Source organism: Chelonia mydas, chromosome 3 (genome assembly GCF_015237465.2).
Source record: "Chelonia mydas isolate rCheMyd1 chromosome 3, rCheMyd1.pri.v2, whole genome shotgun sequence".
Lineage (NCBI taxonomy): Eukaryota > Metazoa > Chordata > Testudines > Cheloniidae > Chelonia > Chelonia mydas.
In genome coordinates, this window is record NC_057851.1 from 9380989 (window position 1) to 9441959 (window position 60971).

The window sequence follows — 60971 nt, forward strand, 5'->3', positions numbered from 1 at the left end:
CTGTGTCGCACTCCATGGGTTCATTTGCATCTGAGATTGGTATATTCAGATCTGTGCAGTAAGAGAGCTCTGCAGGGGGACTGGCATACAATAAGAAGGAGCAAGCTCTTCTGTGGCTGTTGGGTAATGTTAATGCATTTGTAATAATAATGACAGTGATGCATGAGTTTACATTGAACAAGCGCGTAAACCCAAACCAGGAGAATTGGAACAGTGACTTTCCAGATCTTAGATGGAGGTTTGTGTCTTTATTTGCAGACCTACTGGAATCTTCTTAGCATATTCTGAATTCCTGATGAGATGAGCTCATCCCTGCACTCCCAGCAGTCGTGCTTGGGGCTGCTTTATTTATTTATTTGCAGGGCCTTTCTGTTTGCAAAGTTACCTTGCCATGTGGAATCATCTGCCTAATTGTGAATCCAGGGTGAAAACGTTCACGCCAAGCCTAGGTGGTCATACTAGGGGATCTGGTGATCCTTTCTGGCCTTGAAGTCTATGATCTGGAAATCATCAAGCAGATACTATGCAAAGCAGACAGAGCCCAAAGGATCACAGAGGGTCAGCCCACTCTTGAAGAGAAAGAATAAAATGTTAATTAGTAGCTTCATTATTCCTTTCTCAGTATTGTTCAGGGCCCTACCTATGAATTTATATGACCCTCATCCCCGTGGAATGGGCAACAGGGGATGGATCACTTGAGGATGACCTGTTCTGTTCATTCCCTCTGGGGCACCTGGCATTGGCCACTGTTGGAAGAGAGGATACTGGGCTAGATGGGCCTTTGGTTTGACCCAGTCTGGCCATTTTTAAGTTCATATTACCTCAGTACATCACACTCATGAATTAGTATCATCCCCATTTTGTAGATGGAGAACTGAGGCACAGTGTAGCTAAAGTGACTTGCCCAGGGTCACACAGGAAGCTTGTGTCTGAGCCGGGAACTGACCGCATGTCTGCTGAGTCCCAGCCTAATGCCTTATGCACTAAACCCTCCTTCCTACCCATGTCATGGCTTCCCTGGGACTGCCTTTGAGATTGTAAGCTCTCCAGGGCAGGGGGTCAGATTTGCCCCTAGGCAGAGGGCCAATACAAGCACCATGCACCTGTATGACCCACTTAAGAGTGAAAATGGGCCCTTTCCTTTCAAAAATGGCAGATGGATTTTCCACTGAATGCATCCGATGAAGTGAGCTGTAGCTCACGAAAGCTTATGCTCAAATAAATTTGTTCGTCTCTATGTTGCCACAAGTCCTCCTGTTCTTTTTGCGGATACAGACTAACACGGCTGCTACTCTGACACCCAAGTCACTTGATTCATTCTAGTAATCCCATTAAAATCAATGGCTCTGCTTATGTGAGTAAAGTCACTCCCCTGCATTTAGTGTTTGCGGGATCAGCCCCATGGACTGAATAAACCTGACACGTCCCCAGCGGTTCTGATAAGATGGACTAATTTCACAACATATGAACACTGGCACCATCCCTGCTGGGTGGATGTTGCTGAAAATGCTTTGTCTGGCTCCTGGTTCTTGCTCATTCTTGATGGGCCCAGCCACAAAGTATGGATCTGGAACCAAATATTCCTCAAAGTCGCAGTGGCCGGGAGATTTGGTTCTGGGTTTCTAAACTGAGCCCAACTCTTAATCCATGGATTATTTTATTAATTACTATTATTTATTGTATTTGTATTTGCTTCATCAAAGGGGGAACGCCCCAGCTGATGTAAATGATGATCAGAGCTCCTTGGAGATAGGACAAGTTGAGGATCAGGCCTAATCTAGAAAGCAAGGACTGGGCATTGTGCAGAGAGGGAGCTCTCCTGAGTTGTTGTCTCAAGGCAGGGGGAACTGGATGAAATCCTAGGGTCTGGGAGACACAGCAGTTCAGATGATAGGACCTTCCATCCTAGGCATCTATCAATCTTAAAAAGCTATGAATCCTCAGGGCAAAACCCTGCCCTCTCTCTTAGGGTTTAGCGCCCATCCCCACAGTACCTATGTCCCAGGAGGAGCCCAGGGCAGCAGAAGTGACTCTGGGGGAAGCCTAGTGGGTGCACCCTACCCAGCTCCTCCGAACAGCGCCTGGCCCCGCAGCACCAAGCCCTCAGACTGTGGCTAGCAGGAGGGTCCCTCTCCCCCGCAGGCGTGCAGGCCCAGGCTGGCGGGGCAGAGGGCAGGTCCCCCCTTCCCGGCAGGGGGCGGAGGAGCCAGGGGGAGTTGTGCCTGAGCTGGGGGGCGCCGGGCACTGAGCCAGGAGCCAGGCGGAGGCTGCGTCCTGCGGTGCGCAGAGCCGGGCCGGAGCTCCAGCGCCAGCCCCGGCTCCTGGCGAGCGCGGGGGTATAGGAAGGGAGCGGGTCTGCCGAGGCTCTGACCCCAGCGCCTGGGAGTCTGAGCCCGGGCAGCGAGCGGAGACGAGCCGGCGGCCCCTGCGCCTGCAGCCCTGGCCCCTCGGCCTCTGTTGACTCGCGGCTGTCAGCGCACACCTCATTAATATGGGGCTGGCAGGCATCGGGGCCCGGAGCCATCCATCAGCCGGCGGGGGGGCCTCGGGACCGGGACCGGGCCGCGCCCCCCGCGTCCCGCCGGCCGGGGCTCGGAGCAGGGGCTTTGGAAAGCGGGGGCCCCGCTGCCTCGGTCCCTGGGCCCGGGTGTCCCACGCTGGGCGCGGGGGGGTGGGGGGTGGGGTAACAGCTGCCCGTGTTGGGGTGTAGCCACGCGGCAGTTGTGGCCAGGGGGGCAGGCAGCACAAGGGGGCGTTGTGACCTCGGGCCCTGGGTAGCGATGGCAGCTCACACAGGGGCTGCCTCGCTTTCCTCTCCCAGCCCCAGGGAAATGTCGGGGTGAATGTGCACGACCGCTTCCACCCCACACACGCAGATGTGAGCGAGCGCACGTGTGTTCCCCAGCTCGGTCCTGGCACCCCGGGGGTTAGAAACAGCGCTGGTGTGCGAATAACAGTACTTGCGAGCATCCAGGGATCTCTTAGCGTCAAACGCTAGTTGCAGGGATGCCATTATGTAAGCCCGGAACATGTGTGTGTGTGTGAGAGAGAGAGAGATCGCTCATATACTCTGTGTGTGTGTTTGTGTGTGTGTGTGTGAGTCACAGAGAGAGAGAGATCGCTCATATACTCTGTGTGTGTGTGTTTGTGTGTGTGTGTGTGAGTCACAGAGAGACAGAGAGAGAGAGATCGCTCATACAGTGTGTGTGTGTGTAATATGTGCCCAAATCCACAGCTTTAAAAATATCTCACATACACACTGTATGAATATAGTGTGTGTGTGTGTGTGCGTGAAATACGTGACTAAATCCACATCTTTAAAAATCTCTCACATACACAGACACATATATACACACGAATGTGTTCTCTCTCCCTCTTTCTATATATACACATACACGAATGTGTTCCATACGCGCACACACGTATATTACACATACAGTGTGTGTGTGAAATATTTTTAAAGCTGTGGATTTAGTCACGTATTTCACGCACACACACACACACACACAGTGTATGAGCGATCTCTCTCTCTCACACACACACACAGTATATGAGCGATCTCGCTCACACACACGTTATATATATACATAAGCGATCACATATATATATGAACGATCACACACACGTTTTCCGGACTCAACGAATGGCATCCCTAGAATTACAAATAGCATTTTTATGCTAATAGATCGTTGAATTTGCATAAATGCTATTATTAGAATAAAGGTGCTATTTATTCTTCCAGGGATACCATGATGGAGGTGTGTTCCACACGTGTAATCGCTCACATATACGTGTGTGGTGTGCGTGGTCGGTGTGTGCTTCCTGATATTTCACTGGGGCTGTCAGAGGAAGGCTAAGTAGAGTCTGTGTGAATTATTTAAATTTATGAACGTCTTTCCTCCCACACCCACACATTGTGTGAATGTGTTCCAGTTGTAATTAATGGCTTTCCTAGAAATACCACCAGCACTTCCTTTGCTAGTATAATTAAGTATCAAACAATATTTGCAGTTATTACAAAATCTACGGAACCTTTGGAAAATCTCCTTGGGTTATTCAATGCCTTCCCGGTTGCAAAATCGTTGGAGTCATTACAAAATCGAGTTTTTCGATTTCCATTTGTTAAACAAACACACACAAAAATATTTGTTAAACCACCTGGTAGTTTACGTGTGATAAATTGCCTTCTAAGCTTGTGTGCGTGTGAGAGAGACAAAGCCAAAGCCAGGGAGAGTACACAGCCACATAACCCCAGGCAAACCCATGGCAGCTCTGTGGAGCTATTATCCAAACACGCTCCATCTTTCAAGGCTAAAATGTGAGGCACGCAAAACTGCACATTCAGAAACACTCACACGCAAATAAATCGCAAAAGAAGCTCTGGCAGCGGGGAAGGGAATTCCTTAGCAGCCGTAACCCAGTCTGGGCTCCGCGCATCCGTATTTCCTGAGCGTGTGTGAAACAAGGGACCTCTCTCCTCCATGAGGGACAGTGGGAAAGGATCCAACCCCCCTTTTGGCGGTTCGTTTATTCACGCCTCTGGTTTAATAGCCACAGTGAAGCCTCATGAAGCTGGAAGCCTCTTCTTTTCCCTCCATCGTGTGAAGTGCACGTTTTGCTTTATACGGAAAACCATCGCGGAGTCAAATACCAAGGTCACCGCTGACTTGCTTAAATATTTCTGGGGCGATGTTCGGTGGCGTCTGGTTTAATGATCTCTGCATAAAATCGTATCAGACCACCCAATATAATTAATCGTGGGAAATACTCCACAGATGCGAGGCAGGCTGTTGCGTGTAGCAGCTGGGCAAATATGAAACGGCAGTTAGTGTAATCCTGCTTTAGAACACGAAGCCCAAAGATCGGAGTGAAAAAGCCCAGTTACACAATTCCAGGTACTTTTCTTCTCCACTCAGCAATTACTAATTTTCCCCTTAGAAGATCATTAAATATAGGCACGTACAGAATGTGGAAGTCGTTGAAACAGCTACATCGATATATACATTATATAGCTATATCTAGGCATCAGTCTATAAAGATTTTCTTTAGGGCAAAATCAAATATATTTGTGTATGTATCTCTATCTACACATATATATGCATGTACATAGACATAGCTATACAGACTTTCATACTGACGTCTGTGTATCTGTCTTTATTTATATAAATATATTTATATAAATATAGACAGATACACAGATCTCCACATAAACATATACATAGATACACACATCTATCTATCTATCTATCTATCTATCTATCTATCTATCTATCTATCTATCTATCTATCTATCAGGGTTTTTTGTTATATAAAAATGTACCACATAAGAAAAACTTTATACCATGCTGGTGGACCAGTAGCAAAATCAAATATATTTGAGTATGTATCTCTATCTATCTACAAATATATATGCATGTACACAGACATAGCTATACAGACTTCCATATGGACGTCTGTGTATCTGTCTATATTTACACAAATATAGACAGATATACAGATCTCCACATAAACATATACATAGATACACACATCTATCTATCTATCTATCTATCTATCCATCCATCTATCAAGGTTTTTTTGTTATATAAAAATGTACCACATAAGAAAAACTTTATACCATGCTGGTGGACCAGTAGCAAAATCAAATATATTTGAGTATGTATCTCTATCTACAAATATATATGCATATACATATACATAGATATACAGACTTCCATATGGACATCTGTGTATCTGTCTATACAAATATAGACAGATATACAGATCTCCACATAAACATATACATAGATGCGCACATCTATCTATCTATCTATCTATCTATCTATCTATCTATCTATCAAGGTTTTTTGTTATATAAAAATGTACCACATAAGAAAAACTTTATACCATGCTGGTGGGCCGGTGGCATTAGTGTTTGCTAAGACAGTCCACACTGCCCAGGGTTGCTATGCTTCTGTTCCCTGCCGTCCAGTGCTTGTTTGCAGGACAGGACCAAGATATGGGGGCTTGAGGGGGCTGCTGGGCAGTGATAAATGAAGCTAAAAGGTATCTTGTGACCCACCTACCCTATGTCAGCAATGAGCAATGACTTCAAAATTAGGTGTCTAGGACACTGAGCTACACTGGATTCTTGGTGCCTGATGGAATCCATGGATTGGCCCGGACACGGATTAAGATATGAGTTTGGATTGGGTGAGAGTAGTGAGACCATCCAAGACTTTGCTTTGGGGTTTCCAGCCCCAACCCTTAGGGAAGGGCCCAGCGAAAGAAATCTGAGCCTAGCCCGGCGAGTTAGTGTTTGTAGTTGGAGGGGGGAAGTTATGTTCAGACCGTTGTCCACATGTAAACAGCGGTGACATTTGTTTAGGAACGCGTCTGCGGGGCTGTGACATCACCCTGCGATAAGCGAGGCAGGGGTGGGCCTGTAACAGTTCCCATCAAAGGCAGCCCCGGGTGAAGACAACCTCCCAGAGCCCCTTTCGCTCCGTGCCCTCTCCCTGCGTCTGAGCGCAGCCCGGTCACCTTCCCCCCGGCCTGGACCGCGGCTGTTCCCGTGGGGGTCCCCCCCTCGGAGCCTAGAGCCCCGCGGGCCCGCTAGTGCTGAGCCGGTCCTTTGTCTAGCCCTTGAGACAAGGAGCGTCCCGCTGGTTTCCTCTGTGATCAAAGGACAAGGGACTCTGCCCTGTGCGTGTGCGTTGCGGACAGACCTGGTCTTTCCCGTGTACTATGTTCACAGGCCAGAAGGGACCATCTAGGCTGGCCTCCTACACGCACATCTGGTCTAGTGTCTCTATTTTGTCTGATTCCCCCCCCCCCTTTATTTTTGTTATTTGCACAGAGCTTTTGCGGCGGATCTCTGAGCTTGTACCAGGAATTCCCCCAGCGGGGCCATATTGGGCTTGCTGGCAGCACCGTTTGGTTTGGGGGGAAAGGGGGGAGAACGGGAGCTTCCCAGCCGGCTCCGCCGGTGAATGCCTTTCCGTGGGTTCTTTCTTCCCCCTCTTTCTCGGACCGCACACGCCTGCCGGGAAGCAGACCCGTAGAGCCACATGTTAGAAACAAACCGCACCAGGGTTGGCCGCGATCCCTCAAACGTTACGGATGCGGGGCCCGAATCTGAAACCACGTGGAGTTCAGGGACTCCGAGATTTAACTTTCCATTTCCCCTACCTATGGGCGTGTTTGGGGGATCGGGGTGGGGAGAGGCCCAAACTGCCATTGACCTCTCGGGGAGTGTAGCTCACTCAAGCTTATGCTCAAATAAATTGGTTAGTCTCTAAGGTGCCACAAGTCCTCCTTTTCTTATTGACCTCTCGGGGACCAGGATCGGGCCGCTACTTTGTCTCTCCCGTCTCCTTTTCATAACCCGCCAGCCCTGGTGGCGTGCGAGGTGTGTCCATCAACCGCACTTTCACGAAGGTGGAGTCTGTTATTTAATGTCTCTGTTGATTTCCTGCTTCTTTTTTTTTTTTCACTAGCTCGCCCTGCCCGATTAGTGTGATTAATTAGGGAATTCGGGCTAATATGGGGAGTTAGGGAAGAGTCCCCTTTTGATTTGTCACACAGTACCATAATAATCCGGTGTAAAGTGCAGCCCTGCATTTATTTGTGTTATAGCTGGTTTGGCAAAGATTCTGCTTTCTTTTTCTTCACCCCTCCTCCCCACACAAAGATTTTAATTCAATAAAACCCCCTTCCCACAAGATTCAGATTTCAGAGTCAGGATTTAGCCTCCGCAGAGGGCCCGATTCCGCAGCGGTTCCGCAGACATTTCCACTCGGGACATTAGCTTGGATCAAGTGTCTGCGATCGGACCCCCTATTTTATTACACCCCCGCCGGCCAGCGAGACGAGTATAATTAAACATGCCGGTGCAACCTCGATTTTTCAGCAGTGCTGCGAAAATTGATCATGAGTCACAGGAGCAAAATCACCTTGAGCTTGGTGTTTCTTCGGAGAGGTTTAATGTTTTCCTCCCTTTGGGGGCGTGCAGCGTTTCCTATTTGTTTCGTGTGAAATGCTACGATTTAATACAGAACTTAGCATCGAGTCTATAATCTGTAATAGGCATGTATATGATGCATACATTGTGCATGCATCATAACATTATATTACATACATCTATATTAGAGATGGATGCATCCATTATATATAATATGAATGCACGTAATGGACGTGTATACAATATGTGCTGGTGCACACACACACACACACACACAGGTATGTAAGGATATAATATGCATGCGTGTAATAATGTATATATGCAGCCACACACATCTGGACAGTGCTTTTGTTGCTAGTCTGTACTGAAATAGCACCTGATTGCTGGCCTGGTTTTGCAACCTCTTCGTAGTGAAAGACTTTATATCGAGGTCGACTGCATGGTCCAGTCAATGTACCGCGTAACCCGAACAGTTCACAACGTTTAAATATGTTTAAACCTTCTTTTTTTCCATTCAGCCGGATCTTAAAAGTTGTCTTCATTGTTCACCAGCACTCAGGAAACCTGGTTTCTTAAGCTTTCTCTCCAAGAAGCTTTGCTGTCCTAATTTCTTCTTTTGGTCCCCTTCCAAAAAGGAATGCAAAGGCCGTGACTCCCGCCCCCCCCCCCCCCAAAAAAAAAAAAAAAAAACCAAACTGAACGGGAGTGGCAGACTCATTTGTCGAGTTCGGTTGCAGGAGGTCTCGGCCCCCAGTTTCATTGTGAATGAAAATGTACTTTATCATGGCTAGGGCGTAGCCAAGAGATTCCATCCAGGGAGAAAAGTCATTTCTGTGTTAATCTCCCTTGTAGAGATACAATTGCTAATGAATCATATTTGTCAGCACTTTACAAAAACCTGAAAGGCAACGCTATATTTTATTCATTAATAGGCCGATTGCCCCCTCCCCGAGATTATCCAGAGAAAACTGCCCACCCTATCGCTGCATTGGATTTCTCTCTCTCGTCAGTATCAGTCGTTCCTGGGATGTAAAGTGCGAGATATTTTATAGGGAATTCTATTTCCCTTGACAGAGAGTTCGAGTCCAGCCCCACACAACGCCTGTAACATTTATTTTTGTTATTATTCCTGAAATACTCCCGAGCACGCATCTGACAGATTGTGAAAGTCCTGGAACAAGTCGGGAGATAAAGTGAATGCAGACAGGTCCTTGAAATTTCCCCCGCTCCTGGCAACCACGGCAAACTCGTTTGTTTAAAAAAGAAAGGATTGGTATTAAACAGAATCTCAATCAGCCTTAATAGGCTCAGGTCCCAGTCAGGCTGCGGAGAAAGAAAATACTCGCTTGGGTTTCTGAGAGCAGGGGGGAAATACACTGAAAAGGCAACTATGTCTTCGTTAGAAATATATTACATATGGATACACAACTGCTTAAAGAAATACGCACAGATCTATTTGACACACATGTACACATTATCTGTGTGTGTATGTGTGAATATATATATAATATTCTATATGCATAACATATAGTATAAATATTGTATATATTTGTGTATGTTTATTTATAATTTATATATATACGCACATATATATTGTATGTATATATACATCCACAGAGTCAGGCGCATACATATATTTATATATAATGTGTGTCCGTGTGCATAATATTATTCTATGCATGTTTGAATAGCTATAATATATTTAATAAATATATAATAAGTATAGCTACTTATTATGTGGATTATAAATAATTTCTTCAGATTGTACCTGTAAATAGGAGGAAGGTTGTGTATGCGAGTGGATAATATACACACGTCCATGTACAATTTTAAGACATTATTTCTAACCCACGAAATAAGACTAATTCTGAAAATAGCAAATCGAATCAGCGTCTCCCACAGCAGCTCGCGGCGCAGTTCGAAATGGATCTGAATTTCACCAAAACGCTCTTTATTTTTCCACTAAACTAAGCAAACAAAATCACCCATCATCCCAACGAGCGAAGGATCTCCGACTACGGAGTTTTCTCCTGTTCTGCTGCTTGAGACTGGTTTTAAGTTTTAATGGAAAAGGTTGCAGAGTGGCTTCAGAGTGAGATTTCTAGTTTGAATCCGAAATGCGTTAAGATCAGTTTAAAAAAAAAATCAGAATTTCTTTGGAATTTAATCCGTTTCACTGTTTTGTGTTTCTTGGATTTTTAAAAAGTTTCATCCTTTTACAGCTGCCCGACCCGTTTACTTTCTTTAGGGTTCAAACGAAGATGTGTACATCCATTCGCTCCTACATTAATGTCCCAAAAACTTTTAAAACGTGTGTGTGTCTTTTGCTTTGTTTTGCAATTTAGGAACTATTTCCCGGGTTCTTCGGAGAGGAAGAGCGCAGATCTACCCAGGCTGTGTTCTCCGTGCTTCATACACAAGATTGGATTTCTAAAAAGCAGCCAGCGTTGTAAATTAGGTTAGGCTTGCGCAGTTCTTGACATTGAAAGGAAGAAATTTGTACTTTGTCAAAACTACAAGGCTAAACAAAAGCATAAGCCCGAGAGAGAGAGAGAGGAGGGGGAAAAAAAACAACACCGGGTTGCGTTGTAAAGAAAGGAACAAAGAAAGAAGCAGCCGCGGAAAAAAAAAGTCGAAACCCGTCGCGCTTTGTTTTCCGTTGCGCAGCGCCTGGAAGCCGAGCAGAAGCCAGTGGTCAAGCTGGTCGCTCAAATCTAGTCAATTTGCTACTCCGCCAGGTAGCGAGAACACCAGCGACTTCCACCGTTTACTAACGTCTCCCGAAGTCACTTTTTCTTTTCTTGCGCTGAGTCCATCTAGCCGCCGGACCGGACCGAATGTCCCGTTTGGCGGCGCGGACCCTTTCGCAGTGGGATCGCGGTTTATCTTCAAGAGATGGACCTCATGTGAAACAAAACCCCCCACCCCAAAGCCTTCTCCCCCACCTGAATGGGATTTTCTGGGCGGTGTGTTGATTATAACCTGCCTGGGGGGGGATCAGATCCCTGGCTGGGAGTCTGGTGGTTTGGTTTTAACAGAACCGATGTCACTGAGCTCTCAAGAGGCTGCAGCGGCAGAGGACCCAGAAATATGTGTGTGCCTGAGGAATTCGCTTACTCACTAATACAGGCTTGGTTTGATATAGCCCCTATCTTCCCTTTCGAATAGCAACGCGTCCAGATATTGGAAATCAGTCATTTGGCATGATAAAATGCTCACCGCGTGGAGGCCCGCTTGAGCCAGGATCTATGGCTGCGGCTGTTATCTGAACCCGAAGGCTAGGTGGGAAGAGATGGCTATTTTTATGCAACAATATTGTTCTATGATTGCCCTATTAACCTTTAGACCTGCCGGGGAGGCTGACATGTAGCCGTACCTCCATTGCATATGTGCATAGGCAGACATGCGGGGCTTGTCCCAGGGAGGCCTGGGGAATCAGGGGAAAGGTTTTATTTGCAGAGCAGTTATTAGAAGAGAGGGTGGACCCAGCTCGGACGCTGACAACCCACTCCTCATGGCTCCCAGACCATCTTTAGAGTTGGAAACATCCCTGCAGAAATGTCACCCTTGGGCCATACCTCCCTTGGGCGTCACTGATTTATGTGCTGACCCTAAACTGAAAGCATCCCTTCCCTAGGGGCCTGATGAGAAGACCACCGAGGCCAAGGGGAGTCCAGTTTCGTGGCCTTTGGATCCGGGCCCTAGGACTGTGAACGCCATGGGAAAGTGGAATAAATCCTAGACTACAGAAGCAAGGGAAGCAACATGTTTTTGTGCGGCAAAGGGGACATTTATGGCTAGCGGGGAAGGTGTTTTCCTGCCCTCTTCTCCCCATTTCCCAGAACCCCGGCCCCCCAACCTGTGTCTGGATCCTTCATCCCATCTACAGGGGCCTGCACAATGGCCCCCCATGTTCCACAGCGCCCAGGCATAAACTGGGTCCCCGGGGAGGGCAACTGACCCAGAAAGCTTCATGCCGGGTCAGATCTTTAAAGCCCGTGCCTCCCTTTGGGAGGGATGCGGGGGGTCATAAACTGGCTCCAGCTGAAAGCCCCTTCCTCTGCTGAGTGGAGCTGCCAGGGAAGAGACTGCTGGACTTTGGCTGCTGTGGGTTTTTTTTTTTTAAACAGGAATGAAGCCTGGCGCCGGCTGATGGTGCAACAGAGATTGCCTCCCCCGCCACGTGATGTGGGGAAACCAGTCACCAAGTGGGAGAGGAGAAGGCCAGTGGAGAAAGGGGGAAAGAGAGCGAGCGAGCGAGCAGGGAAAGGCTGGCAGGGCAGCACTTGGCCTCTGAGCCAGGAGGGGGAGGGGGAAAGCCCCGCTTCCCAGTGGATCTCAAGGAGCTAGAGGTGAAAAGCCAAGCCAGGGGGTGCCCTAGCCCTCCGACATCCCCAAAGGTGGGTAGTTCTTTTCTTGTTACCTTTCCAGGATGTCTCAGCGTCAGATCTGCTCGTTTCTCGCAGCTACAGGGACCCAGATGCGGCGTGATCGCCTCTCACGACCCTAGCAATCCGGAGCCAGCCTTGATTCTGTTTTTCAGGCTGTTACAAACGTTGTGATGAAAATCGCTCGCCCTCTTAGGGGCCTTTTCCCTGCTGTGGACTCGTTTCGGCTCCTGCCTCTTTGGCCATGACATGGAAACTGTCAAAGCCCCGGCACATATGGACCCCCCCCCCCCCCAGGTTTCATTTGTTTCTGACACTGGGGAGGGGGCAACCATCAGTAGATTTGGAGGATCGGGATAAAGGCCGATTGGGGTTGGACATTTTGACAAGCTCCCATTCTCCAGATTTATTCCCCCCTCCTCACGATTTCCAAAATTTCCTTCGTGTTAAGCTTGGGCCACCCTCGTTCATCTCCCTTGTCTCTCTCTGTCTTGCTGCTTATCTGCTCTTATCTAGGACTTATCTCTTTTGATTCTAAATTCACTCCTTGTGAGGTACGGAGAGTTGTTTTGGGGGGGGACAGTGACCTGGTTTGGCAAACTGAAATAATATCAGAGAACTGGTCCCCTTTCACTAAATCCATTTTTTTTCCAGTGTGTGGTATATTCGCCAGAATCCTAGCGGAAGGAAGAAGGCAAGGAGACATCAGACACAGACATACCATTTGATTATTCTTTTGGATACACTTTGTAATCTCTTTAGGAATATTTCACTTTCTACTAAAGATTAGCAAACTCCCAGGCTCTTCTGCTATTATTTGTGCTTGTCTCCTACCGCTTTAATCACACACAGAAATAAATGACACCACCAGAGAGGAAAGGAAATTAAAAAAAAAAAAAAAAAAGCGACCCACAGGACAGCTCTGAAGATTCATTTTTTATCTATTTAGATCCAAAACTAGATCACAAAAAGAAGAAACCGCACTGCTTAATTTTACCGCCAGACTTTATGTCTCCAAAACGAATTCTTGATCTTCTTTTCAGCTAATTAATAACACGTGAAAAACAATATCAAATTCGGGCTCTTTTTACTGCCTGTAATAAAAATATGGGGGAGAGAATTAATTAATTGCCATTCGGCTTCGAGTGTATTCATTCTTCAATATGCCTTAAACGTATTGGTCGTCTCTCCCCCCTCCCCCCCCCCCACAAAAAACCCCCCAATAACTAATTTCGATTGTATATTTGTTTGTAAAGGCCGGACAGTCTCGTTCCCCAGTTTTCCAAGTTCTCCTTTGTTCGGGAGCATAAAGAATATTAGGAACTTCACGAAAGAAGTCGCGGCAGGTTCTGTTCTTCGGAATTCATTTTCAGAAATATCCACCCATCGGATCTGATTTTCTCCATTTTATTCCCCCCCCCCCGCTCAAAATACGGTGTCACTTAAACACCCCAACAACCCTGTATCATTTCCCCAGACACTTGTAAAGAGGAGAAGGCAGCGATCCAGGATCCGTACACCATTTCAAGCAACCCAACTCCCAGCAAACCTGCCCTTAGCATCCGAATCATTATTGTGCTGAATAAAAGTGACTTTCCTTGCTGGAAATGAGGCTGGTGTAAAAGGGCCAGTCCTGTGACTTTTTGGAGGCGCAGAAACTTATGTTTTAAACTAGTTTTACGGTAAAGTAGAAAGCACAATCTCTGTGTTTCAGACCCCTCTCGAAACCAAGGCAATGCTGCTATTCTTCCGCTTTCATATTGATTTTTTGTTTTGTTTTTGCGGCAAAATCCAAAGGGGTGCGTTGGGGGAAAACAGCGTTCATTTGCTCGAGGGCGGGCAGGTCTCTGGCAGCATTGAAATTACTCGAGCTCTCCAGCGACAAAGCGATTAAATATATTTCTTTCCGGGCCGTCAGAACTCCTAGCCGATTTGCGTTTTAAAATCCCAGGGCCTGAGCCAAAGCCTAGAGAAGGCTATTGAAAATCTTTGCATTCTTTTTTCGCTAGAGGTTTTTTGTTTCCTTTTACAGCCGATGAGTTCTTAAGCAAAAATCTCCCCAAGGAGCTGACCGGCAGTTTTGCCTGAGGATCGGGCCCTTTACTAGTAGATGCCTTTAAAAAGTCGTTTTCTTTTAATCTCGATTATTTATTGCCAAGTTATTCCGCAGCGCTTCCTATTAGCAGAGCGGTTGCTACGTCAATACGGAGAACGGTTTCTTTTGTTTAACACGGATTCTCCTGGAAACCAAACCGGATCATTTGCACTTAGATATAACCACTTATTTCATATTTCGTACCGTCTCTCCCGCCCGCTCATGTCTGCAAATTCTTGGACGTATGCGCTCGTTTGCACTGCTTATGTGTATGGGTCCCTGTAGGTGTCTATGTATGTATGCGTGTGTGTGTTTGTATTGCTCTTGCGTGTGTGTCTGCATACATGCATGTGAATATATGTGTCTATATATGTAAGTGTGTGCACGTGTGGTGTACGTATGCCTGGCATGTGTCTATTTCAGTGTCTGCATGTGTCTTTGTATGTTTGTATCTGTGTATGTGTCTGCGTCTCTATCCTCTGTGTGTGAGCGCATGTGTGTCTCTCTGTGTGTGTGTCTGTCTCTGTGTATGTGTGCACGTGTCTCTATCTCTGGGTGTGTGTGTGTCTATCTCTGTGTATGTGTACATGTGTCTCTATCTCTGTGTATTCGTGTCTCTGTGTGTGTGTCTCTCTCTGTGTGTGTACATGTGTCTCTATCTGTGTGTGTTTGTGTGTCTATCTCTGTGTGTGTGTGCACGTGTGTCTCTGTGTATTCGTGTCTCTGTGTGTGAATGTGTCTCTCTCTGTGTGTGTGTGTCTGTGTGTGCATGTGTCTCTATCTCTGTGTGTGTGTCTATCTCTCTGTGTGTGTGCACGTGTGTCTCTGTGTATTCATGTGTCTGTGTGTGAATGTGTCTATCTCTGTGTGTGTGTGTCTCTGTGTATGTGTGCATGTGTCTCTATCTAGCTCTGTGTCTGTGTCTCAATGTGTGTGTCCATGTCTCTATCTCTGTGTATGTGTATGCGTGTGTCTCTCTGTGTGTGAATGTGTCTATCTCTGTGTGTGTGTGTGTCTCTGTGTATGTGTCTCTATCTATCTCTGTGCCTCAATGTGTGTGTCCATGTCTCTATCTCTGTGTATGTGTGTGCGTCTCTGTGTGTCCATGTCTCTCTATCCTCTGGGGTCACGAGCGACCCCCCTCAAGTGTACGCTTCATTTAATTTCTCCCTTGACAGCTTCAGACTCCTGGTCGCCTGCAATCAGCCCCGATGTGATTTCAGATCAAACACCGGGCTCGGTCACATTAACAACACAATAGGCCCAGTCGTACCTGAGGACAAAGGTTTTTTGCTCCAGGGGCTCCTGGAGGAGCCTTGGGGAATGCTCCGTCTCTCACCTTCCCTCCGTGACCCTCCTCCCCAGCTCTCTCTAACCTCCTTATCTCCGCAGGCTCTAGGCTGGGTTTGTGTCCCCCACCCCCCCTTCCTAACCAGCTTCTCCCCGCTGTGCTTTCTCCCTGCTAGGTGTGGGTGTGAGCCGGCCCGCAGGAGAGGGGAGGAGACTCCCAATGTTTAAACTCCCCAGCCCCGGTGGCTTTGGCTTGATGGATGGAGCCAAGGGGGAGCAGCTAAGGCGCTAGACCCGGCTCCTGCAGAGGACAGACAGCTCCGCCTGCGTGGAGAAGCCCGGCGTGGGAAGCCGGACCCCAGGGAGGACTGGGGCTTCCTGGACCGGACTGAGCACTGCATGGTCCCTGGACAGGAGTGGGCAATAACCCCCCCCTCCCCCCCAGCAGTGGAGCGCTGCACTTAAACTGGAGCTAACGTGGTAACCTGCCGCCCACTCTGGATTGGGTCGGGGCCCGGCCTTGCTTCGCGCCGCGATGTATCAGAGCCTGGCCATGGCCGCGAACCACGGCCCCCCAGCCTACGAGGGGGCCGGCGGCTTCATGCACGGCGGGGCGGCCGCCTCCCCGGTCTACGTGCCCACCACCCGGGTCACCTCCATGCTCCCCAGCCTGCCCTACCTCCAGAGCGGCGGCTCCTCCCAGCAGGCCAGCCCGGCCTCCAGCCACTCCATCTGGACGCAGCCCGGCGCCGAGCCCGCCGCCTACAACCCCGGAGCCTCCCACCCGCCCGTCTCGCCCCGCTTCTCCTTCTCGCCCGGCGCCTCCCGGGAGGCCGCCCCGTACAGCGGCCCGCTGAGCCGGGAGCAGTACGGCCGGGGCTTCGGCGGCTCCTACTCCGGCCCCTACCCCGCCTACGTGAGCCCGGAGATGGGCACCACGTGGAGCGCCTCGCCCTTCGACAGCCCCATGCTGCACAACCTGCCCAACCGGGGCGCCGCGGGGGCCGCCCGGCACGCCAACCTCGGTAAGTGCCGCGCCGCGCCCAGCTGCCCCCCGAGAGCCAGGCTGCTAGCGGGGGGAGAGGACTCGGACCTGCGCTGCGATCCAGGGGGGGGGCTGGCCGGGCCACACCTCCCCCTCTGGCTGGCCTGCACCTCTCTGGAGAGACAGGGGTCCTGGGCGGATGGGGGTCGCGGGCCTGCTGGGGGAGGTAGAGAAATGAGGTCCGAATTAGGAGCTGGCTGCTTAAGAAAACAAGGAGCGGCCCAAGGCCAACGCTTTCCGGCTCGGGTGCCCCAAGTTGTTGTTGTTACCTATTATTAAGTCCTGGTTATTCTCGCAGGGCCTGGAGACTAATCAAGAACAAGGCTCCAGTGTGCTAGGGGCTGTACATACACAGTGTCTGCCCTGGAAAGTGTCTAAATAGACCGGACAGACACGGGAGAGAGAATGGGTATAACACCCCAGCAGAGTGAACCATGTCCAGTGGCCCATGGCATGGTAGTGCCGCATTTTTGGGGTGTGTGTGGGTGAGTTAGGAGGGGATAAGCTGAAGGAAAGGGAAAGGGGAGGGCCCCTTGAAGGAAGCGGGGTGAGGAAGATGCGGCAGGGGAGAAGAGGAAGGGAAAAGAGTTGTTATATTCATATTTACTCTTCTACATAAGTGGAAGGTGATGAGCACCCAGCTAGCTTCCATTGGCTTCTATGCGAGCTGCTGGGTCCTGAGTGCTTTTGAAAACGAAACCACCGATTTAGGTGCCTAATGTAGATTTAGGAGACTAACTTTAGGCCCCCGGTTTTGAAAATCTTGGTGACGCCTGCTCACTTTTATTTAGGAGCCTAAATGCTGATTTAACATAAAGTGCACAGGTCTTAAAAAATCCACCTAAGAGGCAAACATTGTTGCCTCTATTTTATTTTGGAGAGAGAGAGGGGAGGGGAAAAAAGTGAATCTTCTGTGTAATCACAAGCGTATCATCTCTAAATCCAGTTTCCTCTCCATGTTCTCTCTACCGCCCTATTTGGTTTAGCCTCAGCTGAGGGTGGTGTAGTTTAAAAATAAAACACAGTACTAGGAAAACGATTTGAATTCATGCACAATGTGCCTGTAGGTAATAGTGTTTAGCACGAATTTTCCTCCTAGTCTAGTGTGAATTTGTACAATGCTCTATTAAGATTTTTAAAAACTTTTCACAAATAAAGGGAGTTATTGTTTGGGGACTGGGCATCTCAAGCTCTTGGAGCTTTTTGTTGCCGATACAAAGGCGTTTAAAAAGTGCCACCTGGTATTTTAAAGACAAAGCTTGCGCCAGCCTTGTGGTGTTATCAGACAGTATTGTTAAGATGTGCAATACACAATGTCTGACATATTTCGATAATCTTTTAGACTGCTCCTAAAAAAATCCCATATCTTCCCCGTTGCCCACAAGTAGCGAGTTAATAATAATTTTAAATACCACAACAAAACCAAATCCAGGAATACCTGAAGGCTCTCTAAATTATTCCCCTCTCTGCATTTTTCAGCCCATCTTTCTTCTATGCATCTAACTTTCTGGGCCCAATCCTTACTACTTAGTAGTAAGCACCGAGCCTGCTATCATAGTAGTTCCATTGACTTCAAAGCAGCTGTCCCTAGCAGGAAACACCAAACTTGTTCGGGTATGTAGGTTACAAGCTTTGATTCTAAGCTCTTAGAGCGTGGGGTTGAATTGGGTCTGGGCCTTTGTACAGTACCGATTATATTGTCCAGCCCACCAACCGAACATTAATGATCTTTTACATTCAGTGCTACAGGAAAGAATTTTAAGTTCAAGACCAAGGCCCCAATTCAGCAAATGGATCTGTGCCAGTAGACCGCCTTGCCTATGTAGTGCTGTAATTTACACGGGGGTCTTCCTGGGTGGATCCGATTGCAGGATCAGGGCCTAAGCGAGTAAAAGATATTTGGGTTTTAAAATAAAAAGTACTAAGTACAAGTGACTTTTTATGTTAAAAAAAAAAAACCCACTTTAAAATATGCATGCGAGCTGGGTATGAAAAATTTAAATTATGTTTTATAACCGCCTGAAGTTCAACAATGATTGCTTTAAATGTAACCCCCAATCCAGTCATTTAGGGCAGCGGTTCTCAATCTTTCCAGACTACTGTACCCTTTTCAGGAGTCTGATTTGTCTTGCGTACACCCAAATTTCACCTCACTTAAAAACTACTTGCTTACAAAATCAGACATAAAATTGCAAAAGTGTCACAGCCCACTGTTACTGACAAATGGCCTTTCTCATTTTTACCATATAATTATAAAATAAATCAACGGGAATATAAATATTGTACTTACATTTCAGTGTATAGTATATAGAGCAGTATAAACAAGCCATTGTCTGTAGGAAATTTTAGTTTGCACTGACTTCGCTAGTGCTTTTCATGCAGCTTGTTGTAAAACTAGGCAGATATCTAGATGAAGACCTCTGCATACCCAAGGGGTATACATACCCCTGGTTGAGAACCACTGATTTAGGGCTCAAACCTCCATCTTTGCTCAAGTTGAATTCCCACTGGATTCCATGGGAGTTTTGCCTGCAGGACTTAGCCCTTAGTATTTAAATGGAACAAGGATCATTTCCAGCTGGGTGGCTTTTCTAACCTAAGGGGATACTTTGCGGAGACTGTACTTTTCTAGGTGTTGGTATGAAATGTGGAAAAGTTGTAGGAAGGCAGTTAACAAGCAAAGGGAGAGATTCATTACAAGAGGGGAACAGCTGGTTAGAAAGTCCAGGTGAAAGACATGGAATTATTGCAGGAAATCAGAGTGATAGGCACATATGGAGGGGAAAAAATTCACTTTATGTAGTGTGAAAGGAGATCAAGTCATGTTCAGTTGTCAGTAATAACACAAGTGAAATGCATACAGTTCAGTTCAACCATAGACTTTAGTGGGATGACTGGGTTCTGCTCTGTGTTTTTACAGTGCCTAACACAACAGAGCCCCTAACCCAGCTGGGGTCATTAGGTGCTGGCAGAATACTTGTATTTATTTGTTTAGTTATTTGCAACGAGCTACACAAGTGTGCCAAAGTGTAAACGAAACCATGGGCTGAATCCTGAAGTTTACATGTGCACGTCATTTCCATTACAGTCAGATTTGTGGGGAGAACAACACAGGCTTTATGACATTATGATACAGCGTGAGACCAAAACCAAAGAGCCTATATTTGTAGCATTGATTTTGAAAGCTGAACAATGGGAAGTTGGGTGTAAAAATCAATGACGGACTGGGTAAAATGAGTGGTTTAGGATCCTAGTTGGATTTAGGTTCAGGCACTTTTGAAAATGTTACCCAACATGGTTCCCAAAGTGCCTAATTCACGACCTGGAAGGGTACCAACCTCAGAGCCTAAAGAGGGAGGATCAGGCCCATCCGAGACGGCCATGAACTTGATCCAAGCCTTGGTTTGATGAGGCTTTAATGAATTCCTGATTTAATGGTGCGTGAAAAGAACCCACTTTTAAGTCTGTTTTCATAGCCCTGTCAAAGCCAAAAGCCATCTCCTCCTTTTGAGCATCTGCTGCTGCTCTCTCCTCCGCAGACTCTGAAATTAGCACAGCCTTGCAACCTGCAGACTAGGAGCTGGGGGAAAGGGTTGTGGATTGGAGGAATCCACATCATTTAAAGTGAGGGAGACATCTACCGGAGTCAGGCCCCAAGATCCATGCAGGGAAAAGGAGAAACAAGGCCTGGAAGGTCTCAGATCTATGTAGCATGCAGGTCTCAGATCTATGTAGCATGCAACAGTTGTTTAAAAATATGGACAATGGGTCAAATGCTTACCCTCTCTGCAACCTTATGGAGCCAGTTTTCCCTCTCATTTACACTGGCGCAATTCCTTTGGAATCAGTGGAGTCACTCTGGTGTAACTGAAAGGGGAGTATGATTGCACTTGGGCGTTACAGGGATTTGTCCGCTGGAGGGAACATTTATGTTCTTTTCATTGCAAACCAAAGCAGAAGTCTGGGAAGGGGGTTGTCTGAACGGGCAGATATTCAGCACAGCAGCAGCATCTGGAAAGATCAAAGCCCTGAGCAGAAACACAGCTTTGTAGGCAAATGTCTTCTCTGCAGCTGCTGTTTGAGATTTTGAACCAGATCCTAAGCTTTTCAGCAGGGACACTAAGATATTTGCCCTGTAGCATCCCCTGGGTGGTTTCCATGTGACTCATCAGCATTTGTTACAATCTTTTGCCACTGAAAGCACTGTAGTACAGTAAGGTTCCCCACACCCCTTCTACAGAGGTGTCTGCTGTGTGTGTTACTGAACTCTAAGTACCCCAGCTTTACATGCAGAAACTGACTTATTAACTCACAGTGCAGACAGTGGAAAAAGGAAATGTATCTGAAATATGTTATCGCCCCGATTCTACAAGGTACATCCTGAAAGGTGTGGTGCACCCTCAGCTCTCATTGATTTCCATGGGCTTGGGCCTTATACCTATATATGCATTTATTTATATTGTGTCTGTAATATACAGAATCCAGCCCTCATCTTCCAAAATTCGAGCTCAGTCCTGCAACCCTCACTCATGTCCACACCCCTTACAGACAAGCTCCCATCGGCACTGCTTATGTGAATAAATGATTATGCGCTACAGGGGTACAAAGCAAATTGGAAAATCCCATTGGAGTGAGTGGGCCTGCTTCATTGCTGTGGTGTACCAGTTTTATGGTGGCATGACGCCATTGCCCTTACTGGAGTTGCACTGTTGTGAAATTGGTACGACGGAGCCATGAACTGAGCCTAATAAAGGACAGAATTGGGCAAAGGGAGAGAAAGATTTAGCCCAGATATATAAATATTCTTTCGTCCCTAAAATCCCAGAACAGTGGTTTTTTACAAACTTTAAATAAGTCAGTAATACATTTGTTGTTATTATTTATTAATATATAGACCAAAATGGTGCATAACATGACACCATAACATAGCCTACATTACATTATAAGTTGTAATCAGTTGTTTGTGTAAACCGATAAAGGGTGAAGGGCATTAAATCTAATACTTTAGTTTAAAAGATAAAATTAGCTCGCTCTAGACACAGGTCTTTGTACAGATTACTTTAGTTACAATAATATTGAGAGGCCTTTTAAGAAATGGATTACTGGGACACGAATCTGTTTGTATTTTTATCATTTGTTTCCATCTTTTTGGGAAAAGAGGATAAAATCCTGTGATTGAGCTACTGTTAATTGCAGGCCGTTTATCGAAGGAAATGTCCCAGGCCTGATCCTGTATTCCTAGCGCACTCCCGGTGACGGGGAGGAATCCTGGCTCTGTTGAAATCAATGGAGCCAGGATTTCGCCCGAAATAAACACGGACTGTTTGTCCAAGCAGGATCAGATCTTGCACTTGTGAGCTCTTCAGTCATGAAAGATAGTTTCTCTAAAAATACCCTGCTGTTTGCAGGTGCCTCCTCACAGACCTTTGATGCAGCTAATTTGACATTGATCTCCCAACACTTAGGATGCATCTTCACTAGGATAACGGGTATGTTCTTAGCTAACTTGGTGGCCAAGTTGCTGAGCCCTAACCCATGTGGGTGAGCAGTTATTATACAAATGCAACTCATGAGCGTAAAGCTACATCTACACTACAGATCCCATACCTGCATAGTTCCCTAGTGTAGACGCAGCGTGCACCTACAGAAGGAGTTTTTGTGCCAGAATAGGAACACCGCCTGCTCGAACGCAGTTAGCAAGGCCACCTGAAGCATTCTTCTGTTGGTATCGCTGCATCTACACTGGGGATTTTGCCATCATAGCTATGTCACTAGGGGATGTGAGGTTTTCAGTTTTAAGTGTAGACCAGACCTAAGTGACAACGGGGAGTAAGGGCTCCACAGTTTGGCCATTGGAATGGATAACATTCTATTCCAGGGTTGGGTAAAACATATTAAAGATTGATCGCTGTAAAATTAAGAACCTTTTTTAAGTGGACACCAGTTCACATGAAAATGACAGATTTTTTAAAAAAAATCATCCTCTGTAAGAATAAGAAGAATATAATTATGGTCGTATTCACTGGTCCTGGTCCCGATTAGGACCCCATTGTGCTAGATACCGTAAAAACAGAGATGTTTCACACTGAAGAAATTAAATACATTAAATTAATCAATTACTAAAATTGAAGCAATTAAATAAAAATCTTAACAGGCTCCAATGTAAGCAATCAGATCTGCTAGCACAGAGCCCTGCACCCGTGCAGGGTGCAGCATCTGATTGCAGAAATAGGATTTTAGGGAGAAATAATCCTGCAGACTTCATGCAAGCAGAATTCCCACTGACTCCAAGAAGAGCTTTGCCTGCATACGGCATCGGAATAATAGCTCATTTCATGGGATGGCACTTAGTTTAATCCCGAAGTCCCCTGCAATCCACACAAATCTGGTGTCCCTTGTCATTTCATGCTGAGAGTGTGACATGAGAAAAGTAGGATTATTGCTCTGAGGTTAAAGTGTGTTAGTTGCACTGAAGGAAAGAAGCTCACAGCACTGTGTGGGTTCTGCGGGGATCTTTTTTTTTTTTGCATCCTTCATTTTGGATCTTTGGACATTTTACGTCCTACATTTGGTCTCTGGAAGCTTGAGAAGTGTGTGTGTGGGCCTGGGCTTGTTCTTTCCATCTCTCACCCTGCTGAAAAACAAAATTAGGGATCTGTATTCCTTGTGCGCACAGTGAAATAGGCTGGAGACTGGGGTGCACTGAGCATACAGCACTGGGCTGCTAGACTAGTCGGTTTCACTCGCTACGCGGGGTCAGTTTCGCCCTGGTAATCTCTTGTAGGGCGGTGTGTGTGTGCCGCTTGCGTGCTTAAAGAACAAAGAAAATGTTTTGATTGCAGTATATTTTTTAAAAGGATCACAACGTTCAACTTAAATTGTGGAATTTTAAGACAATACAAAAACATACATCTCAAATTGTGATATTTAAAAAAAAATCACGAAAAATATTTAATCATAGGTTGTGTGTGGGTTTTTTTTTTACATAGAAAACCTACATTTTGGAACTAAACTACCTGCCAACGAGCCATTAAGCATTCAGCATGTTATTTCAGGCATAATGAAACTGACACTGCACTTTCTGTGAGTGAATTTTTATGGAGTGCTAAGGCAGTGTGGCGGCTGGTAGCTGTAAATTTGTCCAGCCTCAAATGACAAATTTAAAAATAATTATTTGTGATCCCGTTTAACTAGATGTGTGTTGAAAATGGTTAGATCGTGCAAGGTGCGATTGCTCTTAAATACTCTCTGAAATTCCCGATGTTGCCACTAGAAATAGCACTGCGACTTCCATTTGTGCAGCGACACGGTGGAAAATTTTGAAGGCCCAGTGCATTGTAACGAAAGTGAATCGGCATTTACACACAGAGGAACAGCATTTCACGGGCTCCTTGGGTCCACTTAAATCAATGGGAATTTCTTGTAACCCGTGTAAGGAGTATCCAGCTCTTAGAGAAGCCATTCCTGAAACAGGACTGATTTACTGAACCGCTGACAGTTCCTTTGTATCTTAGATTTTGAAACAAGCAGTTCTTTCTGTTATTATTATTCCTTTAAATACAGTTTGGCAGTGTTGGAATTCCTTGTGCATAGAACTCAGACACCAGGCTTTTAATGGAAGCACACTCCAATAAAGATTTAGGCTGATATTTTCAAAGCGGGGCATCCAGCGCCCGTATCCAGCTTTGACAATTCCAGTCTTCAGAACGTAAGAATTCTTTGTTTTTAAAGTGCTGTTTTAGGCAGCGTCTGAGGGCAGTGAAGACGTATTTTGCAGAAATTTGCACTGAGGTTTTTAAAGATGGTTGACTCTGCAGTGTAGTTCTGTATCCATTCACATAGGCTTGATCTACACACAAAAGTCTAGGCAGAGATTTGCGTTAAAAGAAAATGGAACCAGCTTTGTTTGAGATGAAATGGTTCCCATTGAAATCAAAGAAGGGTTTGTTATGGACTAGAAGAGAAGCAGGATCAGGGCCATATAAGATAGTGGGGGGAGAGGGAACTGGGATGCAGAAGAAAACAATCCGTTGCAAAATGAATGGAGACCTAAACTTAGTTGAGTCTCAGCACACAAATCCCAAGACTAAAGGTAATGGAACTTTCGGTAATTTCTAATCAAGTTGATTGGTTGCCACGTAGAGGGGTTTGGGGTGTTGGTTTTTTGGTGGGATATAATCAATATGTGATCAGGATGGTCCCTCCCCTTATTGGGACAAAGTGGATCTGATGTTGCTCTTTGTGGGGGTGGGAAAGTAAGTCTGTTTGTTAGAAAATCTTTTACAGAAAGGAACAGTTAAGGTTTCCCCTTTACACATAATGGCCAGACACGATCAGAGGTGGGGTCCAATATCCTGTCTCCACCAGGGGTCAGTGCCAGATGGTGCAATAGAATAACCTGCCCCCGAGGAATCTTTCCTCCTAACCCCTAGCAATTAGAGGTTGACGTCACCCCTGAAGCTCTCTAGGGAAGATCACACAACTGCTCGTAAAAAGCAATCGGTTGCTCTTTTACCTCATTCATCTCCCCCTTGCATTTGACTGGCACAAACCTCTTCTCTGTTGTGTCTTATTAATTATTATTATTATTAGTGGTAACAGTATTTGTTTTGCGGCAGCCCCTAGGAGCCCTAGTCATGAACCAGGACCCCACGGTGCTAGGTGCTGTACAAACATATACCAAAAGATGGTCCCTGGCCCAAAGAGCTTCCAATCTAAGTATAAGACAAGAGACGACAAATGGATACAGCCAGACTGATGGGGGAGCACAAGGAAGCAATGGGACAATATCATTATCTTATCTCAATCTTAACTCCCAGTGCACAGCTCTTCCTGCAGCTCATGTGTATCTCATGTGCTCATCACCTCTCCATGTATTTTCAAATATCATTTGAAATGGATCTCCCCCTTGACTGCCTCGTCACTTCCGTCCCCTATGCTGCTGCCAACTCTTTGTGAGATTTGATGTTGTTTCTGAAAGCCCCAGCTCCTGGAGTCATGTTATTGTGTGAGACTCTCCAAGCTTTCACTGGGGAAAAAAATCAGTAAGTTTCTAGCCCTCCCGGTGGTGGAGGAAAGCTTGAAAACAGGAGCCCTAAACCCTCAAAACTCAAAAGACAAATTAAAAAGAACCCAACATTTATTATTATTTTTAAATGTCATGATTTTTAGGAGGCTGGGCTTATGATTTTTTGAATGTTCAGGGCTGGCAATTCTGAAAAAAAAAAACACTCTGAAAGAAGCCCCAAACCTTGAGCCCAGGGGCATGTAAGGTGCTAAATGTGTTCCTACTATGCAAGGAGCCAGTTCTGCCCCCACCTTTTTGGGGGGAGGCTCCCTTTGCACAGGAGGGATCGTGGATGCTCAGTGACGACATGCATGAGGGGAGCAGGGCCGAATGTGGGTACCGCTACTCCCTATGCCCTGCAGCAGCTGCTGCAGCCTGGCTGCCTTGATACCCAGGTTGGTTACTGCGGGGATTTTGGTCCAGCAAACCCATGCACAGAACAGAGCCCTTCACTGTGGGCCTTGCCCGCGCGCTCAGCATTCGGCTCTTGCGCTCTGTGTTTTAAAAGATATGGGGCAGATCTTCAGACGCTGTCGGTTAGCTCCGCACCAACGCACGTCAGGTTACTCTCATGGACGGAGTTATTGCACCACCGGAGGCTCAAATGGACAGAGGCCGCTCAAGACAATGGGATGCCCAGTCTGGCAGCCCGGCCAAATGTACGTCGCACCCGGGGTTGCAGCATCGCTCAGGTTTGGCCCAGCTGCCCCTGGCAGAATCTGCCACCCGAGGCAGCCGCCTGCTTTGCCTTTGCTCCAGCCAGTGGAGCTAGGAAGATTTACACCTGCTGTGGATCCAGGGAAGCTATAGTGATGAATAGCAATTGAGGATCTGGCCCTAAAGTTTGGTGTGATTCCCTGAATGGTTATGGCCCCACGTGAATGGAAAAGTCAGTCCATTTGCCTGGCATTGAGAGCAGTCCCCATCTTCCACTCCCTCCGCAGTCAGCCCTCCCCGCTGAACTCCAGTCAGTGGGTGTTCTACCTGAGCCGGGATCAGCCTCCTCTCTCTGCTTTTTCAGTCATCCCCAGCCATTTACATTTCTGAGCCATCCAGTCAAACTTTGTCACCTCCAGTCAGGTCTAATCAATAGCGAGTGGGGAGCAGGTTAATTATAATCGCAGAATAAACGCCGAAGTCTCAAAGTTCACCGACTTTAGCAGCATTTCAAAACCAGAGAGGACAATGCCAAGAAACTTTCATTGATCCATCCAAGGCAGGTGTGGGAGTGTGAACCTGTCCGTGGTCCGATCTGATTCAAGACTACTCGATTTTGTTCCTTATCTCAAGCTATTTCCTATCTTATAATGTCTGTTATTTTAGATAAAAGTCCAATCAATTGGGTTAGAAAACCTGCAAGTTATATTTTCCTCTGATAAGTTTTGGTACCTGCAGGTCTGTCGGCTGGGTGCTTGTCAAGGTCTGAATTGACCTGTTCAGATATTTAATCAGTTACTGTGAAAATCTCTCTCTCTCTCTCTCTCTCTCTTCCCCACCCCGCTCCCAATGCAAGGGAGTGACCCAATGTTCAGAACAACAAATACTGCCGGAAAAGAGAATTATTAGAGGTCATCCAGTAAACAGGGAACAGGGGGCAAAAAGCACAAACCGGGCATATTTGGGATGATGAAAAGAATTAGAAAAAACAAAGAGATATATATAGGCTAGAGACTGACCCGAGTTGTCCTGGGCTGTTTTCTGAATTCCTTCCTTTAAAGATATTCACCATTGTAACAGAAACTAGAATCTGGCTCAATAAGTGCATAATGATCCTGCAGGCCTGACATGGGTGCCTCGCTGAGGTCAATAAGATTTTTCACTTGAGCAAGGATTCCTCAGCTGAGTAAGTGTTGCAGGGTTGGACCCTTAGAGAGATACCGTCAAGGGGTTGAAGCCCCAAGAGTGTGTTTCATAAAACAAACAACAAAGAAAGGTAAGCTCCATCCCAATGGTTTTAAGATCTTTGCATAGAAACTTTCCCCCGTAGGGGTTGGAAGCCGATCAGCAAGAGGGTCACTTGGGTGAAACTCATGAAAAAATCCCTGGCTAGCTGCATTGTCCAAGCTGAGCAGGAGACAAGAAAGGAAAGAAACGGCACAAACGGTGAAAAGGGAATTCAGTTTCCAGCAATGTAAGGGGTCATTAGTGGCCAATCACTTTCTGTGTCCGGACAATACGATTTGCCTCACAACAGCGTCATTTTGGTAATGGAATAATATAGAAAGAATACAACCGTCGTAATTCTCATTATTTATCAGATCTTCCATCCAGAGATTTCAGAGTGCTATTTTACACACATGAACCCTGATTTTGCAAAGTTTTAAAACACATGCTTATCTTTAAGCATTGTGAATAATCCCATTAAACTCAATGGGCGAAATCAAGTCAATGGCAAAACTCCTATTGACTTCAGTGGGGCTAAAATTTCACCCCGGGGGGGTACTACACATTGTGCATAAATCTAAGCACATGATTAATTATGTCTTTGCAGGATCAGGGCCAACAGTTAAAAAGCCATTAAATATGTGTGGGTCCAACCAGTGGTTTGGGACCAGATCTGGCTTGCTTTACTCACGTGCGTAGTCCCAGTGATGTTCTAATAATGATGATGAGATACACCAGCCAGTTGCTTAGTAACTGGAGCCTGAGTCTGCTTGCCCTGATGGTGTCCGCAGACACTGGGAGAAGCCCTTAGTACCGCCTGGAGACAGGGGTGTGTGCGCTCAGAGAGGGAGTAGGTCATATGATTACTTGGTTTACAGTCCCCAAAGGACTCTGTATGCGACCCCTGTGCTGAATTCTAGAGGTAAGAGTGGAAGGAGTAATAGTCACAGCAGGGGAGAGCATAACATGCGAGGGGCACAATGGGCCTGGTTCTCACTTACTCTAGGGTCCCTTGATGCCACTCTGTCAGAGTAAAGGAACCACACAGTGGGTGCAAACAGCCCTCCCTCCCCAACAATCCTCGCTGGGCAGAAGGCCTCCCTTGCTCTGAGAGAGCTGGCACAAAGGCTGCCAGCTTGGGTGTGGGCAGACACACCCACTAGCGGGGCTTGAGCTGGCACATTAAGAGTAGCACTGTGGCTGGCTTGGGCAGCAGCTCGGGCTCTCATGCCAACCCGGCCCCCAAGGTGCGAGCTCGGTTGGCTAGCCTGAGTCCATGCCGGAGCCGCAACGTCCACACTGCTCTTTTCAGTACCCTAGCTCGAGCGCAACTAGTCTGAGTCTGTCCATCCAGGCTGGGAAGCTCGCTCTCAGCTGCCGTGTAGATGTACCCAGGCAGTTAGAGCAGCCCTGAGGCTGCTCTGACTTACACTGGGACCAAGGCAGGCCCCTGCACAGTCCCAGAATACAGGGAGTGCAGATGTAATTTTAAAGCCACCTTTCCCTCTTCCCTTCATCCCTGCCCAAGTGCAGGAACTGAGGAACTGAGCCTCAGGCCGGATATATTTAGAAGGGCCGTCAGCCATATAGATAACAGTGTGAATAGGGTCAGTGATAATATGCTAGGAGTTCCCGGCAAGGTCATTCCTGGGGGTTCCCCAACCCTTCAACTCTATTGGCCTCACAAGTCCCTTCAGTCTTTTCCTCCCCTCCTTTCTGTTTGTACTCGCCCATCTCTCTGAGGCCTGAAATGGCTGGAGGGGAGTTAGCAGATCCTCCCTCTTCACCCCACCCCAGAGAGCAGAACTATCCAGCTAATCTAATCACAGATTGGCAACAGCCCTTTCCAGGGACACTGCAGAGTATGGCCTGTGAAGGCTGGGAGTCAGTGAGGCAGCCAAGGAAATCACTGGTGGTGCCCCGACTTTCTTTCTTTCTTTCTTTCGCTCCCTGACAGTTTCGACACACTTGCAGAGTGGTGTAGGACCTACCTGTTTACCTAGGTACTAATAGCCATGGGGTCTGAGCTCTTCTGTGATCTCTCCCATCTTTCTTTTGCCCCGTCCCCTTGCCCTGTCTGTGTCAGGAGTGGCTCTGTTCGCAGCGCTATGTCTTGGTTTGGCGCCATGGACCACACCTTGCCCCGCGTGACCACAGGAGCTGGTGCCTGGCTTATAGAATCAGGGCATTTAAGATGATACGGTCACAGACCATACAGAGGAAAAACACCCAACAAGCCGAAGTTTGGTCTTGTGGTTAAGACACTGTGCTGGGACTCCGGAGGTCTGGATTTCTTTCCTGGACTGTGCTGCAGACTCCCTGTCTGACCTTGGGCAAGTCTCTTAACCTCTCTGTGCCTCAGTTCCTCATCTGTAGAGGTCGTGTGCCCGCTAATGATCCCTCAGGGCCACTGACAGCTGGCAGAGTTTAGAACAGCCGTTAGGTGGCTCTAGATTGCTCTGGGGATGAGGCCGGCACTGAACTGGCCCAGTGATCAAGGGGCTGTAAATGCCTCCATTGTGCATCCCTCCACAAAGCTGCACCCAGCACATCTGCTGACTGTGTAACTTGATACACAGGATGACTCGAGCAATAGTTTGACTGTGGGAAGGTGTGGAGGCCTCTTTGGCTAGGAGACAAATGTACAAAGGGTTGGCAACCTGTAGGAAGATGAAGGCTGTTTTTGCCCTCAGATTCCAACAGGGGGTGCGGTCGCCTGGTTGAGGGAGTGGGAGGAGCTAGCTAATCCCATTCTCCCTTTCTATTTCAAATGGAATGTGGATGCTCTTTTGTGCTGCCTTATTCGTTACAATTTCCCGTTCCTGGGTGCCTTTTTCAGGGTGAAATCCTGCTCCCCTTTCCCCCTCCCCACCAGGCAGAGGGCTAGCATGGGGCCTACGCACTACTGAAATCCTACCTAAGCCTCTAAACAGGATGTAACCATGAGCAGTGCGTAGGCCTTGAACTGGCTGTTAGCACCGGGGTGGATTTAATCCATAGCATCTTAATTCCTTTGTAAAGGAATAATGCATAGCACCCCTCACTCAGTGATCCCAGCTTCAAATGATTTGTCCAGGCTTGTTCCTGGGTCGAGGAACACAGCACCAGAGAGTATTAGAAATCCCACATTTCCTGGCCATCACTGTCTGTACCTCTCACTGCAGATTGGGGTCTTCGGCATTGTTTTCCTGTTTCACCCCGACCTTAAATCTCTGGACCAAATGACACTTAAGCCGAGGGGAACCTCTGACAGCCCATTTCCATTTATAACATGGACATAATTCAGGGAGGAAAATGGTGCCAATGTTGTTTCCTGTCGGATGGAAGAAAACCATTTCTAGGAACATTGCTGTGAAGCTCACCCCTGCACTCTGATGTCATGGCTCTGACCCCATTTCCTGCGCAGGTCCTGGCAAAGCAGCAATCAGCTTAATCCAGGATTTGTTTGAAAAGCATGTAAACCTGCAAAAAACGTCATATTGGCTGCAAGGATCCTACATGCGTAACAGATTAAGGATCATCTATATAAATAATAAAGATGAAGCTAAATCTATGAGCAGGTTCAGAAACATCTAGAAAAGTGTTGTAGGTTATGTCTCCACTACCACTTATGTCGGTATAACTTATGTCGCTCAGGGGTGTGAATTAGCCAGCCCCCGAGTGATGTAAATTACACTAACCTAAGTGCCGGTATGGACAGCGCTCTCCCGCCGACATAGCTTCTGCTGCTCATTGGGGGAGGATTAATTAAGTCAACGGGAGAGCTCTCTCCTGTCGGCTTAGAGTGGCTACACTAAAGAGCTTATAGCGGCATACCTGCATCGGTGCAGCTGCACTGCTGTAAGATCGCTAGTGTAGACATGGCCTTAAGGGTAGGGTGTTCCCCAGGACATAGAACTGGGGTTGTAAACGTGGAGAAGGATTGATACAGCAGTTACTTGTACACTTAGGACCGTATCTTTCACTGATGTAAATTAGCATCGCGCCATTGTCGGTGGTGTATTTATTTCAGAATCTGGCCATTAGCTGCTTTCCATTTCCTGTCCAGGTAGAGCAAGAAACCTTCATCTGACCATAATTAGCCCTGGAGCCAAGCCGTGAAGTTCAGGTCCAGATCCAACACAGCCAAAGCTCATAAGGGTTTGGATCTGGTGACCCAGTGCAGGAACTAGGGACTATTCCAAAGTACTGACCTCTTAGGTTTGTAACCATGGTCGATTCCACGACAATGTTACCAGCATTTACCCATGACTGCAACTTATGCATGTGAGTAGTCTCACTGAGGGGGGCAGTGGGCCTACTCGCCCATGTCAAATTGCTCATCTGCGTTTGGCCGGGTCTGCACTAGAAAATAGAACCAGCACGGCTGTGTTGGCTAGGAATGTGAACAAATTAACCCCTCGCCGACATAGCAGCGTCGGCAAAAAGCCCCAGAGCAGACGCAGTCATACCAGCCAAAATAGTCCCCTTGCTGATACAGTTTATTCCATTTGGGGAACTGGTTTGAGCTAGACTGGCCACAGCGCTCTTTTGCTGGTATAAACTGCGTCTCCACTCGGCAGATTTGCCAGTATAGCCCTACCGGTTTATCATTCCTGGCAAGCATAGGCAAGGCCTAAGTGTTAGCAGGAGCGACACCCAAAGTGGTAACACATGGTCCCTTCCTCCCCCACGCCTTCCCCAAGAGACCCTCCCAAAGAGCACTGCATTCGGAGGAAAGCACCCACGCGCCTTTGCCCCTGACAATCGGCAGCTGTGCAGTTTTGCCCAGAATGCCCTGCTGGGAGCACAGCAGGTGTAGACGGTCCTGGTGGGGGAAATGCTGCGGGGCAGCCATTGCCCCTGCACGCGTAAGCAAGGCGAACTGGTTGGACCACTGTCACCAATATGGGACGTGGGAGAGCCATGCTCACGTCCCTGCTCTGCAGGCAGCAGAGCGAGCTGCGATGAAGAACTCTGCTCCAAATCCGGGCAGGCAGGGACGTCCGGCTGGGTCGCCTTCAGGCTGGTGCCCTCACCGCTGAGCTAACATGCAATTGCTGAAAGGGAGGGTTAAACCTTGAAAGTTGCTGCAAAATGGACTTGTCCTCCAACCTGCGCTAGCTGTAACCGCTCTGGATACGGTGTTTTAAAAGAGCTCCAGTGTTTGGGGCGTTCCACCCACTAATTGTCTCTTCACGCTTCTCTGTCTACATGGATCCATCTCCACAGCATCTGAGCACATGGGCGGTGCCTCGGACAGGCTGGGGGAGGCTGTGTCTCCCCAAACAGCCCAGCGTGGCCCCACCCATGCTCCTCCCCGAAGTCCCCTCCTGCTTGCCCTTCGCCCCAGCCCAGGCAGGCTGCTCTTTAGGGAGGCGTGCTGCGGCTGGGGCTAGGATGGCCGGGACTTGGGCTGGCTGGGGCTACCCGTTGCTGGGGGATGGGGGTAGAGGCTGCCCGCCCTGTGCTTGGGGAGACTGGGGGCACTGAGGCTGGGGGAGGGGGGCAATACGTCACCCTCCCACCCAGTGCTCCAGGGCGGGGGAGGGGGCGGGTCCTTGGGGGGCAGGGCTGGCCGGGGCCTAGCCTCCAGCAACCAGTGGTTCACCCACCGCCCGTGTCTGAGCCCCTCACAGACATTAGTTTATTTTCACAACACTGCTGCAAGACCAGAGGAGTGCTAGTATCCCCATATTACAGGAGCGGGGGGAAACTGAGTCACAGAGAGATTTAAATGACTTACCCATTAGCAGAAAGGCTCTGGTAGAACCAAACATTGAACTAATGTCTCCTGAATCCCAAACCATCCTGCCCTCTTTAGCACACCACCTTGCAAGTAGATTTCAATGATCTAATCCCCATCACTTGATTGAGTGCTTCATCCTCCATTTTCTGTTGCATCATGGCAATGTCCAGTATTGAAAAGAAGTGTGTGTGTGTACCATTGCCCTCTTCTGGATGTAATCAGTACTGCTCACGGGTGTGTTTGCAGATAAAGGTCAGGTTGCAAAGATCTGTGCTTTGTGGAGCTGGGGATCCAAGTTTTAGGCCGTGAAGTTCAGCATAAGAACTGTGACGCTTTAGGTAGCCACAGATTTGCTGTAGCATTTTGAAACTTGTGATACTGAGTGAAACAGTGATTTTATAAAAGCCTCTTATAAAGTGATCTAACGTTAGAACCAGATCATAGTCTGAATATTTTATAAGCAAATATGTAGGTTCTTTTTTTTCTTATCAGACCGAATAAATCACATGCCAGAGTCTGGGTCAGACATATTTCCAACGCAAATGAGTGAAATGACAAAAAAACACAATATATTTTCAGGACAGAGGATCAAACATTTTTTTAAAAATCATTTGTAACAAGGCCTTACACATGCGATTAAATCCCCAGATACTGACAGGGATTCTAATTGACAAGGAACACCACTCTGCAACTGGATCTGCTCGCTCAGACCCCAGGCAGGCCGACTGCAGAACGAGGACAATGTTCATGTTTGCTAACAATTTTTCAAAACAAAACAAATGGGGCAATAAATCCATGCGATATATTTATAACTATTCCCCTGCTATTCCGAGAACAGCACACAGGCCCGGGGATCACGTATGTTCCATTTATGCTCACAAAAGCATGAAGCCCGGGTGTGAATTGTCAAAGTGCCATCGACTACACAAAGTAAATACATCGAAACAATGGAGAAAAATGTTACTTTCTTGAGTCGCTTTCAGTTCTAATCGTTTTAGGGGCACTTTTTCAGATGGAAATGGGATTTTCAGATTGACAGCGGCCCTTTAAAAATAAATCCTCGGGACATTTCTGTTGGTCATAAGTCTTGCTGAATCGTATTTTGTGGGTTGCCTGTGGCCCTTTAAATGTTAAAGAAAATAAAATCTAAACAGAAAAGAGTGGAGGAAGGAGGGTGGGAATGGAGTCTGATCAGCCGTGTTCTGTTGCCCTCATTCCTACTTAAAACAAAAATAATCCTACCACCATGTTCTACTTCCCAGCTCAGAGCTGTGCTGCGGCATTGCTAGAGCAAGTCTGCTCGTAACATTACAGAAATCCCCCTGCTTTCCTATCGGTGAATTCTCCAGCATTACAAGAGCTCCCGGCTTTCCCACCTATCCTCTGGTGTGCTCCGCAGCTCAGCTCTGTAGCATTAGAGGGATGACCAATGCTTCCAACTTCTTGTGATTTTTATCATGTGACCCATGCTATTTGGTGTTTTTTCTTTAAGCCCCAGCTCCTGGAGTCATGTGATTACATGAGACTCTCAGCTCTTATGTCAAGAAACAAAGTGAGTCTTGAGCCCTTGTGGTTGCAGTGAAAAGCTTGAAAACATGAACCCAAAGGTTCAGACACAAGAAGGCAAATATAAAGAACTCCAAATGTATTAGTTTTTAAAAAAAATAATCATGATTTTTAAGCTAATCATGATTTGTGGGGCATGGCTCATAATTTTTGAATGCGATCCTGGAGTTTGCCTGCTTTCCCGGCTGTCCCTGTGCTCTGCTCCCCAGCTCACATCTCATCTGCTGTGTGGCGGGAGTCCCCCTGCCTTTCTTAATTCCCATGCGGAGTATTCTGGGTCTGCTTTTCAAGCCAATGTGCACTTGTGCAAAGTGAGACTCCTCTAAGAGTCCATCTGGGATGAGTATACACGAGTGTGCCGCTCTCACCTCTTATCATAACAAATTGGTTTAGGAAAGGCAGTTTCTCTGGGGGAAGAACTGCTCTCACGCTCTGTTTAAAGCCGGTAAGTGCCCGGCTGGGCGTGACAGATGGTGTCTCCTTTGTGGAGGTGCTTCAGTGAACTGACAAGACACTTTTTTAGGGGGAAATGTTGATATTAAATTTCCCTCCATCTATAAACAAAACTCCAGGGCTGTATTAATGGAAACCCATTTCCACTGGGCAAATCAAAGGGGGTGAAGATAACAGGCAGAAGGGGAGGGTAAGAGCTGTCAGAGTTGAATAAACTGCCTCAAGTATGTCCCATCCAAAATAATACAGTGAGGCTCTTTGTCCCCCTCTAGTGGCTGGCCCATATATAGTAGCTTATAAATCTCCTACTGCGTTTGAGCTAATGGACCATTTCTCTCTCTCTTAGGTACTTGTATTACTACACTATCTGAGCACCTCACAATCTTTAACACAGTTATAGATGTGTTGTTATCTCCATTGTACTGATGGGGAAACTGATGAGTTACACAGAGACTAAGTCACTTGCCCAAGGTCGCACAGGAAGTGTGTGGTGGAACACACAGCATTGAATCCCAGGTCCTGGGCTAGTCTCACTAGCCACCCCTGGCTCTGGTTCTTTAGCTCACGCTTTTAGATCCAGAGATCTCCTGTTCAATCCCCAAAGACAACCCCTTCAAGGCCCAAAATGAAGGGTTTTTAAACTTAAAAGAAACAAAAGGATTGGTTTGGGAATGATTGTAACATTGGACAGGAATATGTAGCTTCCTGGATTATTATTTGTCTCTATTTCAAAGAAGTCCTTCCTTTAAATGGTAATAGTCCACCACAATAAAATATACACCTGTGCAGTCACCCACCACCACTCAGGATCTCCCAGGGACCACTGACACCCCTGTCACTAGATGTGCATGGGACCTCCTGCCCAACCACTGCAGTGAGTCCATTTTGCCTGGTGAGTAGCACCTTACTCTGTGAGCAGTGCTCTTGATATCGGTGGAACCACGTGCTGGTAAGGTACCGCTCTCTGAGACCATGGACCCTAAGTGAGCTGTATCTTAGCAATGACTTTTCCTTCTAAATCCACCCCCTCCCCCCTCCCCCCCCCCCAAAAAAATTGAAAAAATGATGTTAGATCAGTGGTTTTCAATCTGTGGTCCATGGACCCCTGGGGGTCTGCAGGCTATGACTAAGATTTCCAAAAGAGTCTGCACCTCCATTTGAAATTTTGTAGGGGTCCGCAAACGAAAAAATGTTGAAAACCACGGAGATAGATTGTGGAAGCATGCAGAGGCTCCAGCCGAGACTGGGGGCCCATTGCGTCACCCAGGGTAGCGAAAGACATTTCCCAGCCTGAGAACCGTGTAGTCTGGCTAAACAATGGCCAAGAGGGGAAAGACTCATCCAAGGTCATGCAGCAGCTCATTGTTCAAGCCAGGACCAGCCCCCAGGTCACCTGGTTCTTAGACCAGCTCCTTAACCACTAGACCATGCTGTTTCATGTTAAAATCTGCCCCTGCCCCAAGCAGTTTACACTCTCAAGACCGAGTGCTGAGGTACTGGGAGCCTCCTCTGAGGTGCTGCGGGGTGCCCTCGACTCCTTGAGACCTTGATGGGAATTCAAAGTCCTCAGCACCAGTCAGGTTCAGGCCCAAGTCAGACCTAACACAATGGCCAAAGAGCAGGGGAAGGGGTTCAGGTGTAACGGATGAGGTGCTGAGTCAGGGAGGCGGGTGGTGGAAGCAGTGAGTTGTGAGGGGAGAGGGAGGCCATTCCAGTCAGAGGCTTCTGCGTTTGTTTCCCACATAAATGGTGGCCCGAACCCTTTCCTGGCAAACGTAATCCCCTCCCAAGCTGCCACTTGCTGTGCCTGGCTCTGGGCAGGGCGTAAATCTCCACAGAAGGACCTGGCGTGAAGGGTAATAAAGAGGTCACATTATGGACCCATAAATCTTCGCCGTCCAGCGGCTCCGTGAAAGGGAAATTGTTGCCCTGAGTGTGACTGGAGGAGCCCTTCCCTCCGCTCCCATTGTGCTGGCTCCCTGCGGGAGCTGTTCAGGCAATTTGCTGCCTGAATAAATGTTTCCTTTCCAGGCTGCTAGTACAAGGTTGGGGGGAAGAATAAGTGTCAAAAGGGCTCATAATGACTGGATTTAAAGCCATGGAAGCACTTACTCAGGCGCCTTCCACAGGGAGCCTCCAGAGGCTGACGCTACTTAATCTTCGTTATTAATGAAAAGGCAAAACTGAATGAGCAAAACACTGGAAAAACCAAACCAGACCAAATCCGTGTGGCGCTGCGACCGTGGTGTCCTGGCGAACCTGGCCGTCCAGTCAGCGAGCACAGGCTCTTAGCATGGTGAATAGGCTTTTCTCTGGCAGTGTCTGAGCAGATCTCTCCAACGCCGATGGCTACCTCCTCACAAGCAGCCCCGCTAGGAGCGGAGGTACTATCCCCTTTGGGGAGGGGGCGGGCATTGAGGCAGAAAGAGATGAAGGCCCAACTCTTCACAGAGGGCTTCATATAGCTCATCAGGCCAGAAGGGAGCATTATGATCATCGAATCTGACCTGCTGCAGAGCACAGAACAAAGGACTCCATCCAGCCTTTCCTCCAATGTCCCTGAGCAGAGCAAGAGGAGCACTGGGAGGAACCGAGAGCAGAGATGAGGCCGAGGGCGCTGTCACAGTACGTAGGGCCTGGAGGGGAAGGAGACAAAGTTTTGTTCAATGTGATAAGAACCGGGAAGCCAGTGAAGAGCTCCCACGGAGGGAAGGGGTAAGAAGGCTGGAGTTGTGAAGAAGTTTGATGCTCGTTCTTTTGTAGATTCATGGATTGTTATGGGCAGAAGGGTCCATTATGTTATCCAGCCTGTCCCCAGTACAGCACAAGCCAGAGAACTCCCCACAGTCATTCCTGCATCAAGCTCAGCTGGATGTGGTTGAGCTAGGCCTTGTTTATAAAGACATCCATTCTCTTGCCTTCTAATTCACTGCTATAGAGACGATAAAGGGACAGTGCCAAAGACTAAACTACACATATCAGAGCTCAAGACTCCTGTTCTACTCAGTTTATATTGTGTGAAGAAGTCCTCCTAGGGAGCATTCCTGTTAAAAGGATTTCAGCAACATAAAGTATGCCCTGGAGAAGAAGGAGGCTCTCTTCCTGATGAGGAACATTGGCAGTCTCTCCTCAGACAGGTCTGTAGTGCTGTATGAGATTGTGATGAGATTACACCTTGCAAACTTCATCTTCAACTCCTGGCTCCGCATTTCCTCCATCATGGGCAGTGTGATCTTGTCACACTCACCTTGGAGATCAGCATGCTGGGGATATTATTGCTGATAGAGACATCTGCATGCCCCCAAAGCAGCTGGGTAATATTAATGGTCTGATTTTCAAAAGTAATGAACATCTGCAACTGCCATTAAAGTCACTAGGAGCTATGGATGATCAGCATTCTGAGACACCGAAACGATGGATTTAGAGCTGAATGGGAAATGGTTTGGGATTTTTTCTCCCCGAGGAAGATTTAAATGAAAACAAAACATGTTTGTCAAAATTTTCAGTGGAAAATTTCAATTTTTCATCAAACTGAAAATCTCCAAAATGAACCTATTCAGCCAAAAATTGATGGAAACTGAAAATGTTTTGGTTTTCTGATGAGAAATTGAATTCTTTTGTGGCGAGCAGACAGGAGGGAATGAAAAACTCCAGTGGGGGGAAAAGAAAGGTGGAAAAACAGATAGGCATGGGTGGAATGAGAAATGAATACAGAGAAGATGGGGACTAGGAAGGGAGAGAATCTAGTGAAAAGAAGTTTCCCAAGTTGCGCCTGACAACAGACCTCAGGCCGATAGTAATCAGGGACACTAGACTGTAGAGCTGGGTGGAAAATGTTGGTTTTTTTCCTCCAGAAAATTCTGACAAAAATTATTAAAAAAATATTTGTTGTCAAAGATTTTAGCAGAAAATGTTGACTTTTTCTCAGAAAACCAAAACCCTGAAAATGTGATTTTCAGCCAGTTCCTCCTCCCCCGCCCCCCCCCCCCCCCCCGAGTTTTGGCTGAAAACAAACAAACAAACAAAAAAAGTCCTCAGACAAAATCTTTTTGACTTTTGGCCAAAAACTTTCAATTTTTTGATTAAAAAATAATTAATAATTTCTAGGACAGCAGACACTTCCCACACACATTTTCATTGTGTTGAAAACATAAGTTTTCCACTGGAAAAAGTTTTGAGTTTCAATTTTAGTCTAGCCCGATTTTACCAATTGTTTTTTTGGAGTGTGTTGAAAATGTATTACTGAAACTTGTTTTCAAAGCAAATTGGCCTTTTGACAAAATAAAACTTTGGGTGCAAATATTTTAATGTCTTTTGAAAATTTTGGGGCTTTCATTGAAACCCCCCCAAAAATCAGAGGACATTTTTTATTTGTTCATTGAAATTTTTGATTTTGTTCAGATTTTTCACAGGAAGGACTCGTTTCCTAACCAGCTGCGCTAGTGCCTTTCCTTTTCAAACGACACTTTTTGATCTGTGGTTTGGTTGAGACTCAAATAATTGTAAGGAGACAAGGAAGGCGTTATAATCACAATATTGCCAGGATGGGCAGTAATGGTGTCCCTAGCCTCTGTTTGCCAGAAGCTGGGAATGAGTGACAGGGAATGGGTCACTTGATGATGACCCTGTTCTGTTCATTCCCTCTGCGGCACCTGGCATTGGCCACTGTCGGCAGACAGGATACTGGGCTAGATGGACCTTTGGTCTGACCCAGGATGGCCGTTCTTATGTTCTGATGGCTACCCTGTGCATTCCAGAATCATGAGTCAGGCCTAGAAAATGATGAGATTGGCATAAAAATCAGGATGTTTTTTAAAAAAATAAAAGATGCCTCTTTTTCTCTGTCTTCTGGTTTCTGGGCCTTTACGTGCATTCGCTTCACAGTTTCAAGCTTTTCTGCACAAGCCTGTGGGTTAGAACCTTTCTGTTTTTTTTCCAAAGGACTGATGAGATTCTTAACAAATAACATGTCTCCAGGAGTTGGGGATTGAAATAAAACACCAAATTTCACAAGACTCAACATGAAATTGCAAAATACGTAAGGCTCTCAAGCGTCCAAAGCCTACTGAAATCCCCGGAATGACGTCTGTGGATCTTCATGTGCTTTGGATCAGGTCTTTACGGCAAAATCTCATTTGCCCCTGACTTCAGTGTAGACGCTGCAACCGGGATCTGTAGTGAAAGGAGTTGGGACACCAACGAATCCGCTGTGGGCGTGGAGTGGGAAACAGGTTCCCCTGATCAAATCTGTTTGTCTCAATGGGCTTGTCTCTGAGCTGTCTGTGGAGAGATCTGTTAGGGTCCCAGAGATCATGCCGCTATAACAAAGCCCGGGTCGCATGGCAAGGTTCCTAGGATCTGCGGTACAGTGTTGAACAGGCCACTTCTTCAGCAGCTTCTGTTTGGCATGGCCTAAGCCTAAACAGCTTCCAAAAATGTGCTTTTATCAACACTGGCGTGGCTGTTAAGTATATTCTGTCCCCATACTGTGGTACACACCTTGTAACGTGTTTCGGCCTGAGAAACCCCAGAAGGCTGACACCTCCAAGGGTGGCTGAGATGTGTGTTGCAAACTCAGGACACACTGAGCTGCACTGTTTTCCTCCCCTCCTCCCCCGTCTCCTTTGTTTGTTATCTTTCTTTTGTGGCGCAAGGAACAAATGCTGCATCTGCATTCTACGGGCTCTATGTTGTTTCTGTGTTTAGACTGAGAGCCAAGCAATCTTGTTCCTTCGGTTATAATCGGGGAAGTGAGTCTGCAGGAATGATTTTGTAACAACTCCCCCACCCCTCGTGTCGTCAGCTGGGGCTGCACCAAAGCAGTGTGAAAGAGGATAGTCCGCTCGCTGAAGGAGTAACTCCGCAAACTGACAGCGGTCGTAGGCTGTTATCCTCTGTCTGGGTTAACATCAGGGATGCGTTGCAGTCTCGGAGGTTTAGATATTTATGGCCCACGGATGCTCACATCAGGTGTTCTCATTTTACCGAGCCAAAGGGAATTGCGCTGAGTTTGTCCATGATTTCAATGGAATTGCACCTCTTTATGCGGAGGATGGGTTTGCACTGTTTCTTGTTATCTGCACATGTACCTCTCTAGTTCCCCTCTATGCCTGACCCAAGGACAGGGGGACCAGACGTCCCAATATTACCAGGACTGTCCTGATATTAGGGGCTTTGTCTTATATGCAACTGTGTCCCTCCATTCCCCCCAAAAAGTGCCCTGATTTTTCACACTTGCTATTTGTGACTCTATCCAAGGATGAGTTTCAGAGTAGACCTGGGTCTGTTAGACCCACTAGCTGCAAAGCCCGTCTTTTGAGCTCGAGCTGAATTTAACTCTGGAGAGCGCCGGTCAAATAGCAGCACATGCCCACTGGTGTAACCGCTGTAATCGTGGTCCGCTGTAGAGATTGAACTGGGGGGACTTCATTCTGGAGCTGAAAGCTTTGGTCTCTCGAGCTCGCACTAAAGAGCTCTGACAGATGCGGCTCCTCTGTGGATCAGGCCCAGAGCGGAAGGTGCAACACACGTAGCCCAGCACTGCAAGCTCACCCTGCGATCTGAAAATCAGGGTGTGATCCATCTCTTACTCCATTATCAGAGCGATGATGTTATGCATGAAGCATGTAACTGCCAAGGCAGAATAGAGTCCAGCTTACTCTCCCGTAGCTGTCTTAGGGCTGCAGTGCTTGAGGAAGAGTCTCTTTAGCATCTCCAAATTCCCAGGAACATATTTTGTAAGCAGGCGTCATGGGCCAGATTTGTCCATGTGGGTACTTCTGTGAAACTGGCTAAAAAGCGCCCTGTGCAGTACGCTGGCGGAATGCATGTGATCATGTCGCCCTCTAGTGGCTCACCCCAGTCACGCTAGCAGCCTGCTCTTTTCTTGTCCCTGGAGAAGGTCTCCTTTACTCCAAGTGGTAGAGGCCTATTTTTCTATGCTGAGAGTCACAGGATCGATTCCTGATGATGAGTGTGGTGTCAACAAACAGATAGTGTGTTACCTGGGCATCCGTTGTGCATTTGGATCTAGTGCTTGCATGCAGAGCTAGATGTTTGCTTGTGCAAGTGTCTTCCTGATTTACAAGTGACAGTGAGGACTTTGCACCCTCCATAGGTGCATGTTGTTTTCATGGGTAGCCTTGATGAGCCCAGTCCAGCATCCATGGGATTCTTTACATTGACTTCAGCGGGCTTCAGATCTGGGCCTGCATGAACAGCGTGGTTTTGATGAAAAGAGAGGGCCCCAGTTTGCACCTCAAAAGATAGTTTTACAGCCGTCACCACTGTACTACTGTGGTTTTCAACCTGTGGTCTGTGGGCCCCTGGAGGTCCACAGACTGTGTCTTAAGATTTCCACACCTCCCTTTGAAATGTTTTAGGGGTCTGCAAACGAAAAAAGGTTGAAAACCACTGGGCTAGTCTCTGAGAGGCTCATAATCATTAGCGGGTTTTATCCTCACCACACCCTGTGAGGTGGGGAAGTATTATCCTCATTTGATAGAAGAGGCTCAGAGTAGATTAAGTAACTTGTCCAAGGCGCTAGAGAATACGTGTAGCAGGGGCAGGACTCCTGAATCCCAAGCCAGGGGCCTCGCCACTTGGCCAGCCTGCCTTTAATAAGACCTGCCTTTCCTAAGGAAAGTCGTAACACAACCTCTCCCTCCCCCCCCCGCCCCGCCCCTGTTTTTCTGCTCTCTGCAGATAGCCAGGTACTGCTTGAGTATTTAGGACCAAGAGTGGAGAGTTTTAAAAATGTTTTATTTAACTCAACCTGTCCACCCTCTTTTCTTGCTTTGTTTACTGTCATGCCTGCAGAGTTCTTTGACGACTACTCTGAGGGGCGAGAATGTGTCAACTGTGGAGCCATGTCCACCCCACTCTGGAGGAGAGACGGCACGGGACACTACCTGTGCAACGCATGCGGGCTCTACCACAAGATGAACGGCATCAACCGACCGCTGATCAAACCCCAGAGGCGGCTGGTAAGGAAAGGCGTGTGCCGTTCGCCTGCAGCCTGCGCACAACTACACAATAGACTCCAGAACAGGAAACACTCACTCAATCCAAGCTGCCCAGAGGCACCTGGGCACTCTGCAATGACGAGGCTTAGAATCCTAGGCAAAAGTTGGGAGATCATCTGGTGTCTCCCAGCAGCTTCCTGGGCCTCTCTCTGTGCCTCCAAAATAGCATCCTGGCTTCAGCTGAGTTGTCTGTGCCTGCAAAACTCTGTGATCTGTTGTACTGGCTGCATCGGCTCCTCAATGGAGGTCCCATGGCAAATGGTGCAAAGGACTGTGGGACACATGGGAGACCCGAAGTGCCTGCCTGCTGCTCACAGCTGAGCAGAAGGCCAGCCCTTGGGTTTACAGGGTCCTACACAAAATAACATCTACAGAGCTCTGCCCTTGACCCCCAGCTCCCTTTCCACCTCCAGCCTGGTCCCCTCCACCTCTCTCTACATTTCTATTCACATTTACGTACATGTGATGCCCACCCCTTGACTACCTCCTGCCTGCCTATGACCTCCCTCAGCCTCTGGTGACCCCACCATCTCCATATCCTCTGGTGGCTTCCTGTCTGAGCAAGCCAGGAGGTAGAACTGAAATGCTGGGGATGGGAAAAGGAGTGAGACAATTTGGAGTCAGGACAGACCATGGATAGGGAATCAGGCAGGGGCTTCTGGGTGGTAGGTTAGGTGAATCTATCTCTCTGTGTCTCTATACCATGCTCATTCCCATGGGATCTGTTCACCTGTCTCTGGGGAAGGGCACCCTGCAGCTTCATATGGCACATCTGTTGGAGAGGAGGTGGAGAGAGAGATTTGTGCCTGGCCTTGCTGGTGAGAGACCACCGTCCCCGCACTGTTGCAGCTGGTGTGGATGCTCTATGCCCTGCGTGATGTCCTGGGGAACGGCCTGCTTAGCCCAAGCCCATTTATCCCCTGGACACCCAAGACTCTGCCACAATCCTCTAGCAGCAAGGAGCCAGCTGAAGGGCTCACTGTAACACCCCATCCCGCCTCCATGCCAGGAGGAGGGGACGTTGTCCATGTGCGGTCTCCAACCCCACCTCCTCCCCTGTATCCCATACGTGTCTGAGCTTCAACATGCCTGTCTGTCGCTCTCCAGCATCTTCAGAGAGGCAGAAGGCAAAAATCATGCTACTGCCTGGATTTCTTTGGCTTTGCCTTCTGCGGATGAGGGTGAGGGAAGCTTAGCGCCTGGGGCAGGTGTCCAGTGTATACGCCTAGGTAACCCATTGATGAGTGTTGTGGGTCCCTTGCTGGGCCCAGTCCACAGTGGCTATGTGTCTGGTACAGCCCATGGTTGCAGAGAGTGATGCTTTAGCTCAGGATGTCCTGGTTTCAATCCCTGGTCTTGGCGAAGATGGTGTACATATTCAGATAGATACGTTCACTACAAAAAGATGCGTGTTAAAAATCAACTGACTCTGTAAAGCCATTCCCTCGTCTCAGTGTGTGCCAGCTCAGACATTGCCACGTGATAACTGCTGATCTTTCCACAGTGCCTGCAGTGCTCGTGTTTTGAGCCAGTGTAGAAACATCTCCCCATGTGTTTGCAGGATCTTCTCCCTAGCGTGCAGACACACACAGTGTTTACCTGCATTGCATGGTCTCTCCAAGGCTCTCACTCCACTGATGGATGTTAATGAACGAAGCCATGGTTTCCCAAAGGGTGTGGGGTCACATCCCAAAGGAGTAGCGGGGCTGAGGTGCACAGGAGATGTCTACAGTAAGGTGGGTGGGCCCCTAGTGAGGTTGTAGGGAGAGAGGACTGATTCCTGAAGAGGAGCTCAGTGTTCCAAACCTTGGGAAAGACTGAATTAAACATCATCCCACCCTTGTGGGGTAGGTGTTCTTATCCCCATTTCACAGCTGGTGAAAGCAAGCCAGAGAGAGAGGACATGATGACACCGCAAATCACTGGGAGACGTGGGACTGGAATCCAGATTCCTGACTCCTAACGCTGTGCTGTCACCACTAGACTCAGGGGCATGGATCAGCGGTCACGTCACACTCCCCGTCAGTACCTGGCCCGAGGCCGGGAAGCAAATGATCCAAGCCCTGGGCCAAATTCAGTGATGAATCCTGGTCATGTGCCAACTGAGGCACGTTGTGCATACGCTAAGAAGAAGACGGCTAGACCACATGCATGTACACGAGCTAACTAAGCTGCTTTGCTCTACAAAATTGGGTGGAAACTTCAGGCCAGTGGGCTTTCTTGTGTTGCAGTATTTCCCCCTTCCAAGTACGACAAGAACGGTCTTTCTCATGTGGTTTCAGCACATCGGTTTCCAGTCTCCCCATTAATCAGGAAGTGCAAAGGGCTGCGCTAAAATCTGAAACAAACAAACCAATGTACACAGATTTTTTCCCCCCATCCTCTAAAAAGCTGTGGGACAGGCTGGCTTTTATTGTACCTGTGCTGATCTCTTCATTTCTAGATTGACTTGCTGGAGCAGCAGCAGTAGTTTGGATCTGGGTTTTGAACACCCTGCCGTCGGGGTGAGTTTGGATCCCAGTTTTGCTTCCGCCCATTAGGTCCCTGATCCAGGTTTCAGTTTAGAACGCCCACAAAGTCTGGGTGTGTTCGGCTACATGGTTTTGTTCCAGGCCTACATATAGCAAAGGAGGCTCAGCGAGTGAAGTGCGCAGCAGTTGTACTAGGTCAGTGCCAGGTTCCCCGACCTTCGTGCCACAATGCCAGTAAGTGCAAACAGGGAGGTAAACAAAGGGCAGCCATGTTGCCATCTGCAGAAAAGGCAAGACAAGGAAATGGCAGCCATATGGGCAAACCTGACAGGAACAGAAGATACCGTTTTGTGGGTTACAGACTCTGGGCAGTTAAAAATGAAGCAAGAGGGAGAAGCAGGGGCTGGTTTCATAGCATTTTACATGCTGACCATTTTGACTGACGCACTAGGGATTGAACTGGGGACTTCCAGAGTTAAATACACAAGTAGCAACACCTGGAGCTAAAGCTTCATAACCTGGCCTCTAACAGCCACCTACCCTCTGTGGATCAGGCCCAGCAGGGGACCAGTTGCACATACTGACAGTTGCTTACATGTTTTCATCACAATTTCCAGAATGAGTCTTTCCTGGATTTTAAATATTGGTTGTTGTTGTTGTTGTTTTTTTTTGAAGGAAAATATGATTGAAAACCTCACATGTGGAAGCCTCTGCTTTGATCATTTATTTGATGTCAAAAGAGGGTCAGGAGCTGTACAGGTTAGAAGGCAAGAGCCCAACCCAGGAGAGCTTACATTATACACCACTGACATCAAGGGGTCTTTGCCATTGACTTTAGTGGCAGCAGGATCGTGATTTCCTCGCAGAAGAAATCCAGTCCAGGCAGCCCAGCAGGAGCCTCCGTCTTGTGTTTTGCCAGAGACTCTTAAGTGGCAGACTGCTTCAGCACTGGTTTTTTTTTTTTCCCGATTAAAAACAAAATCAAAATCCATCCATTTGGCTCTCCTGAGCAACCCTACAATAATAAAGCAATGTGACCAGGCGGTGGACAGGCAGCAGGTTGGAGAGGAAGGAGAGTTACAGTTCCAGACAGAGTTATTATAAGGAACACAGTAATGATGGCAGGACATCTCAACAATGTCCCTTTAAACACATGCATCTAGGGATAGCCCCCCAAGCCAAACATCCAGGTCTAAACACCCTCTAATATGGGGGGTGGTTGCGTTAGGATCCAGATCTTTATTTCCCAGCTGGCCCCTCTTGCTGTGATGGAACAAACCAAACGCCTGGATCAAAAAACGCCACCAAATTTCATAGCACTCAAAACCTGGCTCCAGATTTCATACCTTGGGCCCAGTTCCAGACTCGGCCTTTGTCAGGCGGAGTCTCACTTGAAGTTGGAAACAAATTAGATTTTCCTGCTTCGGCTTTGACCGTTGTCAAATCTCCCTTCACTTACAGAGAAGGCGCGAGTGTTGGGAGGAGGAGCCAGGAGCCCGTGGGTCTCTGCCCACTTGTGCCAATGACCCCGCTGGCTGGCTTGGCCCATCGTTGTCTGGCCAGAGCAGGAGGCAGTGCTTAATGTGCTGCCTCAGGACCATGGTGGGGACCTAACGGTGACCGAGAGTCATGGTTCTGGGGGCAGGCAGAAGGCGGGGGGCAAGCAGGGGCAACCCCCCCCCCCCCCAATAATCAGCAGGGGCACAGAACTCCTCTGGCTCCAGCGCTGGGGCAGGGAGAGCGAGCTCCTCCGGCTGCAGGGGACACAAAATGTGCCCCCCCCCCCCCCAAGCCATCAAGTTTTTATTCCTGCGTATGCCCCTGCACGGCTCACTCCAGGGGAGAAGTAAGCCGTGCCAGCCCAGGACCTAGTGTATCTTGCTTCCTGCTCTGTGCCATCTCAGCTGGCTGGCATGTTGAATGGAGCAAAGGCCCCACCCATTTTCCACTCCTGCCTGCCCACACCTTGCCCACCTGCATGGGAGGTGAATTAGCAGCTGCTCCCTCCCGCCCTGCCCCGCTCATGCAGGGTCTGGTGATGTGGGTCTCCTACGCAGGGAAGTACTATATTCTGTCACGCCCCCTTTCTCACCCACAGGGCTGCACAACTGGGCTAATGGTTAAGCCCGGTGTGACTTTGGGCAGGTCACTTTACCCCGCTGTGCCTTGGTTTATAAATCTGTAAAATGGGTAAAAACCCACTGACCGTACTGCCAGGGGTGTTGTGATGCTGAATCCGTGTAATGTCTGTAACGTGCACTGAGATTCTTCGGTGCTAGTTACTGTCCATCGTACAAAATATTATCAGTACAGCCATAAACCCCTCCAACAGTTGCCATGCATCAGGGAAAGCTGGGTGGGGTCTGCTCCAACCTAGAAACCGCTTGTGCAAACGGTAACGCTAGCGACTTGTTGACATTGCTGTTGCTTTTGTCTCTTGCTGCAGTCCGCCTCCCGCCGCGTTGGGCTCTCTTGTGCCAACTGTCACACGACCACGACCACGCTGTGGCGCAGAAACGCTGAAGGCGAGCCAGTCTGTAACGCCTGCGGACTGTACATGAAGCTCCACGGGGTAATGACAATGAGATGCTGAGAACAAATAATCCGGGCCAGATGTGTAGTCAGGTTGCTTAATGCACGGCTGGAGGGCATTCAGCTAGCACGGTGGGGAGGCGGTATGAGAACCTGTGTAGAATAGAATAGACTTGTGTGCCCGCTCTTTAGACTGCAAATGGACTGTTTACACTCACAGGATGTGAGACAGGGTTAGTTCAAGTGGTGCCAGGTGGGAATCTGCTTTATCTTACACGGTCTTACTTTCTTCCATTGGCTGATCTCCCCTCTACAACCCCAGTCTCTGGCCCCCCCAAAACATGAATCACACTCGCACTCACTGAAAATGATTTAGCAGGGTGATTTAGCACAGTGTAACTTACCCTGCCATTTACGCCCTCCAGACAAAGGCATAACACGATCCAACGGCTGGAAGGTGAAGCTGACAAATGCAGACTAAAAATGAAGGGCCAGTTTTTAACAGTGAGGGGAATCAGCCATTGGAACAACTTACCAAGGGTGTGGGTGGATTCGCCATCAATGTCAATCTTTAAAACCAAATTGGATGTTTGTCTCCAAAATACGTACTCTTGTTCAAACAGGAATTAATTCGGGGAAGTCCTGTGGCCTGGGCTATGTGGGAGGTCAGCCTAGATAATCACAATGGTTCTCTCGAGCCTTAGAATCCGTGAATCTAAGAAAGCGGTATAATGTAATAACCCTTCTCTTGATCGTAGTCTTGTCATGGTGACAGGAATTGGCTATGTTTGAGAGGGTCCCACAACTGCTGGGACCAGCCTGATGGCTAATAAGCCTGAAAGAGTCTGTTTGAATGAGATTTGGGCAAGTCACACAGGCCTCGTGGCCGATCTGAAGTTTAAGGTGTTACAAGCCAGTTCCACACTCCTGCTCCCCACTGAAGTCAGGAACAAACTCCCTTCACAAACTCACTACAGTGGTGTAGGATGAGGCTCTGTATTCCGAACGCCAGATGTGGACACAGATGTGTACAATGCCCAGGCAGTCCTAGTCGTGAACCACTGTGTTTCCACCTCTCGCTCCATGCTCCAGGTGAAGGCAAATTAGGGAAGATTGTCCCCGCTCTCTGTGGCCTAGATGGTCAGAGTGACCCCGTCTGACCTTAAAATCTGTGAATCTTCTCTGTGTCCAATGAGACACAGTGAAAACAAACAGCAAACCCTCACTGGCTGAACTGCAAACCTGAACAGCTCTTCCCATTGCTGATCACAGGGGTGGGGGTTTGTTGGTTTTAGACACAAATTCATTTATGCCGTTAATGATCTCCGTTCCCTGAGAGTGTATGCTGTAATGTTCATTTACAGATGGGCCTAGGCCAAAGAGTAATGGCTGGGCTCTACTTAAAATTAGGGCTGTGAAAAGTTTTGTGCCCTGAGTGCCATGGCTGGGTCAACCTAACCCCGGTGTAGAAACAACTAGGTCGATGGAAGAATTCTTCCATTGTCCTCGCTAAAGCCTCACGGAGAGGTGGATTAACTACACAGATGGAAACCCCCCTTCCGTCAATGTAGGAGTCACCTTGTTACCCCCCTGCCTCCAGTGAGAGAGAGAGTTGTTTGTGCTTAGCTGGGTGTCAGAGGACACAGCCAGCCTGGCAGCTATGCAAACAACTTCCTCTGGGCTCTGCCAGCCCTTACTTTGCCTTGCAGGTTAACAATAGGTGCAGGCCAGTCCCCGAGCCCTTTGAAGCATCTCCTGTTGTAGCCAGCCCCTTCTCCATTGAATGCCACAGAAATACCCAGTCTGCTGTGCCCAAGGGAACAGAGCGCACACTAGCTTGTATGAGTCAACTCAGGATCAGCACCTAACTTTGTGTGACAGCACTTAGATATATTTAGAGTGAAATCAAGGATAAGTTTATTACCAAAGATTCAAGAGCTAGTGAGTGAGGAGAATGAAAACAAAAGGGTTCCGTATAAAGCAAAATCACAACACGCTTTATAGAGACTAAGCTTAACGGGCTACCTCCTCTCTAAAGGAGTTTTATTTCTCCCAAAATCTGTTGCAGCATCTTCCAGCAAGGTGGGCAAAGATCCCGTTTTCATGAATGTAAACACACTGTCCATTTACTTCCAAGGTGCAGGATGAAGGGGTGTCTTTTTGCCTTCTACTTATATCCCCAGAGTTCATTGTCTGTGCTCTGAGTCAGGATAAACCCTGTGGTTTATTCTCCTGTGTGCTGCTGTCCTCTTGATTGCACATCCCCATGTGTAGCGGTTGTGTTAGCTTACAATGCTTACTTTACATGCTGTGGCAGGGACAGGTGCATAAACATCTTGTGTCTGACAGAAAACTCCTTTGTCCAATTGGCCTTGACGCAGACTTTAAAACCCATTTTCAGTATACACACCTGATTCCTTACAGCATATCTGATCATGCCTTTCACAATGATATTAGTGACCAGTAAAAAGAACGAGGAATCCTTGTGGCACCTTAGAGACTAACAAATTTATTTGGGCATAAGCTTGCGTGGGTTAAACTGTCAGATGCATCTGATGAAGTGGGTTTAACCCACGAAAGCTTATGCCCAAATAAATTTGTTAGTCTCTAAAGTGCCACAAGTATTCGTTCTTTTTGCTGATACAGACTAACACGGCTACCCCTCTGAAATTAACGACCAGTGTGACCCTGGTTTTCATTTAAGACCTCACCTGATAGTCTTTGGACAGAATGGACAGACCAGGATCAGAATTTTCTTGTGGCCCCCTTGCCCGTTGGAATTGAGGGGTTTTGGGGTCAAAGATGTAACCAGCACCTGTGGCTAGAAGTCAAAGACAGACAAATTCAAGTTAGAAATAAGGCATAATTTTTAACAGTGCGGGTGGTTAACCAGTGGAACAAACTAGCAAGGGAAGTAGTAGATTCTCCATCTCTTGAAGTCTTCAGAGGAAGTGTGGATACCTTTCCAGAAGGTATGTGCTAGGCTTGGTCTGCACTTAAAGCTTACACTGGCATAGCTATGTTGGTCAGCGTGTGAACTCACCCCCTTTCTTCCCCCCACTGTAGATGCAGGGATGCTGCCAGAAGAATACTTCTGTCAGTCAAGATAACTTTGTTCAGGGACGTAGTGTTCCTACCCTGGGAGAAAAACTTCTGTCAGCATATGCTGCATCTGAGCTATGTCAACATAGGCTTTGTAGTGTAGACATAGATTTAGTCATGATAAAATTCTCTGGCCTGAGTTATACAGGAGGTCTGAGTAGAGGATCTGATAATCCCTTCTGGCTTTATAGTTGGTGACTCAAAGCCCTGGATGCAAACACGCTATTATTTCCAAAAAATTCGGATCCAGATCTGGAGCCAAACTTTGCAGCCAGGGCCTGTCTCTAGTCTCAATTCAATCACTGCTGGTCAGTAACTTTTGGCTTCATGTCTTTTTAGTTAAAACTACTGATTACCTGAAATCCTAGGAGGCAGAGATGTAATCCCAGTACGTTAGGTTGTATTGCGTACATACTGAAAACAGTATGCTTTGCATTTGGGTTCCTAGGTCCCAAGGCCTTTAGCAATGAGAAAAGAGGGGATTCAAACGAGGAAACGTAAGCCGAAGAACCTTAACAAATCCAAGACACCAGCAGGTGAGCGTTAAACAAGATGTGTGTGTGTGTGTGTGTGCGCGCGCGCGTAGGAGGAGCATAGTATCAGAAACTCACCCTTTAGAACTAAATTAAGAATTCTGTCCTCTGAACCAGACATCCCCGGATTTAGCAAACAGGTAGCTGATCACTACTGGATTGCTGTTTGGTGACCTATGTGAAATGAGTACGCTTGGTCCGGTTCCCAGTGGACAGGCATCCCCATCATCACTGGTACTAATTAGCACCTGTAATGTTCTGGTGACACCCCTTCCAGGTTCCCAATCAGGGCTATGGAACAACCACAGAAGCCACTTCCCACAGAGTATCATTCGGAGGTTTTACACCAAGCCCTGTTTATGCTGACACAGGACTTTGGGAGATTTTCCATCCTATCCTGCCAGGGATAAAGAGTACATGGAATGAGAGGCAGGAACACTGTAAGTGGGGGGACAAGGGTAATTTACCAAACGAGCAAATCTCCCAACATCCTTTTCTTCTTCTCTCCAAACCTGGTTAAGATTTTTGAAGGTCTCTCAATGGCAGCAAAACCCGGCCTATGAACAGAGTTCTCTTTCCCCAAACCACAAATGCTTTGCTACGTTTTTTGTACGTAAAGCTCCTCTGGTGGGAAGCCTGGTTTAACTGCTGTTTTCTCCTAGGACCGTCCAGTAGTGAGAGTCTTACCCCCACCACCAGCTCCGCCAGTAACACCAACACCACCACCAACACCGAGGAAATGCGCCCCATAAAGACGGAACCGGGGCTTTCATCTCATTATGGGCACCCGAGCCCTATTTCTCAGGTAATGAAGCAGGAAAGGTCAAGAGATATGACAAAGGTGTGAACTTTAATATAGGTAACTTGAGGAGAAAAGACACCCTCAGAACCTTCTCTGAAGGCAAACGACAGCCATTTGCTCAACCCAAGGATCTGAAAGGTCACAGGGGGCGAAACTTGCAACACTAAGGGCATTTTTACATTGGGAAGTATACCAAAGCGGTGTAAGTGAAATCATAAACGGGACTGTAATTCTGGACTAGGAGTCCCCACACAGAGGTTTATGCTAATTATTCTGGACTAGTTATTTGCATAAATATCCGAGTGTAGGTAAGCCCTTAGCTGTGCTGTTTGGTTTTGACCTGAAATCAGGCAAAATTTGGCAGTTTTGGCTTAGTTTCTGTATGAATTTGTGGGCTCGCTTAAACCTGAAGCTCAGTGCAGTGAGCACAAGTCCATGTAAAACAAAACTGAAAAAGGTGAGCTGAACCACCTGAGAATTAAAATCACCAGAATCACACAGCTCTTCGCTATGTGCCAGACTTGTAACACTAAGTTTATTTGCAGTATATTATTCAGCCACTAGATGTCTCTATGTGCCTTATACAGTTCCAGGCAGGCTGACGCCCCTGGTGAACAAGACGGACAAATCTGGAACCTGATCTGTATGGAAGCCTGTTTATTTGTAGCTGTTGTTTCTTGGTTAAGAAGATATTTGATTCTTAACGAGACTAATATTCGAGACTGAGTTAGCTTAGCCTCTGTTAAACTCATCCAAAGAACGCCAATGTTTAAATAAAAGGCTCAGTGTAATATTTGAGCATTCTGACCATAAAACCAATATTAAATAATAAATCAAATAATATTAAATCATCATAATAAAAATGCATATGCTTACGGGCTTTGCTGGATTGATCCAGTGCTTGCAGTATCGAGCCCAGAGTAATGTAACACTGACTACACTCTGCATGAGCAAGCTATTAATCAAAGGGTAATTGGTGGTCAAATCCTATACCTCAGGGTATAAAATGGTCACCTGTAGAGTTCAGAAAAGAACTCAGTGCACTCTCTGCAGTGTTATAAATGGCGTGGGTTCAGAGGAAAAGGGAAACTGTCTTTCTCTGAAGCATCACAAATCAGGCATTGAAGCAGGATACCAGATACAATGAACCGATGGTTTAATTCAATATTGCAAATCTCATGTCTCTGCATGTACATATTAATGTAACGTTAGACCTGTGGAAAGTGAAATGCTTTCTCCTTGCTGTGATGTTGTTAGTTTGAAGCAATTAAAAAAAAAAAATCTTTTCACTTTTACATTGTTTGTAGGCATTCTCAGTCACCGCGATGTCTGGGCACGGATCTTCTATTCACCCTGCTATTTCAGCCCTGAAGCTTTCCCCACAGGGCTACCAATCAGCCATCAGCCAACCTCCACAGGCCAGCTCCAAACAGGACTCCTGGAATAGCCTGGTCTTAGCCGAAAGCCATGGAGACATCATAACTGCATAACCTCTTCCTCCTCCCATGGACTTCAGGCTCACCCACGTGAGATACAAAGACGCCACATAATAGTCAAGCAAAAGCTGTTTGCTTTTCGCCCTTTCTCCTCGAGGGAAGTATGATGTAATTCTGGAAGAACAATTCCGTACGGTATTATAAAGAGGACTTCCCGGAACAGCTAATACTAAGTAAGCAGAGAAGACCCAGTTTCATCATAACAGTGGCTGATCTGAATCTTTCCCTTTAAACAAACCGGATTGTAACCACTTTCTATGAAACAGCCAGAAACAAAGACAGGACTCAGGTGTTTTTTAAACTTCTGGCTTTAACATCTCGGATAGCGATGGCACGGAGACACTTTCTTCTTCTCACCATCCATTCGTTTCCTGACCAGGACAGCCCAGGAGAAAATGCCATCGCCTTGTTATCGCCCAAAGGCAGAGAGTTGATGACCTTCCATTCAGCAAAGCCGGCTCCAGGACAATTTGTTACGTAGACTTAATTTGACACAACTTTGGCTGCTTTTGTGGATTTCAATACCATGATTCGGTTTAAGAAGAAAGAAGAACTCAGCTCACACATGTACCAAAACATCCAAAGCTTTGTTTTCATGTTACCAAGGAGTCAGAGAACCGAACCATTGTACTTATTTAACAGGAACGATTTTGTCTTTCCTAATTATGGGATCGTGTTTCCAAAAGGCTGGAGAAGGTCTTGCAGCCAGGCCTAATGCTTCAGTGAAAGTCTTTACGAGTTGCGTGGGAAGAGACCCAGAGAGTTTATGAAAAACATGATGGAAAATGTTGGATTCTGCCCTTTGAGATAGCAAGGAGCCTGGCTCGAGGATCTCTAGAGCAGGGCAACACTGTGATTGCCGCCGTGACATGGTGCTGCAATTGTGTATGATCCTGTGGCCTATCACAATTAATTATTCTACGTTCTTTCTGATGTTTTCCGTTGCCATTGATAAATCTGATTATCTTTTTTCCATGGCAGTATCTGCCTTTTAACCCAAACGCAGACCTGTTTCCCTTCCCCACGTCCAACTAAAGCCAATTAGCAATTCAGCTTTCCTAAAGGCATTACTGTGGGCAGAAAGCGGCCTTGTGATCATCCACTGTGTAACTGAACATCATAGGCAGGGAAAAATCTAGTCGCCAGCTATGCATGAGCACACAGCTGTGATATCCATGGGACAAGCTTAATTACATGTATTTTTTAAATATGAAGAGACTAGTGTTGTCTCCCCACAAGGCCCAGAAGAGTGGCTGCCCCATGGAGGGCCAGCCCTATTTGTGTAGGCAGAGAACTTCTTGGGGCCCTTTTGATCAACCAAACAGGTTTCCCGATCTCCTTCCCTCCCCCTTCCCCCAATTCTCAGGCACCCATCTCTCCTCTTGTCTGCCCAACCTTTCTCTGTCCTCCTTGGAGTCAAAACTTGACTGTGTAAAGCACTAAAAGAAAATATAGAGAGGTGAGGGATTGTGCCCCCCAGATCCATATACGAAGGGGTCCTCGGCGTGTGAGTCTCTCCTGAACAGATGGGGTGGAGGAGGCCCCTAAGCTGTCGCCATGGAAACATGCCATATTTCCCTCCAACCCTGCAAAGGCCTCTCTGTAGGTCTGAAGTCAACACAGGGGTGAGTGGGTGAGAACGCAATGGTCAGAGATGGGGCTGTGGAGAGACAAAGGGCTGTTTTGTCTCCCCACTGCAACTTCCCTGGGTGGTGGGATGCCCCTTTAAGGGGGTGTTGCTCAGGCAGGCGCAGCTAGGGAGATGTTAATGGAGCTGCGCGGACAGGGGCTGGGAGCGAGGGGTGCAGCGTTGCAATGGAAGCATGGACCCTTCCAGTACTCCTGGGATCTGAACTGATCGTTGGAGATCCAGAGGGTTTCTGGATGGGTTCCACAGCTGATTGCAGGTGGGAGGTAACTGCACCCCCTGGTGGCGGAACAATGTGGCAGGAGATCCTTGTGGTGTTTTTATCACCATGAGACACCTCCCATAGGGTACCCTGCAGTGGGGGGGTGGGGGGGGGCATGATCCAGCCAGTAATAAGGAGCAATCCTGCATAGGCCCATGGGAATGGATTCCATGACCTGCTAGGTCTTTTCCATCTCTAACTTCTCTAAGATTCCCAGAATCTCTATCTCCATCACCCCTCAACCTCTTACCTTGCAAGGACCAATATCAAGGCTGGTCTTATTAACATCTTCATTAATGATCTAGAAGAGGCAGTACATGAGGTATTAATAAAATCTGCAGATGATACCAAATGATCTACAGATCATAGTAAGTTGTGAATGCTAGTGAGGAGAGAAAAACAATACAGACGGTACTTTGCCCATTGAAATACGTGGGCGTTTTTCTGTTGACTTCAGTGGGCTTTGAATCAGGCCCGTAGCGAGGTTAAAAATGTGGTCAGAAAAGAACAACAGGGCATTCAGGCTGGAAAAATACAAGCTCATACAGCTGGGGGGAAAATAACACAAAAGACAATATGATTTTGAGAAAAGAAAAGAGTACTTACGGCACCGTAGAGACTAACAAATTTATTTGAGCATAAGCTTTCGTGAGCTACAGCTCACTTCATCGGATGCATTCAGGGAAAATACAGTGGGGAGATTTATATACATAGAGAACATGAAACAGTGGGTGTTACCATACACACTGTAATGAGAGGTTTCAGAGTAACAGCCGTGTTAGTCTGTATTCGCAAAAAGAAAAGAAGTACTTGTGGCACCTTAGAGACTAACCAATTTATTTGAGCATAAGCTTTCGTGAGCTACATGCATCCGATGAAGTGAGCTGTAGCTCACGAAAGCTTATGCTCAAATAAATTGGTTAGTCTCTAAGGTGCCACAAGTACTCCTTTTCTTTTTACTGTAATGAGAGTGATTACTTAAGGTGAGCTATTACCAGCAGGAGAGCTGGGGAGGGACGGGGGAGGGGACCTTTTGTAGTGATAATCAAGGTGGACCATTTCCAGCAGTTGACAAGGACGTCTGAGGAACTGCTGGAAATGGCCCACCTTGATTATCACTACAAAAGGTTTCCCGCCCCCCCTCCTTAAGTGATTACTCTCCTTACAGTGTGTATGGTAACACCCATTGTTTCATGTTCTCTATGTATATAAATGTCCCCACTGTATTTTCCACTGAATACATCCGATGAAGTGAGCTGTAGCTCACAAAAGCTTATGCTCAAATAAATTTGTTAGTCTCTAAGATGCCACAAGTCCTCCTTTTTGCGAATACAGACTAACACGGCTGCTACTCTGACACCTGTCAATATGATTTTGAGATGAATGCACAGAGGCAGCAGATGGCTGACAGTATCTCCCTGGGCATGGGTGTGATTCTGGCTAGGCAGCTCCTTCCTTCACTGGATCCTTCAGCCAGCCTTCTCCCTGAGTAACAGCACCTCTTTAAATCTGGTGAACTCGCTGTCCACCTGTGCCTGAAACTGCCCTATACTTTCCTTTCCCTTAGAGAGATGCACACTCACACATACCTTGAACTTGACCTAAAGTAATGCCAACATCCGGGGACACTTCAAAGTAGGTTGGGCAAAACGGTAGTAAATGTAGAAATTCAAGTATCGTACCTTGATGGGGATCCCGCAGGGTTAGATGGTCTTCTAGCTGCTTGCCATCTCTGGAATCTAGGACCCAAAGCAAACGATGTTCCTTTCTCTCTGTGAGTCCATTCAGTGGTTTGCCCCTTCAGGCCTGGGGAGATATGGAGCTAGGGCTCTTCAATGCATAAGGGGGTTTTTGAGGGTCTTTGCACCACGAGACATAGCCACCTCTGAAGCAGGGAGCTTTGGAGGCATGAGGAGAGCAGTTTTGCTACGTTTAGCAGAAAAATGAATTGTTTCAATATTCTTCATGTAGCCTTATTTCTCTCTCCGTTGTACACAGCAGAAGTACAGATGAGTCAAGAGAGCTTCTTGTTCTACTGCTCTTTTAATTCATCCAACGCTGCTCTCAGATATTTTAGATCCACAACCCTAGTCTACTTCCTACCCAATAGTGTTGTTATTAATCAAGTTTATTATGGTAGTGCCTAAGGAGCCACTGAGAATGGGGCCTCATTGTGCTAGGTGCTGCATAAGCCCAGAGTAGCAGACAGTTCCTGCCCAAAGAGCTTACAATCTAAATAGCTGTTAGACATTAGCTAGAGACTAAGCTAATTATTATTCTTATTTATTATTTGTATTATTTTAGCTCCTCGGAGCCCCAGTCATGGACAAGGACCTGGTTGTGCTAGGTGGTCGACAAACACAGGATGGGAAATGGACATATTAATTCAAACACAAGGCTTCCAAGCAATTAGTCTGCGAAGGCCAGCGGTGGGCTGAAAGTCAGTTGCAAGACCTAGGAGCATGTACAGATCCTTCTGCAGGTCAGAGACAGTTTAGAAGGGGGTGATGTTGAGAAAGGAGATCATATTTATTAGGCTGATGAATTCTAGAAATGGGGGAGATCTGAGAAACCTCCTAAGACAGTGGCTCTCAAACTTTTTTACTGATGACCCCTTTCACATAGCAAGCCTCTGAGTGTGACCCCCCCTTATAAATTAAAAACACTTTTAAATATATTTAACACTATTTTAAATGCAGGAGGCAAAGCGGGATTTGGGGTGGAGGCTGACAGCTCGCAACCCCCCCCATGTAATAACCTTGCGACCCCCTGAGGGGTCCCGACCCCCAGTTTGAGAACCCCTGGCCTAAGAAGTATTATGAAGCGATGAGGTCTGAACACAACAGCCTTCGGGGGTTTGGTACAGCCCATTGTAAAGCGAGGGTCCATTTATAAATTTGGGGGTTATATTTTAGCCACTCCCTTCTTTAGTTTGGAGGGGAGGGGCTTGGATCCGGGGGGAGGGAGGATTTGTTTTGGTTTTGGTTCTGGCCCATCTCTAATAAAATAAGATGAGCAGGTTACTGAAAGCTTATAAAGACAAGATTATTTATTATTTGTATTACAGTATGACCAGTGGTCTCAATCAGGGCCCCATTGTGTTAGGCGCTGTGCAAAAACAGAGCACTCTGTCCTGCCCTAAAGAGCTTAAAATTGAAGGCCCTGATCTTGCAAACACATAAGCACGTGCACAAATTCACTCATGTGAGGAGTCCCATAAAAATCAGTTAGGTTCCTCACATGAGTAAATTTATACATGTATTTAAATGTTTGCAGGATCAGGGTCTAAGCTGCAAATACCAGTAAAATCAGACCTCCGTTATGGGCCCTTTGGTAATATAGGGACACGCGGAGAAGGCAGCCATGATGGATACTGGTGGGTTAGAAAGGTCATTTACCAGTACTGATTGTCTTTCATCTTTGTGAAAGTGCAATATCTTTAATCACTGATACATTTTTTGATCAGAAAAGATCTGTATTTAGATTGCAGTCTTACTGGCTGATTGGAACGTATCTGATCAGGAAGCATTAAGGAAATTTGAAGGGGAATTGTAATGCTGATCAACAATTCTTAATGTAACTCTGAAGCTGTGACTATGTTGTGGGGTTTTTTGTTTTTCTTTTTCCTTTGGTAAAGTTTGGTGCTTTCCAAACTCATCGGGAAGGTCCCAAGAAAACAGACACTTATTTGTAAGGGGGGGGGGGGGGGGGGATGAACAAGCTGTAATTATTTAAAGATATAAAAATATATATATTATGAATTAGTATGGCTACCAATCCACATAACTTCTACACCTTTCGAACTAATGGAAATAAAACAATGGTAATAAAACTTATAATAATAAAGCTTCTTTCTTATGGGAATTTGCATGCTGAGTTCTTGCAATGAATTGATTGGACGTATGTATAAGTGTACAGTTTATGTAGAGTGTCAATGACCCATTAGCCTGAGCCTGGCATGTCTTGTGAAAAATAATAGCATGTGACCATGTAAGACTGCAACTTAATGCGTATGTACAAGGGGGTTGAATTATGGTTCTGACATTTCCTAACTGTTGGGTGCTTGACTTTGCAGCCTTAACGTTCTTTCAAGTTTTTCTTCGTATACTATTGATTTAGTTTAGGCTGACCAGGAACTGCTTTAAATTAAACTGAAACAAACCACTTTTAAACCAAAGGACTTAACAAAGCTGCACACGTGTTCGAGCACCTGAGTAGTTTTGGGAACTCAATGGGCTACTCACATGCCCAAAGTGAAGCTTCTGTGTGAGTCATTTTGCAGGATCAGGGCCTTTTATTCTGGTGACACCAGGCCTGTGTAACCCCCAGCTTTTGGCTGGAGGCACAAGCTTCCAGACCTGTATTCTCCCCAGCTGAGCCTCAGGACTGTGGTCAGCTGCTACGGTGGGTGTGGCCAGTGTGTGAAATCCCACCCTTCCTTCGCCACCCAGCCAATCAGGCTGCCTCTCTACATTTAGCTCCTCCCCTCTCCAATGAAAGAGCCACTGTTGGGCTGGAGCAGGGGCAGTGGTGAGCAGCTGGCAGGGAGAAGCAGATGGGCTGAGACATAGCTATGGTACTGCAGCTGCTGAGCAAGGAGCCCAAACCAGTCTCTGAGGCACAGAGGAGGGCTGGGGGTTGGG

General features: G+C 47.2%; 1 protein-coding gene across 1 annotated transcript; it reads left to right on the top strand.

Moving 5' to 3' along the window:
* Nucleotides 1-11977: 11977 nt before the first annotated feature.
* On the top strand, nt 11978-60158 carry GATA4 (GATA binding protein 4). The gene is made up of 7 exons (XM_037893472.2): nt 11978-12342; nt 15892-16740; nt 43277-43443; nt 48400-48525; nt 52036-52123; nt 52783-52925; nt 54230-60158. The coding sequence occupies exons 2-7, from the start codon at nt 16251-16253 to the stop codon at nt 54410-54412; spliced, it is 1197 nt and encodes a 398-aa protein (XP_037749400.1). The 5' UTR covers nt 11978-12342; nt 15892-16250; the 3' UTR covers nt 54413-60158.
* Nucleotides 60159-60971: the final 813 nt, after the last annotated feature.

Excerpts from the sequence above, each read along its gene's own strand:
- GATA4 (XM_037893472.2), top strand. The coding sequence starts at position 16,251 with ATGTATCAGAGCCTGGCCATGGCCGCGAACCACGGCCCCCCAGCCTAC. Across the intron at positions 52,124-52,782 it reads CAAATCCAAGACACCAGCAG|GACCGTCCAGTAGTGAGAGT; the intron begins GTGAGCGTTAAA and ends GTTTTCTCCTAG. Across the intron at positions 52,926-54,229 it reads ACCCGAGCCCTATTTCTCAG|GCATTCTCAGTCACCGCGAT; the intron begins GTAATGAAGCAG and ends CATTGTTTGTAG.